General features: G+C 34.2%; 3 protein-coding genes and 2 long non-coding RNA genes across 5 annotated transcripts; 4 read left to right on the top strand and 1 right to left on the bottom strand.

The window, feature by feature from the left end:
* The first annotated feature begins 24934 nt into the window (after positions 1-24934).
* LOC111916845 (protein NRT1/ PTR FAMILY 3.1) lies at positions 24935-27392 on the top strand. The gene is made up of 4 exons (XM_023912500.3): positions 24935-25093; positions 25191-25408; positions 25498-26057; positions 26204-27392. The coding sequence occupies exons 1-4, from the start codon at positions 25012-25014 to the stop codon at positions 27102-27104; spliced, it is 1761 nt and encodes a 586-aa protein (XP_023768268.1). The 5' UTR covers positions 24935-25011; the 3' UTR covers positions 27105-27392.
* A 3348-nt stretch (positions 27393-30740) lies between these two features.
* Positions 30741-31205, top strand: LOC111916835 (uncharacterized). Its single transcript, XM_023912491.1, has 2 exons — positions 30741-30893; positions 30963-31205. The coding sequence occupies exons 1-2, from the start codon at positions 30741-30743 to the stop codon at positions 31203-31205; spliced, it is 396 nt and encodes a 131-aa protein (XP_023768259.1).
* An 11542-nt stretch (positions 31206-42747) lies between these two features.
* LOC122195501 (uncharacterized) lies at positions 42748-56527 on the bottom strand. Its single transcript, XR_006185744.1, has 4 exons — positions 56395-56527; positions 46596-46619; positions 46401-46476; positions 42748-43017 (listed from the first exon to the last, which is right to left on the bottom strand). It is a non-coding gene; the product is annotated as an uncharacterized LOC122195501 (long non-coding RNA).
* Positions 56528-57003: 476 nt separating this feature from the next.
* Positions 57004-60689, top strand: LOC122195500 (uncharacterized). Its single transcript, XR_006185743.2, has 2 exons — positions 57004-57142; positions 60018-60689. It is a non-coding gene; the product is annotated as an uncharacterized LOC122195500 (long non-coding RNA).
* A 5916-nt stretch (positions 60690-66605) lies between these two features.
* Positions 66606-68494, top strand: LOC111916846 (ACD11 homolog protein). Its single transcript, XM_023912501.3, has 5 exons — positions 66606-66787; positions 66902-67124; positions 67368-67540; positions 67893-68038; positions 68146-68494. The coding sequence occupies exons 1-5, from the start codon at positions 66744-66746 to the stop codon at positions 68250-68252; spliced, it is 693 nt and encodes a 230-aa protein (XP_023768269.1). The 5' UTR covers positions 66606-66743; the 3' UTR covers positions 68253-68494.
* The last annotated feature ends 3595 nt before the right edge of the window (positions 68495-72089 follow it).

Raw genomic sequence — 72089 nt, 5'->3', positions numbered from 1 at the left:
AGATTCCCCTAATAAATATTTAAGTGCATTACAAAGTTGTACATGTTTGAATAATGTCCTTTCGTAGGTTATGTTTTGAAGAGAAGCAAGAATGAATCTCATAAAGTCATTAATATCAGTAGGAGATGATGTGAGATTTGTTGTAAATGAGTAAAGGGAAAACAAATTAGGAGTGTAACCAACTGTTGCGTTTGTTCTCATTTGGTCCCTTTTTTTGTACTCAATATACCATCGAACTTGTTGTTTGTGTTCACCATAACCCTTTGACCGGCTATCACAAGTCAAAAGCCGGTCAAAAGGGCTATGGTAAACACCAACAACAAGTTCGATGGTATATTGAATACAAAAAAAGAAAATGGACCAAATGAGTACAAACGAAAAAGTTAATTACCCTCAAGAGTCATTTTCCCTTAAACAAGAAAGCCAAACATTATCAAAAAGTTGTATACAAGCAACCGTGCGCACGACTATTTAATTTTCTACAAATAATATGTATGAGTTTCAAGTTAAATCACATAATATCCAAAAAAAAATCATACAAAACAAAGTTTGTAAATTTTATGAAGACAAAAAAATTGATAATCAAAGCGAATTAGACAAACAAAGGTGCTAAATTTTGGGTTTCGAATATCAGTAAAACTAGGATAAATCAAGGACTATGTATGAGAACAAATTTCAAAATCTGTGATTGCAAGCTTATAGCCTAGGGTATCACGAAATCCAATTTGGGATAATCCAAGAACAATCGAATTGTAATACAAGCCTATTCCAAATTTAGAAACACATGATTACCTTGCAATCGATGTGTTTTACTAAGAGAAGAAAATAAATTTTGTGATATTCTAACTGTTCTCTAACTTTCCATTCTTCTATTTATACATAGAATATGATGGTTTTAAGGGTGAAAACGGTGCCCTCTTAATAAACGTGAAGCTGAGTCATTTATAGGGACGATTCAAACATATATTTTGTGCTCTGGACAAGAGAAAATAAAAAGACCCCTTAAAGACACAAGTATAACGAATCTACAAAAATCTACAAAAAAAAAAAAAAAAAAAATATATACAAAAATCTATCAGCTTAAAGAAAATAAAATCTTATAACTATTTTAGATATAAAATCATTAATAATAGTATCAAGATAAAAAAACATTGGTTCAATGATTGTCTTGTGTGCATTCTATCCGATTGATTAGGAGTTCGAATCCAAGGAAATTGGTTATCTTTGTTGTTCTAAAAAAATAGCAGCAAGATCAATCTTGTCTATCATATCTTTATACATGAACGTAGTAAAAAAATTCTACATTTCCTGTGACATCGATGAAATAAGTAGTTTTTTAATAACTTCAACTTTGAAATTTTATATACAATGAAATTCAAACCGTCAAGGCATAGGAATTATGACAGCATAATCGGCTAATACATTCTATCATTGCTTAATGTTTTTAGAGGTCGTCATTTTACAATTCACCGATTCAATTCCCCCAGTTTGGTGGCACATACTCATATTCTTTTTGAACATTGATGATAATTATATGTTTGCTATTGTTTCTTCCTCAAATTCAGGCCTTTGAGTTTAGCTCATTTTCGAATATGTATTTTTTTCATAAAAATATACTAATGATTATATAATAATATTACATGGCCTATGACCCCTTCAAACAATGTGTCCTGAGCAGCTTTCCCTATTATCCACCGTTTAGGTCGGGCCTCATTTGGCACCCATGTTTTAAGGGTGAAAACACTCATCTTCTAAGGGGCATCACCCCTATTTTAATGAGGTAAAGTTGGGTCATTTGGTGTTAATGGATGGTTTTAAGTGTGAAAATGGCACCAAGGGTTCTACGTTTGGACCCCGGTAAAAGCGCTATCCTTAAACCCTTCCAGGGGTGATGTCATTTTCGCCTAATAAAAAGTTTTGGGTTTGTCTCAAATAAAAATAACCATTTAATAAAAAGCAAACAATCTAAAAAATATTGAGAAAATTTCTGAAAATGTCATATTATACAATTCCCTTAAAGGACATTGAAGGCTACCAAATATTGGCTTTACCAAACTTGGTTGCCCACTTTTAATTAGAAATAGACTATTAACTAAGTGCTTTAAAAAATACATAAAAAGGAAAAAAAAAAGTCAGTTTGATCAAAATCCTCCCTAATAAATGAAAATAATTTTGCTACATGTCACCTTCTCATTAACTTTGACACATGTCATTTTTTTGGTATTTTTGAATAAATGTTTTTCCATTTGTCATTTTCTCATTTTTTTTTTATCTTTTATTAATTAACACATAATATTTACACCTCAATTAATAATTGCCTTAATTAAAAATAACCAATAAATTACAATATTACTATTCATATAGTATTTAATATGTTTCCTTTTAAATTTAAATTTTAAATTTTAAATTTCAAATCTAAATAATTTTTTGTTTAACCCTTCATATTTAATATTTTTGTTTTATTCAACCGTATAACATGCGGGTCCCACAACTAGTAATATAATTTAACAACAAAAAAACATGTACACTTTATCAAACCAAAACCAACAATTAATATCATATTTATTTAGGAAAATAAAGCAAGCTAAAAAAATAGGAAATAATGATGTCTTCTCCAAATCATTTGTCTAATGGAATCATACTTCAATTTCACAACCAGGTTTCAATCATTTTACAAATTGATTTACAACAATCTTTGCAAAGCTAAATCATGTGACAGGCATCTAAAACAACAATCATGTAATTTTCTAATCGCATATGGTATTTTTTAAACGTACATATAAAAAAACCCGCTAGCAATAAGCTAGGTAAAAGAGTATACAAACACAACAAGAGAAATCGATTACATAATAGTAACTATCTTGGGATCTTGAAGGTAACCCACCTAATTTCTCCTATGTTTATCATTATACCAACAAAACGACTACATAAAAATCCGATCAAACATATCCGCTTTTTCTAAAGGAGTTTTACCAAATAATGTATCATTCCTAAAACGAATCCAAAAAATATAGCATTCATGAAAACTCCAAATATGCCACCACAAAGTGTAAACAAACTTACTTGAACGATATTCTTCACATTTTCTGAAGATGTAGCCCTTGAAACTAAGAGCATTCATAATAATGAATTATGAATTCAATGAGATAGTTAAATAAGTTGAAAAGTCTAGTTGTTATTTAATAGATGAAACTTTACCATTATGAAATGTCATGTTGACATTCGGTGAATTTGGAGTTCAATAATTATTAAAATCTTTAATGGAAAAAAAATTCTATTTTTTAAATAATATTATAAACTAACTTCTGTAATATTGTATTCAACTTTATAAAATTCAATGCATTGCATAAAATTTTTACAGAGTTGTATGAAATATAAAAATATGATTTAACAATCTATTAATTTTTATAAAGTTTAATGGATGGTAGATGTCCTAACTCCTAAGTCAATCATCCCTATAATTCAATAACAATGGCATTTGAAAACCTCACCAACTTATCATACTAATCCATGAAATCACACTTCCTTTTATTACAGTGCAATTTAAAACTACAAACCCATTTAGTTAAATAATCCAAGCTATATTACATAACATATTTGACATGCAATTCCCAAACATACATCTATTCATCACCAAACATGTAATCCTATTTAGTTAATGTCACATTAACACTAACGACAAATATGAATTATTATTCAACTATATATATATATATATATATATATATATATATATATATATATATATATATATATATATATATATATATATATATATATATATATATATTACTGTTGTAAAAATCCCGACTAGGTCCCGATTAATCTCCGATTAATCCATAGGCGCTACTCGATCGATTAGAGGGCGTCTAACGATTAATCCCTACATACATAAACAGTATAAAACGATGAAATTTTAACATTTTGAAGAAGTTTTATCTCAATGAAACTATTTGAGGCATGATTAGTGTTGTATTAATCATATTAACCTATTTTGTTATGATATTAGTGGTATTTATAAACTTTTATATGATATTAGTCATATTTAATTTTTTCAAATTTAGCAAATTAGCAATTAATGGTCCCCGATTAATCCTCCGATTAATCTCCGCCTAGCCGATTAATCGCTTAACTCCAATCCACCGACTAACTAACGTCGAACGTTTTTTACAACTTTGATATATATATATATATATATATATATATATATATATATATATATATATATATATATATATATATATATATATATATATAGAGAGAGAGAGAGAGAGAGAGAGAGAGAGAGCGATGTTCAAATATGGATTGACATCTATTGTGTGGACGTGTGGATAATGTTATTTTGTGAGAATTACAAAGAAAATATGTTGTTTGATAATATGAATAAGTTCGAGGTTATATAATTATTTTAATTATTAAACATTTTCACTAATTAAATCGTCTATAAGGTTATTATACAATTTTTTTAATTATTCTCATTCTGTCAGAATGTTTATTGAGTCGTATTCTGTAAGAATTAAAATAAATAAAAAAAGATGAATGAGAACAAAAATAAATTAGAATTGCTGAGAATCTATTAAAATAACAATAGTTCTGTGAGATTGAACGTATTTACATTACTAAACAACATATTCTCTTAGTAATTTTCATAAAATAGCATTATCCACACGTCCACACAATAGTTGTCCATTCACATTATAACATAGCCATATATATATATATATATATATATATATATATATATATATATATATATATATATATATATATATATATATATATATATATATATATATATATATATATATATATATATGCATTTTTGTCATGAAAATAGTTCTATTTTCCAACACAAAAAAATGTTAACAAGAATCTAGTATATATTTTAAAGAACAAAAATATACCTTATTTTTAACAAACAAGGTAGTATTCATGGCAATGATCTTATTCACACACTTGTCAACAACATGTTATCAAATAAAATATTCTATGTACGTAAAAGTGACCAAAACACATAACAAGAAAATTCATAGGCCATAATAGAAACTCGCAGTGACAAAAATAAAAGTAAAACCGCCATAGCCTCTTCAACAATTCTTAGAGTCTTGTTAAACTCGATAGAAATTTTGAAAATACTTTTATCTTTGAAAATTTTATAGTTCTATCATGTATATATAGACTACATGAAAAAAGGGAATTAACGGCTACAAAAGTAGTCGGTAAAAGTTAGATTTGTTGCTGGTAAAGACAATAGCAACGACACGTTGCCGCTAAAAAGTTGTTGGTACTGCCTTGCCGCTATTGCTCAAAATGTTGACCAGTAAAGATATTTGTCTTCCCTAATAGTCGTGTGGACAGTAATACTCTCTGTCGCCGCTAATAACCTTGTCGAATTCCCTCTGTTGCCGGTAATAGTGTTGCTGGTAATATCATTTTTCATTTTTAAATTTTTTGTTTTAAAAAAATTCAACATTGTCGGGTACAAAAAACCGATATTTAACGACATTAAATGCAGAAAAAAAAATTGCATAATTGATTAGGTACCAAATAGTGTTATAATTTCATATCAAAATAAACAACAAAAGTGTTATAATTCCAACAAGTACCAAAGTGCCACAACAAGTCTAACATACAAAACACAAATTAATTATCTGACGAACCATCATCTTCGTTCCCCTTGTTTCCTCCTTGATCTTTCCTGACTGAAAAAACGCATAAAGTTCCTTCCTACACGTCGGGTCGTTGAGCATTGCTCGAAGATTTTCAACCTAGATAATAAATAACAACATATATAAACTTATAAGTTAAACTATCAAACATAAACAAAAACTACCAAAGTACATTGCTATTTCTTGCACTTAAATACAAGAAATACCAAAAGAACATTGCTATTTCTTATACTTGGGACAAAAGCACAATTACTAAATAATGCATTTATTGATGCCAAAGTACATTGTTATTTTTAAACTGGACAAATTACAGGAAAGTACCGTAACATATGTTTGGCAGTGTGTTTTGAAAAATATAAACATCGTAGTATAGGAGTCACAGGAAAGTACCATAACACCTTATAACCTACTTTCTTACCCTTGGTGTTTTTATCGATCTATCGACTCTCTTCACAAAAGAGACAATTATGCAATGACTCGTGTTCTTTCCAAAAGAGAAAACAATCGTTTTTGGACACATGTATCGACTCGTACCCTATACCAATCTTCTTCAAATTCTTTTTAGCTAGATAAGGTGAAAGGGGAACCTGGCTGTCTTTGGGAAATATTGATTGCAATAACTCAAGGAGTTAATCAAATGAACTATCAATCTATTTGTTGTTGACCTTGATATGAATTAACATTGCTAAAATGTGACATCCCCATTTTCACAGACATAAAAGACCGATGTTGTTTATGCTTTATAAAAATCAGAATACTTCTTTTAATAGAAATGTTGCGGAATTTGTTCCCAGAAAAACACGATAAAGATGTTATTAAAACATTTTCGAAGAAACGTATTTTATTCATTTTAAAACATTTGGGATGTCATCGTTAATACAGAAACATAAGCATAAACAGAACTTACATTTATTTACACTAGTGATCTACATCTCTTTAAATCTCTCAGTGTAATGTGACTTCATATCGACACCTGTGATATAAATAAACTGAGTGGGTCAGGTAGGGAAACCTGGTGAGTACATAGGGTTTTCAACTCACAATAATATAATTATTATGTTCAAACAATCAAACAATCAACCCAATTACCCAAACCCATTATCTTCTTTACTCTTAAGGATCTACCCTAAGAATCAACCCTTCCTTGTTCATACAGTCCTAAGGATCATCCTAAGGAATCGGCACGAAGTCCATCGTCACCAGGGTTTAGGCACTAAGTCTGCATAGTCGCCGGAATTTATACATCAGACACTAAGTCTGCATAGTCGCCAGGGTGTTGGCACCAAGTATGCATGATCACCAGGGTTTAGGCATCAAGTCTGCATGATCGCCAGGGTTTGGGCATTAAGTCTGCATGATCGCCAAGGTTTAGAGTACACCGAATGAACACATCGTTCACAACACTTACAGGTTGCGAGCCTGCTAGTGTTCCACGGGACTGTCTAGAATAGTCTGTGGTTGTCATCTATACTCTGCTGAATGATGGGGCCATCGTTTGGGAAAAGGCTTCTCACATCGTTCACCTCTCACCCTCACCTTGTGGTCTATAACACCTCTCAACTCATCGTCCAACTCATATTCCATCTATTATATCTACCCATGTTTTATCCGACCATTTTCGTAGATATAAAATACATATACAATTTAAATCGTTTAAAACGTGTATAAAATCATTCAACTAGCATAGACAGCAAGTACTCAGATAATATGCACACATAACACATAATTTATATAGAATACTTCATATCTATGTGTAAGATGAAAGGGGCCATGCACTCACCTGAAAGGTGGTGACTCAGCACTCGGACAACGCTTCGATACTCTCAAAACAATTTCCTTCGATAAAACCTAGTATCAATACCACTAGGGTTTAGTCTAACGATAACCGCGACAAATTAATAGTCTGACTATTATTATTATTATTATATAAGCGTTAAATAACATTCAATATAACTCATAATAATAACCCAAATAATTATTTTAAGGACCTAATAACATTACTATAATTATTTGGAAGCTATATTAAAAATTGCGTAAGCGTATCTCACTTACAGTGGATTTTAAAGAAAAATGGGCTTTGCTCGGAGCAGCGTTTTCGAAACCGAAAGACCCTTTTTCTCGGGACTCTAGGAGCCTCGGGGCTTCCTTAGGGTGCTAGGGGATCATCTAGGCTTAGGGGAGGGTTAAAACCCTTAGATAGAGAAAGAAAATAGAGAGAGAGAATGAGAAATGGTGTGAAAAATGCGGAGACCATCGCCCTTTTTTATACCCTGCGAGGACTTGGACTACGTTGGGCGTAATCCTTGGCTACGCGGAGCGTAACTTCGGATAGGAGCTCCAACTGTCTCGCACGTGGCTTGCACTCGTCAGAAGGATAAGAACCGGAGTACGTTGCACGTACTTGACCTTGGACGCTGGGCGTAGCGAAGCGAGGCGTGTCCGAATCCGAAGCGTTCACTGATCAGCGATGGACGGCCCACAACGCGCCACGTCATCAAGTCCTTATCAGCCTTCGCAAATTCGATCATAAACTTTAAAAATTCGTAACTTTTGAGTACGAGCTCCGTTTTTAACGTTCTTTATATCCACGCGAAGTTCGGAACGTACTCTACAACATTCGTTTAGACTCCGTCGACTAATTATGACTCGATTTTAAATTTTATATTATTAACAGGCCGGGACAGGATTTGGTCTGTTAAATCCTCATAACTTCTTCATCCGACGTCCGTTTTCGCCCATCTTTTTCTTGATATGCTACTCTTAACGAGATCTTCGATTCTTGTTTAGGTCGTGTTGGCTAAAAATCACTCGATCTAATATTCGAATTTCGGGTTGTACACTACTAATCCGAAACTTTGAAAAATCACAACTTCTTCATACGAAGTCAGATTTGGGCATTCTTTTTATCGATGTTCTTAGTTTTAGATATTCTACGATTTTATTTTACAGCACTAAGGCTAAATCTCTCTCTATCGTAAATTCACTATTTACGCTTCCCGGTATCGTGTCGGTTCCGTCGCGAAACTTCGACGGGTCATAACTTCTTCGTTATAACTCGGATTTCAACGTTCTATATATGTACGGAAACCTTGTGACATATACTACAACTTGGTTAAAATTATTTATTCTAAATAATATTTTGTCGAAAAGTCGTTTTCGACACTTATTGCCTCTAACTTGACTAGCCCGGATCTACGGGCGTTACAATTATCTCCCCGTTGGGATGATTACGTCCCGAAATCATCAACGAAACAGGGCTCACATGATGACTCCATACGTTATCTCTTTATCCTAAGTAATAACCGTAACTTTGATGTTTCTTCAAACGAGTATCTGACTCTAAGATTTCCTAACTACAAGCGGTGCCCGATCTTGGACCCGCTCCCCATCTCACGTTAGACTCCAAATTATGACCTTCGAGTCACAATGTTAATCCTCAGTTGATATGAACTTAATATAAGTTCTTTTATTACTAGAATGGAACGATGTGTCATATTCTAATGACCTATCATCGTGTGATGCATTGCTTGGACTCAGGTCGTTTAGAGTCAAATACCTACCTTCATGTTCTAATCACATCTTAAAAGGTAGCATTTCTAGCAACCGTCGCGATATTTCTACTGACTGCTTTGATTAATCCTTCTGGCTTAAGTCGGGTGCTACATCGAACTTAGTTCTTTGAACCACGTAACATACTTATTGTAGTCGGACTCAATTCGATATGACCACTATGGTCGGAATAACAACAACCTTCTGAGTCATTACCGAAACGATGGTAACAACATGCTTGAATACAACGGGATCAATTATTGGCTTCTGGGTAACCTTGTGACTTTCCTTGATCCAAGCGTGAGTCCTGTGCTTCCGGTAGTATATGCATCTACTGCCTTTCACACCTACTCATACTCGTCCCAAGTATTGTCTCGCAATTTTCCAAGTCATCATACAAGAAAATCACATAACAGTTTAACACATCAGATAGCAAAACGAAGGTTTTATTATTTCTTGAAACTATTACAGAGGTGTTCTAGTTCACCCTAGACTATGCCTCTAACAGGCTACATCATATGATACTATGGCTACTGTATAACTTGATCTTCAGATATGAAGTCCTCATCCTTGATTCCTCGCATGGTTTTCTGCTTCGTCGAGAATCATGTGGAATGCTCTTGGCCTTGGTGGTGTGTTTGGCCTTGCTGCCTCGTTTTTCTTTGGGCAGTCCCTAGAGATATGCCCTTCTTTGTTACATCCATAACACACCTTCTTGTTGGACGTACACTTGCTGGCATAATGCCCTGTCTTTCCACTTTTGTAGCAAGTCACCTCCTTGCCACATTTCCCGAAGTGCTTCTTTTTACACTTCTCGCACCACTTGGATTCACCTCCTCCTCCTTCTTCCGTTTTTGAGAATTTCCTTTCTTTGTTGAATTTTGAAGATCCTTCATGCTTCCCCTTTTTCCTGCCTTGTCTTTTTCTAGACCCTTTTCTCTTATCTGGGTCTCTACGTTCTTAGCTGCCCTAACAACTATTTTCAAGGTAGTTTCCATTTTGACCATTGGGCCAAAGTCAGTGGGCAATCCGTTAGCAAACCTATCAATCTTGGAGAGTTCAGTAGGAACCAAGTAGGGAAATAGCTTTATCCTCTCGGTGAATGCGGTGGCGTACTCATCAACACTCATCTTCCCTTTCTTCAGGTTCTGAAATTCGTTGTTTAGGTCTATCAGATCTATCTCTGAGCAGTACTGCATTTTCAACTGTTCCAAGAACTCCTCCCATGACATCCTTAGGGCTTCTCCTCGTGGCATCGTATCTGCTAATAGCTTCCACCAGCTCAAGACTCCAGTTTTCAGATGTCTTACTGCGAAGATAGTCTTCTGTTTCTCGCTACAGCTGCAGCTCTCAAACACCATCTCCATCTCAGAGATCCAATCCATAATCTCAACCGGCTTCGGGCTTCCTGAGAGACTCGGTAGTTTCGCACTCAAGAAATTCTTGTATATTCGCCCATCCTTGTCGTTTCTCCTCTCCGGGCCTTCCCTTCGTTCGCCTTGAGTCCCCACTTGACTCACTTGGCGGCTGTAGTTCCCTTACTCAGATTATTCGGGAATTGGCTCGGTCGGCTCAACATGTATGGTAGGTTCGTCCCTATTTTCGTGGAACATCTGTCTCATTTCTTCCCTTTGTTCAGCTATCATGGCCCGAATCATGGCTTGAACTCCATCCATGGTGACTGGCTCAGGTGCAACTTCTTCTACAACAAGTATTTGCTGAACCACTGGGGGTTGGTTCCTATTCTCATTTGCATTCACGTTCCCGCTACGGGTCCTTTCCATCTTGATCTATACACCGAATAAGGTGAATCTAGACCTTTATTTAGGACTGACATTTAAATCATCCTTATCACTCTGAAACGTTTATATGCTAGTTCTAATATCGTATTTGTACGTTTAGAATCCTAAACACATAAGGTTTCCAGATCCGGTCGGCAACAGACCATAGATCCGATCAAACTATAGCATAACAAATCATTTAGCACATAAAAGCGATTTCGGCATCATTCCTAAAATAAGCTAGTGCTTGTGTCTATTCAGGTGTATTACCTAAATCCATTTGACACACTCCTCACAATCATCACTTAGCATTCTAAGTTTAAGTCTAGAAATTTCCTACAAATTCCTAGTTCGCTTAAACAAATGCTCTGATACCAACTGTGACATCCCCATTTTCACGGCCAGAAAAGACCGATTTTGTTTATGCTTTATAAAAATCAGAGTACTTCTTTTAATAAAAATGTTGCGGAATTTGTTCCCAGAAAAACACGATAAATATGTTATTAAAACATTTTCAAAGAAACGTATTTTATTCATTTTATAACATTTGAGATGTCATCGTTAATAAAGAAACATAAGCATAAACAAAATTTACATTTATTTACACTAGTGATCTACATCTCTTTAAATCTCTCAGTGTAATGTGACTTCATATCGACACCTGTGATATAAATAAACTGAGTGAGTTAGGTTGGGAAACCTGGTGTCTACATAGGGTTTTCAACCCATAATAATATAATTATTATGTTCAAACAATCAAAACATCAACCCAATTACCCAACCCCATTATCTTCTTTACTCTTAAGGATCTACCCTAAGAATTAACCCTTCCTCGTTCATACATTCCTAAACAATCGGCACGAAGTCAATCGTCACCGGGGTTTAGGCACTAAGTCTGCATAATCGCCAGGGTGTTGGCACCAAGTTTGCATGATCACCAGGGTTTAGGCATCAAGTCTGCATGATCGCCATGGTTTGGGCATCAAGTCTGCATGATCGCCAAGGTTTAGAGTACACCGAGTGAACACATTGTTCACAACACTTACAGGTTGCGAGCCTGCTAGTGTTCCACGGGACTGTCTAGAATAGTCTATGGTTGTCATCCATACTCTGCTGAATGACGGGGCCATCGTTTGGGAAAAGGCTTCTCACATCGTTCACCTCTCACCCTCACCTCGTGGTCTATAACACCTCTCAACTCATCGTCCAACTCATATTCCATCTATTATATCTACCCATGTTTTATCCCAATATTTTCGTAGATATAAAATACATATACAATTTAAATCGTTTAAAACGTGTATAAAACCGTTCAACTAGCATAGACAGAAAGTAATCAGATAATATGCACACATAACACATAATTTATATAAAATACTTCATATCTATGTGTAAGATGAAAGGGACCATGCACTCACCTGAAAGGTGGTGACTCAGCACTCGGACAGCGCTTCGATACTCTCAAAACAATTTCCTTCGATAAAACCTAGTATCAATACTACTAGGGTTTAGTCCAACGATAACCGCGACAAATTAATAGTCTGACTATTATTATATAAGCGTTAAATAACACTCAATATAACTCATAATAATAGCCCAAATAATTAATTTAAGGACCTAATAACATTACTATAATTATTTGGAAGCTATATTAAAAATTGCGTAAGCGTATCTCACTTACAGTGGATTTTAAAGAAAAATGGGCTTTGCTCGGAGCAGCGTTTCCGAAACCGAAAGACCCTTTTTCTCGGGACTCTAGGAGCCTCGGGGCTTCCTTAGGGTGCTAGGGGATCATCTAGGCTTAGGGGAGGGTTAAAACCCTTAGATAGAGAAAGAAAATAGAGAGAGAGAATGAGAAATGGTGTGAAAAATGCGGAGACCATCGCCCCTTTTTATACCCTGCGAGGACTTGGACTACACTGGGCGTAATCCTTGGCTACGCGGAGCGTAACTTCGGATAGGAGCTCCAACTGTCTCGCACGTGGCTTGCACTCGTCAGAAGGATAAGAACCGGAGTATGTTGCACGTACTTGACCTTGGACGCTGGGCGTAGCGAAGCGAGGCGTGTCCGAATCCGAAGCGTTCACTGATCAGCGATGGACGGCCCACAACGCGCCACGTCATCAAGTCCTTATCAGCCTTCGCAAATTCGATCATAAACTTTAAAAATTCGTAACTTTTGAGTACGAGCTCCGTTTTTAACGTTCTTTATATCCACGCGAAGGTCGGAACGTACTCTACAACATTCGTTTAGACTCCGTCGACTAATTATGACTCGATTTTAAATTTTATATTATTAACAGGCCGGGACAGGATTTGGTCTGTTAAATCCTCATAACTTCTTCATCCGACGTCCGTTTTCGCCCATCTTTTTCTTGATACGCTACTCTTAACGAGATCTTCGATTCTTGTTTAGGTCGTGTTGGCTAAAAATTACTCGATCTAATATTCGAATTTCGGGTTGTACACTACTAATCCGAAACTTTGAAAAATCACAACTTCTTCATACGAAGTCAGATTTGGGCGTTCTTTTTATCGATGTTCTTAGTTTTAGATATTCTACGATTTTATTTTACAGCACTAAGGCTAAATCTCTCTCTATCGTAAATTCACTATTTACGCTTCCCGGTATCGTGTCGGTTCCGTCGCGAAACTTCGACGGGTCATAACTTCTTCGTTATAACTCGGATTTCAACGTTCTATATATGTACGGAAACCTTGTGACATATACTACAACTTGGTTAAAATTATTTATTCTAAATAATATTTTGTCGAAAAGTCGTTTTCGACACTTATTGCCTCTAACTTGACTAGCCCGGATCTACGGGCGTTACAATTATCTCCCCGTTGGGATGATTACGTCCCGAAATCATCAACGAAACAGGGCTCACATGATGACTCCATACGTTATCTCTTTATCCTAAGTAATAACCGTAACTTTGATGTTTCTTCAAACGAGTATCTGACTCTAAGATTTCCTAACTACAAGCGGTGCCCGATCTTGGACCCGCTCCCCATCTCACGTTAGACTCCAAATTATGACCTTCGAGTCACAATGTTAATCCTCAGTTGATATGAACTTAATATAAGTTCTTTTATTACTACAATGGAACGATGTGTCATATTCTAATGACCTATCATCGTGTGATGCATTGCTTGGACTCAGGTCGTTTAGAGTCAAATACCTACCTTCATGTTCTAATCACATCTTAAAAGGTAGCATTTCTAGCAACCGTCGCGATATTTCTACTGACTGCTTTGATTAATCCTTCTGGCTTAAGTCGGGTGCTACATCTGTAACATCCCGAAATAGCAAGAGTAGAGTTGAAGGGCCAAAAGTGTTAATTGGGAAAGAGTGACTCGGCGAGTCCATGGATGGACTCGGCGAGTAGAGTCGCGGCTTGACCGCGTGTTAAGTAGCCGACTCGGCGAGTCGATGAGATGACTCGGCGAGTAGGCGCTGGGTGGAGAAAACCCTAATTCTCGGGGTTGAGCCCTACATAAGGAACATTATGTTCCTTCCCCAGCCTCTTTACTTCCCTCTTGAGTGCTAGAAACCCTAAATTGCAGAGGAGCTCCATTGTTGAGTGGATTGAAGCTTGGAGAAGTAATCTTTAAAGGAATTTGTGGGAATTGAAGGCTTGGGGCAAGGGGCTTTGCTTGGAATTAACTTCATTGCAGTTGGGGGCGTCCATTGGAGGTAATATCCCGTTCTTGGTCTGATTGTATGTTGTTTCTTCAATTTGGGGGTTGTGGGATCTTGTTTAAGGGTGTAAATGGAAGTCTAAAGGGTAGATCTGAGGTTGCTACCTCAGATCTGGAAGGGAGGAGAATCAAAGAGCATAAAAGTCCCTGTGTTGGAGTGTTTAGTGAAGCTTGCAAGTCCCAAACCCTAGTTATAAGTGATTAAGGCCTAGATCTCTTGGGATTCACGTAAAGTTTGCCACTTTACGTGATGGATGAGTTGTATAAGGCTAGATCTATGTTTTGGATCATTTGCATGGCCTGGAATGCTTCTGAATGGTTTCAGATCGGTGGTGCTCGGCGAGTCACATGGGTGAACTCGACGAGTTGCTTGAAGATGAGCTGGGACTCGACGAGTTGGAAGAACAACTCGGCGAGTCGGTTGAAGATAGCCTTGGACTCGGCGAGTCTGTTCTTGGACTCGGCGAGTCTTGCCGAAGAGTTCCGATATTCTCTGGTTGAGTCAAGAATCGGTGAGTCAAGGGATGACTCGGTGAGTCGTGTGCGAGTGGACTCTGAGTTGGTGGGCTCGGCGAGTCTCGGGGTGACTCGGCGAGTTAGGTCGCGGATGGAGTGAAGTCTGAGTATGGGAACTCGGCGAGTCATAGGTTTGACTCGGCGAGTAGGGTCAGTCAGGAGTTGACTTTGACCTTGTCTTTGTCCAAGGGTTGACCAATGGTGTCCAGGGGCATTTTGGTAATTATTGTTTGTTGTTTTGAGTTCAGCGCATTGGTGGTTGACCAGTGGTGGAGATCGTATCAGTGATCGGAGTAGCTTGGATTATCTGTTCAGTCGGCAGCTTCGAGGTGAGTTATTCTCACTATATCAACGGGGTCTAAGGCACCAAGGCCGGCCCTTATCGGATTGAGATCCGGGTAGTTGTTTTTATGTTACTGCTTTATCATGTTTGCATCCTGTGAGTTAGGATGGTATATGCTAGAGACCTGATTGAGATCGATATCCAGAGAGATAGGGAGATGCTATGTTAGTGACCTGTTAGGTCGGTATCCTGGTTAGGATAGTGGCATGTTATGTGATCTGTTGATCTGCTTGTTATCTGTGAATTGTTAGATGATTGTATGTATATGTGCACATGGATGTTTGGACTGGAGTTGGGTTGAGGCGGGTCCTGCTGTGTGCAGTAGGCCAAGATACCCAGGGCGGACCGGTTGTCCCGTAGGCCCAGCGAGCGGTCCGGATAGGCTGTAGGTCCCGGAAGGGGCGGACCAGACGTGCCGAAGGCTCGGAGAGTGGACCAGACTGACTGAAGGCCCGATGCGGGCGGACCAGTCATACTGTAGACTCGGAGAGTGGACCAGACTGACTGAAGGCCCGATGCGGGCGGACCAGTCATACTGTAGACTCGGAGAGTGGACCAGACTGACTGAAGGCCCGATGCGGGCGGACCAGTCATACTGTAGACTCAGAGAGTGGACCAGGTGGATTGAAGGCCCGGGAACGGGCGGACCAATCACACAGTAGACTCGATGTATGCGGATAGACTCAGAGGGTGGACCAGGTGGACTGTTGGCCGGTGCGGCGGACCAGTCACACAGTAGACCCGGAGAGCATGACTGTTCTATGATCGGATATGTTATGGCATGTTGTACGTGTATGATATTTGTGGTTGGTATTTTGGGGGTATCTCACTAAGCTTTCGGGCTTACAGTTGTGGTTTCATGTTTTTCAGGTTCTTCAGGGGATCGTGGCAAGGCGAAGGCGTGATCGTACCGCTCCTCGTAATTTTGTGGTGTTATGATTCTGGGAATACGATAAATATTTTGTATTGACAACCTTTTTGTAAAGAATTATTGGAATTGAGATGTTTTTGAAAAATTTAAAATTTGATGTGTTTTTCGGTCGTTACAACATCGAACTTAGTTCTTTGAACCACGTAACATACTTATTGTAGTCGGACTCAATTCGATATGACCACTATGGTCGGAATAACAACAACCTTCTGAGTCATTACCGAAACGATGGTAACAACATGCTTGAATACAACGGGATCAATTATTGGCTTTTGGGTAACCTTGTGACTTTCCTTGATCCAAGCGTGAGTCCTGTGCTTCCGGTAGTATATGCATCTACTACCTTTCACACCTACTCATACTCGTCCCAAGTATTGTCTCGCAGTTTTCCAAGTCATCATACAAGAAAATCACATAACAGTTTAACACATCAGATAGCAAAACGAAGGTTTTATTATTTCTTGAAACTATTACAGAGGTGTTCTAGTTCACCCTAGACTATGCCTCTAACAGGCTACATCATATGATACTATGGCTACTGTATAACTTGATCTTCAGATATGAAGTCCTCATCCTTGATTCCTCGCATGGTTTTCTGCTTCGTCGAGAATCATGTGGAATGCTCTTGGCCTTGGTGGTGTGTTTGGCCTTGCTGCCTCGTTTTTCTTTGGGCAGTCCCTAGAGATATGCCCTTCTTTGTTACATCCATAACACACCTTCTTGTTGGACGTACACTTGCTGGCATAATGCCCTGTCTTTCCACTTTTGTAGCAAGTCACCTCCTTGCCACATTTCCCGAAGTGCTTCTTTTTACACTTCTCGCACCACTTGGATTCACCTCCTCCTCCTTCTTCCGTTTTTGAGAATTTCCTTTCTTTGTTGAATTTTGAAGATCCTTCATGCTTCCCCTTTTTCCTGCCTTGTCTTTTTCTAGACCCTTTTCTCTTATCTGGGTCTCTACGTTCTTAGCTGCCCTAACAACTATTTTCAAGGTAGTTTCCATTTTGACCATTGGGCCAAAGTCAGTGGGCAATCCGTTAGCAAACCTATCAATCTTGGAGAGTTCAGTAGGAACCAAGTAGGGAAATAGCTTCATCCTCTCGGTGAATGCGGTGGCGTACTCATCAACACTCATCTTCCCTTTCTTCAGGTTCTGAAATTCGTTGTTTAGGTCTATCAGATCTATCTCTGAGCAGTACTGCATTTTCAACTGTTCCAAGAACTCCTCCCATGACATCCTTAGGGCTTCTCCTCGTGGCATCGTATCTGCTAATAGCTTCCACCAGCTCAAGACTCCAGTTTTCAGATGTCTTACTGCGAAGATAGTCTTCTGTTTCTCGCTACAGCTGCAGCTCTCAAACACCATCTCCATCTCAGAGATCCAATCCATAATCTCAACCGGCTTCGGGCTTCCTGAGAGACTCGGTGGTTTCGCACTCAAGAAATTCTTGTATATTCGCCCATCCTTGTCGTTTCTCCTCTCCGGGCCTTCCCTTCGTTCGCCTTGAGTCCCCACTTGACTCACTTGGCGGCTGTAGTTCCCTTACTCAGATTATTCGGGAATTGGCTCGGTCGGCTCAACATGTATGGTAGGTTCGTCCCTATTTTCGTGGAACATCTGTCTCATTTCTTCCCTTTGTTCAGCTATCATGGCCCGAATCATGGCTTGAACTCCAGCCATGGTGACTGGCTCAGGTGCAACTTCTTCTACAACAAGTATTTGCTGAACCACTGGGGGTTGGTTCCTATTCTCATTTGCATTCACGTTCCCGCTACGGGTCCTTTCCATCTTGATCTATACACCGAATAAGGTGAATCTAGACCTTTATTTAGGACTGACATTTAAATCATCCTTATCACTCTGAAACGTTTATATGCTAGTTCTAATATCGTATTTGTACGTTTAGAATCCTAAACACATAAGGTTTCCAGATCCGGTCGGCAACAGACCATAGATCCGATCAAACTATAGCATAACAAATCATTTAGCACATAAAAGCGATTTCGGCATCATTCCTAAAATAAGCTAGTGCTTGTGTCTATTCAGGTGTATTACCTAAATCCATTTGACACACTCCTCACAATCATCACTTAGCATTCTAAGTTTAAGTCTAGAAATTTCCTACAAATTCCTAGTTCGCTTAAACAAATGCTCTGATACCAACTGTGACATCCCCATTTTCACGGCCAGAAAAGACCGATTTTGTTTATGCTTTATAAAAATCAGAGTACTTCTTTTAATAAAAATGTTGCGGAATTTGTTCCCAGAAAAACACGATAAATATGTTATTAAAACATTTTCAAAGAAACGTATTTTATTCATTTTATAACATTTGAGATGTCATCGTTAATAAAGAAACATAAGCATAAACAGAATTTACATTTATTTACACTAGTGATCTACATCTCTTTAAATCTCTCAGTGTAATGTGACTTCATATCGACACCTGTGATATAAATAAACTGAGTGAGTTAGGTTGGGAAACCTGGTGTCTACATAGGGTTTTCAACCCATAATAATATAATTATTATGTTCAAACAATCAAAACATCAACCCAATTACCCAACCCCATTATCTTCTTTACTCTTAAGGATCTACCCTAAGAATTAACCCTTCCTCGTTCATACATTCCTAAACAATCGGCACGAAGTCCATCGTCACCGGGGTTTAGGCACTAAGTCTGCATAATCGCCAGGGTGTTGGCACCAAGTTTGCATGATCACCAGGGTTTAGGCATCAAGTCTGCATGATCGCCATGGTTTGGGCATCAAGTCTGCATGATCGCCAAGGTTTAGAGTACACCGAGTGAACACATTGTTCACAACACTTACAGGTTGCGAGCCTGCTAGTGTTCCACGGGACTGTCTAGAATAGTCTATGGTTGTCATCCATACTCTGCTGAATGACGGGGCCATCGTTTGGGAAAAGGCTTCTCACATCGTTCACCTCTCACCCTCACCTCGTGGTCTATAACACCTCTCAACTCATCGTCCAACTCATATTCCATCTATTATATCTACCCATGTTTTATCCCAATATTTTCGTAGATATAAAATACATATACAATTTAAATCGTTTAAAACGTGTATAAAACCGTTCAACTAGCATAGACAGAAAGTAATCAGATAATATGCACACATAACACATAATTTATATAAAATACTTCATATCTATGTGTAAGATGAAAGGGACCATGCACTCACCTGAAAGGTGGTGACTCAGCACTCGGACAGCGCTTCGATACTCTCAAAACAATTTCCTTCGATAAAACCTAGTATCAATACTACTAGGGTTTAGTCCAACGATAACCGCGACAAATTAATAGTCTGACTATTATTATATAAGCGTTAAATAACACTCAATATAACTCATAATAATAGCCCAAATAATTAATTTAAGGACCTAATAACATTACTATAATTATTTGGAAGCTATATTAAAAATTGCGTAAGCGTATCTCACTTACAGTGGATTTTAAAGAAAAATGGGCTTTGCTCGGAGCAGCGTTTCCGAAACCGAAAGACCCTTTTTCTCGGGACTCTGGGAGCCTCGGGGCTTCCTTAGGGTGCTAGGGGATCATCTAGGCTTAGGGGAGGGTTAAAACCCTTAGATAGAGAAAGAAAATAGAGAGAGAGAATGAGAAATGGTGTGAAAAATGCGGAGACCATCGCCCCTTTTTATACCCTGCGAGGACTTGGACTACACTGGGCGTAATCCTTGGCTACGCGGAGCGTAACTTCGGATAGGAGCTCCAACTGTCTCGCACGTGGCTTGCACTCGTCAGAAGGATAAGAACCGGAGTACGTTGCACGTACTTGACCTTGGACGCTGGGCGTAGCGAAGCGAGGCGTGTCCGAATCCGAAGCGTTCACTGATCAGCGATGGACGGCCCACAACGCGCCACGTCATCAAGTCCTTATCAGCCTTCGCAAATTCGATCATAAACTTTAAAAATTCGTAACTTTTGAGTACGAGCTCTGTTTTTAACGTTCTTTATATCCACGCGAAGGTGGGAACGTACTCTACAACATTGGTTTAGACTCCGTCGGCTAATTTTGACTCGATTTTAAATTTTATATTATTAACAGGCCGAGACAGGATTTGGTCCGTTAAATCCTCATAACTTCTTCATCCGACGTCCGTTTTCGCCCATCTTTTTCTTGATACGCTACGCTTAACGATATCTTCGATTCTTGGTTAGGTCGTGTTAGCTAAAATCACTCGATCTAATATTCGAATTTCGGGCTGTACACTGTTAATCCGAAACTTCGAAAAATTATAACTTCTTCATACGAAGTCAGATTTGGGCGTTATTTTTATCGATTTTCTTAGTTTAACATATTCTACGACTTTCATTTAGAGCGCTAAGGCTAAATCTTGCTCTATTGTAAATTTACTATTTACGCTTTCCGATATCATGTCGGTTCCGTCGCGAAACTTCGACGGGTCATAACTTCTTCGTTATAACTCGGATTTCGACGTTCTATATATGTACGGAAACCTTGTGACATATACTACAACTTGGTTAAAATTATTTATTCTAAATAATATTTTGTCGAAAAGACGTTTTCGACACTTATTGCCTTTAACTTGACTAGCCCGGATCTACGGGTGTTACATAAAAAATCAAGGGAAGAAAAAGTGCAACCAGGAAAATATTTAGTTTTCACATCTGCTAACAACTGTGCAAAATCATCATTCATATCGCCACCCCATGTATTTGAGGTTCCTTCATCGAGGTTTTATATCATTTTCTCTCGACTCCCACATAACATCGTCGATAACATCAACCATTCCGTTACTTGACGCTACGACATCTACAACTGGAGGAATTAAAGTTTCCCCATGAAAGATCTAAGTTGTGTACGAATTACTGAAACCATTTATAAACATATGGCGTTTCACTAATTTTGGGTACTTAAAGTAATGTTATCACATTGTTGACATGCACATTTGATTTTACCATTACTTTGAACTTCTCGATAAAAGAGTTGAGTCCTACTCAGAACTCGAGATAGTTTCGATGTGGATTATTAGTCCAACTTTTATCAATAAACATGATGTTGCTTAAACATAATTCCGAGTTTAGAGTTTACTCTACTGAAAAAAACAAAAATTAGACAGAGTATTCATAAAGTAGATGATTGACAAAGTATCCCTTGAAACAGAGACAACAATTCGGAAACAGATAGAGTATTAACAAGGATAAGCTTCTAAACCCAATTTCTGAATACTTTATCTCATATATGAACGTGCATTACATGATTGTATGTTTAAGAAAAATTCGGCAACATTTCCCCTTAGCTGCCAAGTATATATATATATATATATATATATATATATATATATATATATATATATATATATATATATATATATATATATAGAGAGAGAGAGAGAGAGAGAAAGAGAGAGCTAGGTTCAAATGTGGATTGACATCTATTGTGTGGACGTGTGGATAATGCTATTCTTTGAGACTTACAAAGAAAATATGTTGGTTGATTATATGAATACGTTCAATCTTATATAATTATTTTAATTATTAAGCTTTTTCACTAATTAAATCGTCTATAAGGTTATTATACACTTTTTTTTAATTATTCTCATTCTGTCAGAATATTATCAGGATGTTTATTGAGTCGTATTCTGTAAGAATTCAAATAAATAAAAAGCGATGAATGAGAACAAAAATGAATTAGAATTGGTGAGAATCCATTAAAATAACAATAGTTCTGTGAGATTGAACGTATTCACATTACTAAACAACTTATTCTCTTAGTAATTTTCATAAAATAGCATTATCCACACTTCCACACAATAATTGTTCATCCACATTATAACCTACCATATATATATATATATATATATATATATATATATATATATATATATATATATATATATATATATATATATATATATACATGTTCACATCCTAAATGAGATAAAATACTAAAAAAGAAGTCTCAATATGGGGACAACCTGAAATAAATTTCTAAATCAATTTCAGGCGGATATTTTTAGGCTCATGATGATTACAAAGAAGACACAAAACGAATATAATTTGGAAGATTTTAGTTTGTTATTTATAACATCTTACTTTTGTATATTTTTGTTATTTATGGAATTTGATTTTGTTTTAAGTTTTCTATAACAACATTGTACTTTAAATATTATATTATTTTTTCTATTTGAGCATTTTACTTTTTTCATATTTTTGTTATTTATAACATTTTATTTTTGTTTTTTTCAATTATAGCATTGTATTTTAAACAATTATATTACGTTGTTGTTTTCTATTGTAGTGATTTACTTTATGTTTTCATTGCCAATAATAGCATCCTGTTTTATTTTTATTTTTATTTTTTTTACAATCCACATTTTTATAACAAAAAATAGCATTCTCAATAATAGCATCCTACTTTATTTTATTTTATTTTTTTACAATTAATATTGTTTTTTACAAAAAAAAAATAGCATTCTCAAGAATAGCATCCTACTTTATTTTATTATTTTTGTTACAAAAAATAGCATTCTACATAATAGCATCCTAATTATCCCAAATACACATACTTTCATATACATATATAATAGCATCATACTTATACTGAATACACATACTTTCATATATATATATATATATATATATATATATATATATATATATATATATATACATAATAGCATCCTACTTCTACCAAATACATATACTTTCACATACATCTACCATATACATACATAAGTAATAGCATCTTACTTCTACCAAATACACATACTTTCACATATATATACATAATAGTATCCTACTTATACTAAGTACACATACTTTCACATACATATACCGCATAAACACCAAATACACATACATTCATATACATATAGAATAACATCATACTTATACCAAATACACATACTTTCACACACATACACCAAATATACATACTTTCACATACATACACCAAACACACATAGATTCACATACATATATGAAATATACACACATACGCCAGATTTCACATAATATATAAATACACATATTTTGCAATTAATCTCGAAATTCACAATAAATGGAACCTGTGGTGGCAGAAATCAATAGATGGTGTGGTGGTGGCGGTAGTCGTCGGCCGTGACTTCAACAATCACTGGTAAAGCTGGAAATCAAAAACCGAAATTGACATTTTTGCAATTAATCATTATTATAAGCTGAAAATCGATGTTACAAGAGGAGGACAAAAGAGATGACCTACTGTCGTCGGAAATGCCCTATAGTCGTCGGAGAAATGTCAAATCTATAGTCGATATCTCCTTTTCCCCGTCAGAAATCTCACAGTCGGGAATTACCGATCGACGTGGTGCTCCTCGTTGGCTGAATTGGTCGATGGTCAGAAATGGGGAAGAAAAAAAAACAAGAGCAGATATGGAAGCAACAAAAGAAGAAAGTGAAAAGAGAATGTGACAATTTTTTTTTGTTATCTGTGTAAAGCTATACCAACAACACATTTATCGTTAACGCTTTACCCTTTAGCAGCAACAAACATCAACAGCGGCGACAATTGTGGAGGGAAGTATACCGCGTTTTTTTCGACCTTTAGCGGCAACAATTTTGACCTTTAGTGGCAACATTTTGTCGTCGGTATTGAGTTTGTGCGAAAAGGGACCCCAGCCATTGGATTAGATCGTCGATCGAAATGTTGAGATTTACCAGAATGGGTTAGTGCGGATTCGGTCTCCAAAGCATTACCGGCGACGCTATTAGTTGCGACATGGATTACCTTTAGCGGCGACTCATGCTTGAGTCACCGCTAAAAGTCTATGTTGTCGTTAATAGCGTCGCTGGTAACAATTTTATTTCTTGTGTTGATAAATCAATATTTTTGTATATTTTGTTTTTTCTTTTTCTTAAATAATTGAGTAAATTAATGAAATCGTCCCTATGGTTTGGTGAAAATTATATGTTTGGTCCCTAACATTTTTTTGCACTCGGATCGTCCCTATGGTTTGATTTTGTTGCGTTTTTTGTCCCCATGGTTTGGTCAAAATTGCATGTTTGGTCCCTAACTTTATGTACGTGAGGGACGAAAAATGCAACAAAATCAAACCACATGGACAATCCGAATGCAAAAAAAAATGAGGGACCAAACATGCAACTTTGATCAAACCATAGGGACGATTTCCGTAATTTACTCTAAATAATTTTATATTTAAAGTGGGACTGGGACTGCTCTAATTGAAGAAAAGAATGGGTATTTGGTCACTCTTTATAAGACAAATACAAAAGAAATTAAAATATATAGAACCCACAATGATATATCTCATTCATGTACCTATCATTTAAAATCCAAATAATTGACGACTTTTTGCCCTAGCTTCATTCACACCCAACTCAGTGATTCAAATGATTTGTGGCCATAAGGTGATGCAAAATAGTGACAAAAAGATAATGCTAACTTATGTCACACCGTCTCCCCTATAAATTATGCATTTTAGAAACACCATAACTACACAAAGAAAAAACAATGGAAGATATCAACATCCAACACAAAACTAATGATGGAAAAAGGCCCAAAGGTGGCCTCATCACCATGCCCTTCATATTTGGTACACTCTTTCTTCTTTCATTTACTTATTTTAATTTTTACCAAAACATAAACAAGACTCATTGTTCATGATTTTTGATGGTTTGATGTACGTTTAGCAAATGAGGTGTGTGAGAAGCTTGCGGTGGTTGGATTTCAGACAAATATGATAAGTTACTTAACACAACAAATTCATATGCCGATGACAACAGCCGCCAACACCCTAACTAACTTTGGTGGCACCGCGAGCCTAACACCTTTGCTCGGGGCTTTCATAGCCGATTCCTTCGCCGGTCGGTTTTGGACCATCACCGTTGCTTCCATAATTTATCAAATTGTACGTTTTCAGTTTTCAGCTTCCAGCTTCCTGCTATCAGCTTTCTGTTTTCTGTGTAAAATCTTACCACTTACTTTTATTATCACTAGGGGATGGTATCTTTGACAACATCAGCAATACTACCAAACCTAAGACCACCACCATGCGAAAATGGACAAGTATGTCAAGAAGCCAACACGGGTCAACTCGCGATCTTATACGTATCCCTTTTGCTGACCGCAATCGGGTCGGGCGGGATCCGACCCTGTGTGGTGGCATTTGGGGCAGACCAGTTTGATGAAACCGATGAGAAACAAAAGACTAGCACGTGGAAGTTTTTTAACTGGTATTATTTTTGCATGGGGGTATCTATGCTTGTTGCAGTGACAGTTATAGTTTATATTCAAGACTATGTCGGGTGGGGATGGGGTCTTGGTGTTCCTTCGATAGCCATGGCTCTTTCGATTGTCGCCTTTGTGTTCGGGTACCCGTTGTATAGGAATATGGATCCATCGGGTAGCCCGTTTACCCGGTTGGTGCAAGTGTGTGTTGCAGCTTATAAGAAGAGAAATTTACCAATGGTTTCGGATGCTAAGTTGTTGTATGAGAATGAAGAGCTTGATGCCTCGATATCTGTTGCTGGGAGACTTATCCATACGAAACAAATGAAGTAATTCTCTATCCTCTTCATAAATAATATCTAATAGTGAAATATATATAAAAGGAAAACGAATTTTTAATATAATAAACATGTTTTTATGACAATTGCCAAAGCCATGAACAGACACCTCACAAAATCCTTCCAAATCGTTGCAGGTTCTTGGACAAAGCAGCCATTGTTACAGAAGAAGACTACGCAAAATCTCGATCAAAACCAAACTTATGGAGATTAAACACAGTCCACAGAGTCGAAGAACTAAAATCCCTCCTCCGAATGGGTCCAATCTGGGCATCTGGAATCATTCTATTCACAGCCTACGTTCAACAAAACACATTCTCTCTACAACAAGCCAAAACCATGGATAGACACCTCACAAAATCCTTCCAAATCCCCGCAGGATCCATGTCCGTTTTCACCTTAAGCTCCATGCTCGCCACCATCGTCTTCTACGACCGTGTCTTCGTCCCCATCATGCGGAGGTTCACAGGGGTAGAACGGGGAGTTTCTTTTCTCACAAGAATGGCGATCGGTTTTACTATATCGATTCTAGCCACACTTATAGCTGGATTCATGGAGATAAAGCGTAAAAATGCCGCTTTTGCCCATGGGTTGATGGATAAGCCTCACGAAACGATTCCGATAATGGTGTTCTGGTTGATGCCTCAGTATTGTCTGCATGGGGTGGCGGAAGCGTTCATGTCGATCGGGCATCTTGAGTTTTTGTATGATCAGGCGCCGGAAAGTATGAGGAGCACGGCGGCGGCTTTGTTTTGGATGGCGATTTCTGCGGGAAATTACATGAGTACCCTTTTGGTGACATTGGTGCATAGGTTTAGTCAAGGGGCAGATGGGTCAAATTGGCTTCCGGATGATAATTTGAATAAGGGAAGGTTGGAGTATTTTTACTGGATTATTACGTTGTTGCAGGTTTTTAATCTGGTTTACTACTTGTTTTGTGCAAAATTTTACACTTTTAAACCCATTGAAGTTGTTAATAGAGATAGAGGTGAAGTCGATCACCATGGAAAAGAACTTGAGCTTGGAAGCCATGTTTGACTGGTATTTAGGACTTGCACTCGCTTTTGGTTGAAGGTTTAAATTGTAAAGTACCAAAAGGTATATGTAGTGGTCAAAGTCAAAGGGGTATATATGTAATCTAAGTTTAAAAATTTCGATACCAAACTACTATTAAATCATCGATTAAGCTTTGTAAGTTCTATGGTCGACTTCCATGTGTCAGTAATTGTTAGGCATCTTGATTTGGTGTTAACTGCTTCAATCCACCATATTTTAATATCAAATTTGGTGCTAAAGTTAAAAGTTTATTACACTTTAGTTTTTTAATTGTTTCAAGTTCGAATTATATTCTTTGAGTTAATTTAATCTTTTACCATATATTTTGAGTTATTTTAATTGTTTCAAGTTTAAATTTATATCATTCTAATTTATTTTAATTGTAAAGTTATTGTAACATAAAAATATAGACGATATTATAAAAAAACGAATAAATAAAAGAGATATTTTTTAAATCTATATAAGTTTAACTGAAACAAAAATATATTTAAAATGTTGTTTTTGGTGTAAAAATGATGTTAGATTTGGAGACGAAGGATTAGCTGTTAAAATGTGGATATACATGAACATAAACCTCTTAAATCAAACATAAACCTCTTAAATAAGGACCATGACTAGAGTCGGGTAAGGCTGTTAGCACTAGATTGGTAAGTGGTAGCATTTTTAATATTTTGTCACATCATATATATATATATATATATATATATATATATATATATATATATATATATATATATATATATATATATATATATATATATATATATATATATATATATATATATTGCTTTAATGTCAGAGTAAATTACTAAAATCGTCCCTATGGTTTGGTCAAAATTTCACGTTCGTTCCCTAACTTTTTTTTTGCACTCGAATCGTCCCTGTGGTTTATTTTGTTGCGTTTTTCGTCCCTATGGTTTGGTCAAAATTGCATGCTTGGTCCCTAACTTTTGTATGTAAGGGATGAAAAACGCAACAAAATCAAACCACATGGACGATCCGAGTGTAAAAAAAAGGTTAGGGGCCAAACGTGCAATTTTGACCAAACCATAGGGACGATTTCAATAATTTACTCTTAATGTCATTTGTTAACATGTCACCTCTTTAGAATTTTTTTCTTAGCATTTCATAGGGAGCGATAGCACTCCTAACACTCATTTAGTTTTTTTTTTTTTATCAAAATTAAATAAATTATATTATTTAATACACAAACATTTCATATTAAATAAATTATATTTTTATAAAACACAAAATTTTAATATTAAATAAAAATGTATCTATTTTTGGATAAAAAATTCTAAGTTGCTGAAACTTTAAGGACCAAATGTGTAACTTTTTTATCCTCTTTTGATTCTCTGTTAAAAGAACATCTTTCCCAATTTTCTTGTTAAAAGAAAACAATAGTAACAAAATCACCTATTGAAGCTTCAACTGACTGTCATCCATTGAAGGCTCAAAATCACCTAGGTTCATCATCTTTCTTATTATTTTCTTCTAGGATTCTTCGAATTTTTGTACAAAACCCAACAACAATCACAGTCTTCTCTTGCTTTCTCTTTCATCTCACTAAGGGTGTAGCGACCCATTTTTGGCAACTCCCCTAGCGAAGGTGAGGGGGTGGTGTAGCGAGTCCATGGCAAGCTGGAGGTGAGTGTCCATAGCGAGCCACTCCCTCCGGCCTAAGGGAGGAAGTAGTCCAGATGGGTTTGAAGCTTTGGTAAGGGAGATACCGCATACTGAAGGGAGGAATAAGAATAAAATATTCATTCCTAGCAAACAATGTGTTGAGCGGTTTCTTACATTTACTCCTTTCAGCGGGTTTACCAACCAACCCATCCATTTTGTTTCAATCGCATATCGAAGGGAGGAATAAACATAGACAAAATTGTTAGAATGGTCTCTGTGGTATGTCGAAAATTGCCACTTTGGGCCAAAAAGATTTTGACTAGCATTTTTGGTCCAAAGGTTTTCATTTAGTTGCAAGTTTGATCCAGTTTGTTTAAAAAATATTTAAAATGACATATTTGCCCTTTGGTATTTTCTTTTTCTATTTTTTATTTATTTAAATGTTTTTCTGATTAAAAGAAAAATAAAAAAAGACTCTCTCTCTCTCTCTCTCTAATTTTCACATAGAAAAAAAAAGACATACACACACATTCTCTCTCTCTCTCTCTCTCTCTCTCATTTTCACATAGAAAAAATATCACCACAACCACCACCGGTCGGAGTTATAAACACCACCATGACCACCACCGCCTTCAGTCCCACCATCAATCTAGGTTACATCTCGCGACCATCACCAGAGAATCAGAACGTCGCCGCCATCTTCCTCAACAAACCCATTTCACGTCAACTTCTCAGACAACCATCTTCCTCAGCAAACCCATCTTCCTCAACAAACCCTTCGATTCTGACGACGATCTGATGGTGTTGCAGATCCGTAAGGAGGGAGGCCATGAGGCGATGACGATTTCAAGATGAATAGAGCATAAGGACGGCGAGACTGAGGAAAATGGAGGCACTATTGTTCGAAAAAAGTGACCTTACCAGATTTGAAGTTCGAAGAACAAATGAAACGTCGGAGATGGAGAGAAAAGAAGGAGGCAGCCATCCCCTTCGATTTCCCATCGCGAAATGCCACATCTGAAAACCCTAGCCGCCACCATCAAAACCCTAATCTGTTATAGAGTCGTTTGGGAGGGAGGACGATAGATCATTAACGTAATCGGAGAAGGACCAAGACGAAGTGGTGGCACTAGGGTTTGCTATCAGAGGCAGCTCCGACGATTAGTTTTCTACTCCAACGAAGGGCTCCGACGGTGGGTTTCCATCACCAATGAAGGGTTCGTCTTTTCTGGTGGTCTTGGTGGTGTTGATGTTTTCCGGTGGTGTCAGTGGCGTTCATCTTTTCCGGCGATGGTGTTCAGGCTTTCCGGTGAGAGTGAGGGTTGGGGGGGAAGGAGTGAGAGTGGTAGCATTTTCCTAACTCAAGAGACAGAGAGCGAGAGCGAGAGAGAGAGAGAGAGAGAGAGAGAGAGAGAGATTCATTTATTTATGTTTTTTTAGTTAGAAAATAATTAAATAACAAAAAGAAAAGCAAAAAAACAAATAGAAAGGGGCAAATCTGTCATTTTAAAACTTTTAAAGCTTTTTTGGACCAAAAACGCAACAAAATGAAAACTTTTAGACCATTAGTGCTAGTCAAAACCCGTTTGGCCCAAAGTGACAATTTTCGACATACCACAGGGACCATTCTTGCAATTTTGTCTTAAACATAAAATATTCATTCCTAATTGTTTTTTTTTATTTTTTTTATGCATGCGGGGTTAATAACGTGGGGTTGATAACGTGCACTCTTACAGTAAAGTCCTGATATTTTCATCCAATTGACACGAAAGTCCCAAACTAATTTTTTTTGACACAAAACCGGCATTTATTGACCCAATTGACCTTTTCTGCCGGTGCATCCGGTTTACTTGGTGAAGTGGCACCAAATGCTTACATGGACCACTGATTTATTAAATGAGAGGCTTATGTGGAGTTTTCGACCTTACTTAAGCACCATACCGTCAATTCCCATGAATCCTAGCTTCGTATTTGTCAAAGGAAAAGACGAGAATGTCGTCTTCTTCATCTGTTGGAAGCAAGGTTATGCGAAGGTTCAATCCCCCTCAAAGGACACATTGCGACTGCGGTGACTTAGTTGGAAGGTGGACTTCATGGAAGACAAGAAATCCTGGAAGAAGATTCATTGGGTGCCCAAATTATAGGGTTAGTTTTTAATGTTGAAATTCTTCATCTTTTAGTTTTTTTTTCTTTCTTTAATCTTGGATTATCCAGGATTCGAGTAAAGATTGCAAATTCTTTGATTGGGTGGATCCTCCACTCCCTAATCAGTGGTACAAGGACTTGCTCTTACAATTGCACAATGGGTGGAATGGAGATGTTGTAGAACAAATGGAAGAAGCAGTAGTAGAAGTTGTTCCAGCTCAAGTTCAAGGTGCGGGTGGTGTTGTTCCAAGGTGGTCAATGTTCTGGTTTATTTTGGGTTTATGTTTTGGTTTGTATTTTAAGATAATGTAGTGGGATATGTAGTCACTATGTACGATGTTGTTTCTTTTGCAATGTAATGAACATTTTACTTATGTTGTATTGAATTATGGTGAAATCAAAGTACGACAACTATGAACCACATATGAATAATAAAACTGTCAATAACCAAGGCTAACCTGCACAACCAAACTTGAAATAAAATATGACATTGATCAGTTGTGACCATTGATTAATGCCCTTGCTTAATTACCAGTAATTGTTTACAAAATATGAACTAATATAAGTGGATATGTACCACCATTTACAAAATATGAACCACAAGGTGGTATGCAAAATATGAACCAAAAGATGGTATGCAACAGTTTACATAGTAGCACCTTTTACAAAATATGAACCAAAAGATGATAACCCCTATCACTAATCTATAACTAATGCCTTATCTTCACACATTCCTATACCAAGAGGGTCAACCACCTTCTTTTTCAGCTTCTGAAGAATGATCCTCTCTGAGGGTCTCCTTGTTCTTTGTTTCATATTATTCCCAAAATGCCCTTGTTGTACTGGATCATTCACTGGAACACCTTCTTCATCTTCTTCTTGTCCATCTCCTTCTCCTTCTTGTCCATCTCCTTCTTGTGCATCTCCACCTCCTTCCACTCCATCTCCTTGTCCATGTCCTCCTTCTTCTTCATTACCCTGTCCATCTCCTTCTCCTTCTTGTCCATCTCCTTCTTGTCCATCTCCACCTCCTTCCACTCCATCTCCTTGTCCATGTCCTCCTTCTTCTTCATTACCCTGTCCATCTCCTTCTCCTTCTTGTCCATCTCCTTCTTGTCCATCTCCACCTCCTTCCACTCCATCTCCTTGTCCATGTCCTCCTTCTTCTTCATTACCCTGTCCATCTTCTTCTAGTCCACCTTCAACATTGGCAGCCTAAAACAGAAAAAAAATAGTAAAAACACTTAATCATATACATAAACACTAAATGAAACCTTACCACATATCCAAACTCTTCTAAATGAGCTTTTGTAATTCCAAGGCATCTCATAATGTCTACATCAGTGTAACCTGATTTCCTCAACTCTGTAATTTGTTGTGTAATGTAGTCCATATCTGCCATATCCAGCCCATCTCCATCACTCATCACATCTACATCCACCATCTCTTCAGAATTATATTCTTCATTGACCCTTTTTTGGGGTGGTACTGTATTTGAGGTTTTACCTCTTTCAAACCAGCTATGAAAGCCACCCCCACCTCTAGGTACCCTACCACCTCTTCTATTTCCCCTTCTCCCCCCTCTACCACATCTTGTCCATTGGGTTAGACTAGGGTCCAATCTTGGCCTGCCTATTTTCTTATTGGGTTTAGGATCTGGTTCAACATGTGGAGTTTTACAGGTTTTCTTGTTGTGCCCCTTTTGTTGACAGTTTTGACATTGGACAGTTCTGCCCTTTGAGGACACTTGAGAGAACTTGTCATCCCTCTCTGATACATGCCTTTTCCTTTTCACAGTAGGCCTGTCTGGCATCCTCCTCTCTAAGGGGGGTAAGGGCTTAATATAAGGAGCTTCTTTCCATAAATTGCTGCCATTAACAGGTAGAATGTTAGAACTATAACTTGAAATGTACATTGCCTTACCAAACCACTTGTTGATAAATGTATTTGGATCCTGATGAGTTAACATGATAGATGCTTGGGCATGGACACATGGTATCCCTGATACATCCCAAATTCTACATGCACAACTCCTTTTCTCTATGTTGACTCCATATGATTCAAGACCATTTCTAACTTCAAATTCATTTTGTCCACTAGGGTGTACCCTCCAAAACCTGCAAATAAAAGTTGTTACTAAATTAGCATAAAAGTTATTAATAACTTAGCATAAATGTATACAAAACAAGGAGAACTTACTTCAAGTCCTCACCAAATTCTTCCATTTTCTTAATTGCAGATGGACACACATCTCCTTCCCATTTTTCAGCTAACTCCCTGAGGTTGTAAAACTTGTCCATCATATACAGCCTTATCTCTTCAAGCATGGTCAGTAGTGGCTTCTTCCTAGCATCAAGTATAACTGCATTGAAGCATTCTGCCATACCATTTTCTACAGCCTCACAGGCCAATCCAGTGGAAAAGAAAGCCCTGCACCATGTATTTGGCTCCCTTGCCATTAGATGTTCATAAGCACCTGGGCTAATCTGTCTAATCTCATCCATATGATTCTTGAATTCACCCTCTACAGTTGATTTGGCAGCCTTCCAGAATAGGTTCCTTAACTGAATTCCACTATATACTTTTCTGAAGTTGGCATAGATATGTCGTGCACACTGTCTATGCTCAACATATGGTAACACTTCCTTTGTTTCCTCAAGAAGACCCTTATGTTGGTCTGAAATTACACACATGCCCCTTCCTGCATCCATTCCAAGGTCAACCTCTAACAACTGAAGGAACCACTTCCAGTTAAACTTATTCTCAATATCAACTATAGCCCAAGCTATGGGAAAAACGTGATTGTTTGGGTCCCTACCTATGGCTGTTAATAATTGTCCCTTACACTGCCCTTTCAGAAAAGATCCATCGATCCCTATTACCCTTCTACAACCCATCTTCCACCCTTCTTTGATTGATTTGAAACATATGTACATCCTTTTGAAAATAGTTGTACCATCATTGTTGTCTTCAACACAAATTTTAATGGTGCTGTCTGGATTGGATCTTAGCAATTCACCACCATAATCCCACACCCTTGCATAGTGATCACCTAATTTTCCCTCAATCATGGACATTGCCCTACATCTAGCCCTATAACTCCTTACCCATGAAATCTTAGTGTGAAATTTGTGTTGAACTTTTTCTTGGATTTCCTTAGCTTTCAAATTAGGTGTCCTAATAAGTTCTTTAAGGAATTGTCTAGCTAACCATGCTGGTCCCATAAGTTTTCTATTGTTAAAATTCTTGACACATGTATGATGTGGATACATTTTCTTTATTTGGAATGACTTTTCAGTGCTCATCCAATAGGCTTTAACATAATAAGGGCAACCGAATTTCTCATGATCACTAGCACACACACAGTGTAGTCTAACACTATCATATTTATTAAACCTAATTTGATAACCTTTAGATATGGCATGATTTGTTAAACAGAGTTTAAGTTGCTGTGGAGATTCATACCTTTCTCCCTCTTGAGGTTTCATTCTATTCCATTTCACATTTGGATCATGTGTGGAATATTTAAACTGAGCTTCACTATCATTTTCCTCTTCATCCACAACTTCGTCTACATTTTCTTCCTCCTCCTGTTCGTCATCCAAAGGTTCTTCTTCCACGGGTGCTTCATCATCTTCAACATTCTCGAATAATGGGATAATGAAGTCTTCATCTTCATCGTCAAGAGACAGTGATTTCAAGAACTCATCTGTACATCTCCTACTTTGTTTCTTTAGAAGGTCTTCATCTAGTTCCACGTCGATCGTGTCAAAGTCCAACACACCTTCCATCTTCAAGGCTCCAACTCGTATCTCCCTTTGACTCGAATTCGTATCTCCTTCACAGTAAAAACCCTAGAATTGTCGCAGTAGAAAGAGAGGTTTTTCCAGCTCGATTAACCCTTCTTCATTTAATGATGTCCTCGTCATCTTCCAAGTAAGCGTTAGTAGCCACATCATCTCGATTACCGGCTATTAAATGAGTTACCGGCAGAAAAGGTCAACCGGGTCAATAAATGCCGGTAATTCGGGCTTTTGTGTCAAAAAAAATTAGTTTGGGACTTTCGTGTCAATTGGATGAAAATATCGGGGCTTTACTGTATATATCCCTTTTTTTTAATATAAATATGTACAATAAAATTTAATATATTGACATTTCTTATTTAATTAGATAATCATTGGTTTTGATTTTGATGCATGTTGTGATAAAAATTATTATGTGGCAAATAAATTGAGCGGGTTGAAAATGATAGGGTTTTTATGTATTGTGGGTTGAGAGGGTTGGAAAAAAAAACCCCACTGATGTGGTACTAATGTGATAATAGGTTGAGTGAGTTGTGAAGGAATGACTCCCTCCTTCCTATAATTGGGTAATGTTTTTGTTCGTCTTGTTTGTAGACTTCACTAGTATTGTGAGCCATAGCGATTGGTTGAATCATTTCAATTGTCCACAAAATATCGGATATAGTTATGTATTTTGTTTTATGGAAGGGTTGAATTTTATACTTAGTAAGAAGCTGGAATATAAGAATTACCAAGTAATAGTCATAATTGGGTTTTGAATCCATGACTTTTAGTTTTCGAAATCTAAAAGCTATGGAACGGTTGAATTTTATAGTTAGTAAGAAGTTGGAAAATAAGAATTACAAAGTAATAGCCATATTTAGTTTGGGTTTTCAATCCATGAAACCCATATGACTTTCATGAGCTCGCTACAATACTATCAAATAACATATCATTATATACTTATAAAGTAAGCATTTTTTCTTTCACCACATTCATTTAAAACTCTCATGCATTTTTCCTTTCACCACATTCATTTGAAACTCCCATGATTATTCAATTTCTTTCTAATAATTATTATAAGTTGTTAATAAGGTTAAATAAATATAAAACCTAAAGTGTATTCATATATAAACTAAATTTCAATATTAAAAGAATATATTTTCTTCTACTTATAAAGTTACAATTTTTACTTTTAACATATTATACTTAATTAATTAGCTCTAATATCCCTTTAAAGCTATAACCTTTGAACAATTTATATAAAATACTTACAATGTTAATTAAAATATAACTTTATATGATCAACTTAAATATAAATTTTAGTTCAAATTAAACAACCCAAAGAATATTTTATGAATAGCTAAAAGTGATAAATTGTTGTGTCTTTCTAATAATGATTATATGTTGGTTAATAAGGTTAAAAAAGTATCAAACTCAAAGTGTAATCATAAATAAACTAAATTACAATATTAAAATAATATTTTTACTTCTACGTATAAAGTTGTGTCTTTAACTTTAACATATTATACTTAATTTATTATATTTAATATGTTGTTGTATGTAAACTATTATCGGTTTAAAGCTACAACTTTTGAACAATTTAGACAAAATGCTTAAATTGTTAATTTAAATATAAAATTACAGGGTCAACTTCAATATAAATTTCGGTTCCACTTAAAAAACCAAAAAAATATTTTATGAATAGTTAAAAGTGATAAATTGTAATACTAAATACAAAAACTAAATTGTAATATCAATTTAACTAAAATATTTCATAAAGATATTTTTATAATCGTTAAAAGTTTTCAAATAAGTAACTTAAAATAACTTTCAATAACAATAGTTAAAAATAACTCTATATAAATGATTATATTGTTACCTTAAAAAAAGCGTTTAATGTTTTTAATAATTACAATGATAGAAATTAAAATGTTAAGAAAATAAATTTTAAAAAAATAAATAACAATAACAAATGTATATATTCATTAGTAACCTCCGGGGAGATGTCATTCAAAATATTGAGAATATGCAATTTTAATAAATGTATATATTGTCATACAATTCGAAATAATCAATATATTATATCAACTTAGAATATGAATTATTATATCAAATCTAACAACAACATTATTGTTATATTTAAAAAAAGTATATTTCTAAATTCTTCAGCTATATAGATATTTATGCGCAACGTGCGGGCATTCGCCTAGTTTATCATAATAGCATTCATTCCGATGATTAATGAGTTACGATACTTTCAAGTGCTTCACCACTACTCATGATAAAAGCTTTCATCGCATACTTTTTTCAAGTGTCATATGCAACAAGTCAAACCACCGTGACAAAATGAAAGTCATGCCATACCTTATTACAATCCTACTACAAAGTTGAGATAACGTATCTTCTGGTTGCATAGAAGATATCCTAATAAATCAAAATTCATTTATCACATGTTATATTTTATGATATTTTTTAAATAAATAATATCTATATATGAATTTATGATTTTTTTTTTAACTTTCAAAAATTTAATTGCCACATAATATAAATACCTATTCTTTGTTCCAATCAGCAAGCGGTATACGACAGCTTCGATAGCATCCTCTCCTCTTTCTGCTCCAAATCCCTAGTTTAGAATGCAACGAATGAAGCAAAGAAAGGTGAAAGAGCTACAGAAGCAGGCACCAGAAGGAACTATATATATATATATATATATATATATATATATATATATATATATATATATATATATATATATATATATACACACACACATACATACACACACTAGGTTATAACACGTGTACTACATGGGGACATCATAAAACAACTTTGAAAATTAATAGACGATAAAATTAATAATACATTTGCAATATATTTTGAAGAATGAAGAATCAATCCCCTCCTATGCACTGCTGCTAACATAATTTCAATTCTTCTTATACATTTTTTTTCATTTTAACTCCTTTTACTTAGGGAGGAGTGAGTCGTTCCCTCCCAACCCACCAAACTCACTGCCACATTAATTTTTGTTTCTTATTTTTTTCATCTTTTCCAACCCACAACACACAAAAATCTTATTTTTTTGAACCCACTCAACCCACTCAATTAAAAAAAAATAGACAAAACTTCAAAAATGATCCCTGTGGTTTTCGAAAATATCAAGTTTAGTCCCTAAGTTCAAAAAACCTCACAGATGGTTCCTGTGGTTTCAAAACATTTAACAAATGGTCCTTTTCACTAACTCCGTTAGCTTTTGGCCGTTAAATGAAGGACATTTCTGTCTTTTCACTACCACAGGGACCATTTATGAAGTTTTGCCCTTATTTAAAATAATGATAATAATAATAATAATTTAATATTAAAGGTCCCTCTTTTTTTCTCTCTCTCTCTAATGCCTCATCGTTACCACCACAACATTATTTCTTTCTCTTTTATGAACCCTAAAATTACCACTGCCACCTCCATACTCTAATCACATTCTCAGCCCACTGTCACCGGTGATATCCTTTGCTGGAACCAACCAATTGGGGCCTCTCGTCTCCGCCACCCCTGCACATTTGGATTCCAGACAACAACCAAATCGCAACCGCTCATCTCCTCCACCCTTATGTCCCTATCTCGTCTCTTTCTACCTTCTAAGAGTTAACGATGGCGAGGGTCAGTGGTAACAGACGAATGATGGGGTTTCAGACAGAAAAATCTGAGCAGATCCGAGTAAATGTAGAGGAAGGGAGAAGTGGCACCGAGGATCGATAGTAGCAGAGGGAAGATCGGCAGTAGACTGCAGATCGAGGGCAATGGATTAGGGGAAAAACAAACCTGCAAATCAGTTTTCGGTTAAACAAGGGAAAATCAGAAACGGATATTTAACCAGGTTCGATGGTAGTATTTGGTCGGCGACGTGGAAGACCCGTCATTGACGGTAAGAACATCTGCACCATTGTTCGATTTATGGAGGTTAAAACTGAGTCAGATTGGTCTTCCATCGATTTGAAGGGTCTCAAACCTCAATTTGTTGGTTTACGTGTCTCCACAATCAGCCGGAGGAATGGTGTATCTAGTACCAACATCTGATAATCGATTTTCTCATATGATAATCGATTTACTCGTTTTTCAAATTCTTTGTTGATATTCTTGATTAAATCGATTTTGTGAGTCATAGTTCATGTATTGATTAACAAACTGGAAATTTTCAAATACAGGATGGATATGATTTCAGAAGTGTATATTAACGATGAAGTAAGAGATGAGTTTGGATGATGATTGATATGAATCTGTTTATTTGGATAAATTAAAGATATTATGATTGCGTAATTGATAATTGATCAAGATGAATTTAGACCTAAATGTTGGTTTGAAATCAATATACCGACATGATAGTATAGTGATGAGAAATTGGATTGAAAGTCTGAATCAACGATACTGTTCCTATTGTCAAAATCAACTTCAGTATTTTTATTTAGGTTTGTTGTGAAAGAAAAAAGGATTTTGATTCAAAATTGACTTCAATATTTGCGTTTGTTCATGTGTTCATATAAATCTAAAACAATGGTGTAATTGTTGAGAGAGAGAGAGAGACCTTTAATATTAAATTATTATTATTATTATTATTATTTTAAATAACGGCAAAACTTCATAAATGGTCCCTGTAGTAGTGAAAAGACAGAAATGTCCTTCATTTAACGGCCAAAAGCTAACGGAGTTAGCGAAAAGGACCATTTGTTAAAACTTTTGAAACCACAGGGACCATCTGTGAGGCTTTTTGAATTTAGGGACTAAACTTGATACTTTCGAAAACCACAGGGACCATTTTTGAAGTTTTGTCAAAAAAGTACAAAAACAACTAAGATATAAGTTTTAAAACACATGGTACAAGAGAAAATAAGAAAGAGAAAGTAGAGAGAGATGATGAAGTGGGTTAGGTGCTATTTGATTTTCTGAAGCAAAAATTCATGAAGTCTGCAGACCTCCTCTGCAACCCTCTGCAGTAGAAGATGTGGACCAAACGGCTGCAGACTATAATAAGAAGCGTGTTTGTTTTTTTTAACATTTGCATACTGCTGCAGATATTAAAAAATTAAAATAAACTAATTTTATAAACTGAAAATAGCTTTTTAATACGTAAAATTTAATAATATATAGCATTTTGGTAAAAATTAATGATATTTCAGTAAAAAATAATGATATTTCAACAAAAAATAAATATATTTTAGTAAAAAATAATGATATTTCATCAAAAAATTATCATTATTGAATATAAGAAAAACAAAAAATAAATTCAACAAGAATAAACGAAAAAAACAAAAAAAAAATGTGAAATAAAATTTTAACAACATATAATCAAAATTTCAACAATAAAAAAAAGGTTGGAAGAGGCACTACAAGTGTTGCGCCAAACAGAGCACGCGCAAAGGTTTTTGACTCAGAAGACTTCTAAAAAAACAAACAGCTGCGAAATGAAAAGTGTTGCGCGTGTGTTGCGCCGTGCAACAATAAGAGGTTTGAAGATGTTTTTTTCCAAAAAACAAACAACACCTTAGTGAAATCAATCAACCCACTCGTTGAAGCGGGAGTGGTACCGCTGATAACTCTATTGCTAATTAAGATTTTACCTTTGATTGTTTTGTATTTTTTTTAATTGAGTGAGTTCAAAAAGATAGGATTTCCATGTGTTGTTGGTTGGAAAAGAAGAAGAAAAATAAAAAAGGAAAAATAATGTAGTAGTGGTTTCAGTGGGTTGGGAGGAAACGACTCCCTCCTCCCTTATAGATAAATTTTAAAAGACACCCTTATATTTTTTTTATTTTTATTTCAAATTTAATAACTTGATTATTTATTTGAAATATATAAATAAAAATATGTGTTGATAATCTAAAAATTTATACCATTGACGGATATTTATATTTTATATTTCTTATTTGGTATTATACACATTAGTATTGATGTATAAAATGATGCAGTTTAGTTGAGCGGTCTAAGAAAAACAACCGATCCTTCTAGAAATAATATAAGTTTTTGCCTATGATTGATCAACTAAAAATATTAACCACAAAGACGTCAAGTAACAGGCAATATATGATTTACTATTATTTAATCATTAATATTGGTTCTATAATTGGATATGGGATTCCTTAACATATTAATACAAATTATTCTATTGAATTTATTAAAGAGTTTGGATACATGAGAATCTTACAAACATCCAAGTTTTTGGATCTTTTCCAATTTGCTAGAGAAATTGCCATCTTTATTAAATTAAAACTAAGGGTCAAGGACCACTTTGACATGTAGTAACAGGTAGTAGTAACACATGATTATGTTTTTAGAAACAAATATGGGTGCAAATATTTAAAATTGGATACTCAACAACTACCTCTAATACTCTAAACATAAAGTATGTGCTTTGCTAAATGAGTTAGTAACTATGAGTAAATCTTAAATCGATCATAGAACCCACCCTTAGGTCAAACTCATTGGCATTTGTTGCAGAAAGAAAAATTACATTGGCCGTTTGATATGTGAACACGAGAAATTAAGATGGCATCAAAAACCAATGGAACACAAAGCTATAACTTCTACAATTGGATAATTTTTTTTATTATTGTAAAGCAAAATAGCCAGATCATGTGAGGATTACCTGAAAGAATGAGTTAATAGCAACTATTCTCCAATAAGGATGATACGTAAAATAGTTGTTTAAAAATGTGACATGTGCCAGCTAAAAAAGTCTTTTATTAAGTGTGTATATATATATATATATATATATATATATATATATATATATATATATATATATATATATATATATATATATATATATATATATATATATATATATATATATATATATATATATATATATAAGCTAAAAAAGTCTTTTATTAAGTGTGTATATATATATATATATATATATATATATATATATATATATATATATATATATATATATATATACTAGTCGTTTACCCGCGCTAAGCGATGGGTGCGAATAATTTTTTTTTCATAAATTAGTTTCTAGATTTAGTTTTATTTTTTGCGCAAATAGTTACTACATCTAAACAATTATCAATAAAAGAATACACGTCCCACCAAATTCATGTTCACAAATAATAGCCTCAAACATTGTGGAACGATTGTCATCATTTTGTCGCTCTAAGATATGTAATATAATAATAGTTAAGTAAATTATAAATAAAACATTAAACAAAAAATGACATTTGTTTGAAGTTTTGTATACTTTTTTTCGGTATATAAATATTTTTATAGATTATTGTTTTTTTGTATTTTTTTTTTGTGTGAAATCTTTTAAATATTTACATAACATTATCATTTGATGTAATTATAAGATAAATCATTTTTATTTAAAAGCCTAAATTATGGCTTGAATAACCCCCCTCACATGAATACAACTTAACTCAATTGAACCAATGAAGTGCAAAAAGGCAAAAATAGCATTTAAGAGCTTTCGACACATACATTAAAATTTTGGAAAATAAAAAATGAACATTGTGACATAAAAAAATAATCCTCGACCCCTCTACAACCAGTTGTTGTTTTGTGAGATTAACCCGTCTGTTGACAAATTTCCTAGATAAATATAATTACTGATAAAAAAGAAATCTTTATACACTAAGGGTTTGAAATCACTTTATGCTATTTAAGCTTATTTAGTTTGTACGAAGCATCAAACAATTAAAAAGACTAACATAAAATCCAATTAGTTAAATGAAAATGAACGATTTATTTGAATTAAAACAAAAATGAACATCAAATTAAACAAATCATGTAACTCAATCAGCACATGTTGATTACAGGTTCAAAACCAAAACATCATTTATGGCATAGTGATAATATGCTAGAAATATATATGGATTTCTATCAAGTTATTGAAATCATACCAATATAAAAAGCTAATGGGCCTCTTAGGGACTAAACACATACACACACACTACACACACAATAGCGTACTAACACTTAAATAAAACACATCACCACACACATATAGCACAGAAACAACAACACACACTCCCTGTTCGACCATTTTTCCTAGACCCACCAAACAAAAATGTTAAAGGAAACGACAGATGGTTGAGTTTTTTAACAGCACACGTCACAAACACACAGTAGCAGCACACACATCCACATAAATACAATGTGAGTGTGTGCTACCTAATGTATGATTTTAAAGTAATATTTTCCTTGAAGAAAAAAAAATTGAATGCTATTAAAAGGATGAGTTCTCAAAGTAAAACGCACTAATAAGAAAACAATGAAAGTGTAATGATATAATGAGTCATGAACGTAACATCTGCAAGTGAGGTCGTAGCCATTTATTCCTGTGAAGAGAAGCAATAATGACAAGAAAGGTTATAGTTAGTTATAACTACAGATGCCAACAACTAAATAATTCGAGAAAGTAATTTTTAATCATACATAGCATGTAAAAAAGACGTGAGTCGGTAAATCACCACGAAACACCAATAATATAAGTATTTAACAAATCTTGCTGTTGAAAAATTGTAATTTGTTCATACAATATACATCAACCAACAACAAAATGTATTTCCATTGCACTACTAATATGGGCATTTGTACTTTAGTTGTTACATATTTCTTTTATCAGGAAAGAGAAAGTGCTTAAACATATTTACCCATAACAGCAATGTACTTGTATCTCTTTACCAATAATAGCAATGTGTAAGACGAAACTTGTAAAACAATATAAGTATGATGATTTATGACCAAACATTTAAAGATAATAAAACCTCACTAACACTAACATAAGTTATAATAAAGTAATATTTTTAATTATCTTGTTAAATATCATGATGCAATGAAATAAAAACATCCAAATAAAAATTAACAAAAAGGAAGGAATGTCATTCCTTTAGAAATGGTCTATTCCATCTATCTAAATTCAAATTTAAAAATTAGATCCAAAGTCTGAGGATTTGAGCCTAAATTGCTACCAAGTATTAGTAAAATAGTAAATGGGACCAAGAGTACAAATCATCAGCCAAATCTCCCATGTCATAACTATATATAAGAAGAAAAGTTTGTCAAAAAGACAAAAATACCCTTGTTTGATATACAACATATAACATAACATGTACTATACTTGCCGATTGATGCCAATGGGATAAAATTTTAAACTTTTTGTCCACATAAAAACCAAAAAAGGCGAGCCCCCAGCACTTTGAAGTTTCCCATACAATGGGCAATGTGCTAATTAACTCATCAGGTTCTCAGTGCCATTGCTAATGCTTTAAAAATACCAACTTAACAAAAAAATCATTTTAATCAAATTTAACATGATTTTTCTACAATAAGTTGCCAAAAGAAGGGTATCGAAACTTGGTATCTCTAAATCTATTTTTGTATTCCAACAATTTTGCTTTAGTGTTAAGGCATCAGAAATAGACAATTTGATCAAATTAAAAAAGTGACATATCATGTGTAACGCCTGTGTTTTCGGGCTTGCCATTTTTAGCAATGTAATATTCTAGGTTAACCTTTGTAACCCGTTTTGAAATAATAAAAGTGTATTATTTGAGTATTATGTGTTTTGTGCTTAATTGCTTAATTATGTGGTTTGATTAATTAAGAATAAAAATAAGCGTCAAAATTAAAGTGTGAGATAAGCCCGATATCTTTTCATAAAGTTGTAGTGGTCGAAACAAGGATTCCGGAGATATAAGGAATGTCGAAATCCGAGTTATAACGAAGAAGTTATGACCTGTCAAAGTTTCACGACAGAACCGGCACGACCCAGCGCGACCCAGCGCGACGTAAATAGTGAATTTAAGGTAGATAGATATCTATCCTTAGTGATCTAAATGAGAATTTAAGATCTCATCGATAGTAGTGCAACGGCGGAAAGACGGACGGAATCGGAGTTCAGATGAAGGAGTTATGAATTTCGAACGGAGTTTTCCTGTCCCGGCCTACTAAAGATAATATATAAGTAATATACTTATAATATATTAAAAATAAAGTCAAAATTAGCCAATGGAGTCTAAACGAGAGTTGTAGAGCATAATCTCACCTTCGCGGTGATATAAAGAACGTCGAAAACGGAGTTCGTATGCGAAAGTTATGAATTTCTGAAGTTCGGGGCGCGAAACCCCAAAACTGTCAGAGACCACGATGTGGCAAGCAGTGCCACGACGTGGCAAGTGTCCTGACACCTCCGGAAGGCCCCCAGATGCAACTTGGGATGACGCATGCAGTGACGACCAAGCCCACGACGTGGAACAAGGTTGCCACGACGTGGCAAGGGCCAAATTTGCCCTATAAATAGATTTGAAGGGCCAGCCGTTTAGGGTTGCTATTTTCTCTCTTCTCTCTCCCGTGTTGCATCGATTTGTGTGCCAGAAATACCCCGAAGCCTCGGTATTATTCTTAAGCCCCGAGGCAAGTCCCGAGATCCCGAAGATCCCGAGAAGTGCGGTTCCCGAGCCGAAGCTCTGCCCGCGAGAAGTTCGATTTTTGAAGAGATCTTCCAGATCTGCTGAAGAATACTACTTCTGCAAGTCGTAGTGCTGTCTGATCATCTTCTGATCAAGTGAGTGTATACTACCTTTCATAAACACGATAATAATACAAGTATGGTTTGAATGTATTAAGTATATTGTTGTTTATACGTATAAGTGTGTAGTTACTTCCTTCTAACGCATAATTATGAAGTATTTTATACGAAATACGTGTTATGTGTATATTTTGTTGTTATGTGTGTGAATGTGTATTCACTTTCTTCTATCTCATAGATATGATTTATTCTCTATGAGATATGTGTTATGTGTGTGTGTGTGCCTCATCTGTTATGTGGATTATGTGTTGATTAAAGCATGCTATACAGGTTTTCAAAACTATGTATAAAAATGTATATTTTATCTACTAATATGTTGGGTAGAACATGGGTAGATAGTTGGTGTGTAATAAACAGATGAGAGGCCTCGTTGTTGTTTGCTTTAGTCATCTAGCGGAGTTTAGATGACGACCACTGGCTATTCTAGACAGTCTTGTGGAAACATTAGCAGGTTCGCCACCTGTAGGTGTTAATGAACTTGGGTGTTCATTCGCTGTACTCCATCCCCCTCATGGTTGCCTTATTTGACTTATATTGCTGAGGAACCCCCGAAGCATGTGTTGTCGCCCCGATGAAATATTCTTAGACTAGGTCCCTTATGTTAGTTGTCTTAAGGACATAAAGTGAGAATAACGGGAATGGGTAATTGGGTTATTGTTGGTTGGTGGAAATTAAATATAATTATTTATTGTGGGTTGAAAACCCTATATGCTCACCAGGCTCCCAAGCCTGACCCACTCAGTTTTATTTGTATTACAGTAAGTGGCGCGAGGGCATGAGATGGATGAACCATCAGTTGTTTTGTTTACAAGTCTGTATATGTATATATTTGTTGAATGACTTGTAATGTTATCGTTTATGATTATTGGTCTGTATCGGAACATGACACCCCGAGTTTTGATTATATAATGAAAAATACATTTCTTTTATGAAATGCTTTGGTAAACATTGTTTTATCATGTTTTGTTTTTAGGAACAAATTCCGCAACTCTTTCAAATCAAAAGGATTTACTCTGAAAATTATTTTAAAAGCATAAATGAAATCGGTCTTTTCTGGCCGAGATTTTGGGGATGTCACATCATGGGTCTTGGTGTACTCAAATTGACACAAAATGGATCTATTTTTCATACCTTTTCGCTCCACATCACTGAATTGTATTCAAAGATAAGGACTTCATGTCCATAGTGATAGCAATATTCTCAATTTCTACAAAAAAAGGAAAAGCAAAAAAAAAGCAATTTACCCATTTGCGAAACTAATAAGTTGAAAATGAATTAAAACACATCCACCAAGGAGCAAATCACATTAACCAGTTATAGTCGAACCTTGTATCATCTCATTGTTCATCCCTACAAAAAATTCATAACAAAGGACTAATCAAAAGAGATTACAGAAAATCAGAGAGAGATAAAGAAAAAGCATGTAGGTGGAATGCCGATGAAAGTAAAAGATTCTATATAAAGTGTATTTGTAGACCAATTCTTTTGGCAGAAAAATACTCCAACTTTGAACTCGTTCAACTACAGTAAAAGCTAAAGATAAAAAGCTATAATCAAGGACTTGAATTTGAATGTGTGTATAACTTTGTTTGACTTTTTCAAATGTTGACCCGAAGATAAATATAAGCTGATAAACCATGGTTATTCTTATCTTGACTTTTTCAAATGTTGATCGAACTAAGATTTATGATTTGATAATGCATAAAATCGTTATACGTGAAGCAATAAGGCTTGTACCTCTTAATTTTCAGCCTTTGACCAAATATGTATATTAAGGTATCATATATATATATATATATATATATATATATATATATATATATATATATATATATATATATATATATATATATAGGTTCAGGTTCATTTGAGACCATTCTAATTTTGTGAGACCGTGAGACCAAATCTAAAAATAATTTTAAAAGGCAAAATAAATGGAAAAATCCAAGAATTCTTTTTTTAAATATTATTTTCGGAACTTGAATTAACTAAAAAAAATAAAAAAAAATCTCGTTTTTTTTTAAAATACGTGAAATATTCTAAATAGAATATTACACTGACATATTCTAAAAAATAATTTTAAAATGCAAAATAAATGAAAAAATCTAAAAATTCTTTTTCTAAATATTATTTTCGGAACTTGAATTATCTAAAAAAAATAAAAAAAATAAAAAAATCCCATTTTTTTTGAAAAATACGTGAAATATTCTAAATAGAATATTACACTGTACATATTCTAAAAATAATTTTAAAATGCAAAATAAATGGAAAAATCAAAAATTCTTTTTTTAAATATTATTTTCGGAACTTGAATTAACTAAAAAAAATAAAAAAAATACATCTCACGGTCTCACAAAATTAGGCCGTCTCACATGAACCTAACCCTATATATATATATATATATATATATATATATATATATATATATATATATATATATATATATATATGGGTAGGTTATTTTGTTTTTTTACATTTATTGTGTGCTAGAATGCACCAATATAAATTTAGTAAATTAAATAATTATTTAATTAAATAAATATAGATATCAAATGATTTCTATAATTATATGTATATTAAATGATATCCATAATTATAATTCTCTTTTTATTGAAACTAATTAAATCTATCATTAATGCCAGCAATAACATTCTTTCAGAATGAATTCACATCTAGGTTTTTATATATGAATTCGTATGTTGTTTCAGGACTCACCCACTTAAAATACAATAAAGTTGAATGGAATATGAAGAACGAATGCGTATTATACTAGAATACACTCTCATTCTGCTGGAATACACTCTCATTCTTCTAGATATGAATTTATTCTGAAAGAATATTATTGTTGACATTAATGACGAATTTAATTAGTTTCCATAAAAATGAGTTATAAATATGGATAGCATTTAATATACATATAATTAATACTAAATTCCTATTGGTGCATTCTAGCACATAATATATGTAAGAAACATTTGAACCTACCTCATATATATATATATATATATATATATATATATATATATATATATATATATATATATATATATATATATAGAGAGAGAGAGAGAGAGAGTTAGATTCAAATGTTTTCACTATCTATTGTGTGTATGTATGATTGATTATGGACCAATCATTATATATATATATATATATATATATATATATATATATATATATATATATATATGTCACTGTTTTAAAAACCGGTTTAAACTGGGAACCGGGGGTGAGGATGGTTTGATTTGGACCGGTTTTATAACGATTTCCTGACCGGATTGAACCGGCTAGTTTTGGTTAAAAACAGGTTCAACCGGCTGAATTGAACCGGACAGTCTTGGATTTTTGTGTTTGTTTTGGGATTCTTTGTTTGATTTTGGCTTCTACAATGATTGTTTTTATATGTTGCATTCTATTTACATTTGTAATACTAAAAAGATGGCAAGTTTTTTAATCGATGTATGCAGGATAAGTAAAAACATATAAAAATATATAACTAGTTTGACCATTCGGTTGAACCGGTTGGACCGGAAAACGTCACCCGACTAGTTCAATTAAAAAACTAGTTTTTAAAACATTGATATATATATATATATATATATATATATATATATATATATATATATATATATATATATATATATATATATAGGTTTCGAATTAAATATGAACCACAAATATATATAGTGTGAATGTATAACCATTTTTGATCCATTAGATTCAAAGAAATGAAAAGTTGTGATCTTAGAGTACATGTTATTAACATGAGATAGCATGTATTATATAATCACACCTAATTAATTGCAAGGGTAAATTAGTCCAATAAGTTAACAATAATTTTTGGAGAGTGAGGACAATATGAGATGCAATTTAAATAAGTTCCAAAAATAAAGCTATATATTTTATATTTTAAATTAATTATCGCATGATTGATAAAATCATCTGGAGTGTATTTTTTTAAGTTTATCATTGTTTATGCATTCTTTAAGAATATGATATATTAAATTCTACATATTTGAAATTCTTTAAGAATACTTCCATTCTTTTGGTTTGATTTTGTTATTTACTATGCTTGTATTCTTTTTAAAAATATGATATACTACTTATTAGAAATTATGTAAGAATAAATCTATTTTTTTGGATTTAGTATGTTGATTCCCAGGTTTGTAACACTAAAAAAATTTACACAAGTGTTAATTCTTAGAGAATTCAAGAAGATCATATTTAAAACTCTCTGATTGATTTTAATTATCAATTTCTTGTAAAGAATTCTTATTGAAGAATAAAAATTGACCTATAGGTCTGTAATACAATAAATATCTTATACAAAGAATTCTTGAAGAATTCAAGCGTTCTTGAAGAATGCTCGAAGAATACAATGTCTTGTAAAGAATACTTGGAGAATTGAAGAATAAGAATTGACCTATAGGTCTGTAATACAATAAATATCTTATTACATCTCACGTTCTTCAAGAATGAATGTACAAAAATCAAATAATTATGCTTCAAGAATGAATTTGAAATCATAACAATTTCACATTTTCATTCTCAAAAATAGTATTACACAAAGGTTATCAACCTCACTCTATTAGTTTCAAAAATTAAATCCATTATTTGTTGTTCTTCTTGTTTAAACACTTCTTCCGATGCTAATTATTATAAAGGTTATGTTTGTAAATATGTTGGTGGTCGTTGTGGTGTTTCATATGTTACATCTGCAACTAAAAAAGTAAAACAAAGTAATTAAGAATCCATTTTAAGTATGAAATCAATTTTCACAATCCACTTGATATCATACAAAAGTAAACATTGTTTAAGCATGTAATTTTATATTATTATATGAATATAGATTATTATAGAATCATGATAGTATATATGTACCATTAATGAAAATTAATAATAAACCAATCTTATATGGTTCATTCATAAAGAATATGATAATTAAGCAATTCAACACCAATTTCATAATAACCACAAACGTATACAACAGTTTAAGAATACAACACTTAATCCTCAGTCAACCTTTTTTATGCTAAATACAGATAAATCAAACACCTAGGAATAATCCTTTTATATGAGTTAAAGCAAATAACTATTGGCCATTAAATAATTTAAACTTCTTTCACACCCCATCGTATTAACATGAAAATCCAAGATTCTTGAAATCAATACAGTTAAAACAAACACCTCCAATATTTTCTTCGTTAGAAATAAAAATATATATATTAAAAGTGAAGTAGGAGACGGTAGAAGAGTTGTGGTTTTAGGGCTTTACTATGGAACAATATAGTAAAAACAATTCAAGGTTTAATCGATTGCATTATTGATTCATCGTAGATGAAGATGAGAGAAAGAAAGAAGATGAGCAAAATCGTATGTAAGAACTTACCTGGATGATGAAGGATGACGACTAGAATAGAAGGTCCTAATGGTTGATATTTATTAGTGGTGAAGAATACTTTTCGGAAGCTATCTGTAAAGAAATAGGCGGATCTCCGGCAACTGGAGTTGGAGACGAAGAGGTTTGAAACATCAACAATAGTGGTGAGGACGAAGAGCGGAAGGAGAGACTGCGATGAGTGATATGTATGAATCAATTACCACAATAGAACCTCCCAAAATTAGGTTTATCTTATATATGGTAGTTTTGAAATCAAATCCCTTTTTAATTTCAATTACCATAATGATAGGATCGATATTTAAAATTAATTAATAAATTTATTTGTCAAATTACCATCATACCCTTATCAAATGATTGGGTGAGAATGAGTCATACGTTCATACAATAATTATAAAATACATATGACCCTAACTCTCTCTCTTGTGTGTGTGTGTATATATATATATATATATATATATATATATATATATATATATAGTAGAAAAAAATTCAAAAATGGTCCCTGTGGTTTTCGAAATAATCAAGTTTAATCCCTAAGTTTAAAAAACCTCATAGATGGTCCATGTGGTTTCAAAACGTTTAACATTTGGTCCTTCCGGCTCACTCCATTACCATTTAGCCGTTAAGTAAGGTGTATTTTTGTCATTTCACTACCTAGGGACCATTTATGAGGTTTTGTATTACTTTTTTTAAAATAAATAAATAAATAAAATTTAATATGCAAGGGGTCCCACCTCTCTCTCTCCACCGCCTGCATCCTTTCATCTTCATCAGATGGATCTCAAAAACCCAAAATCAAATGGGAATATGTGGCAAAACAAGTTTGTTCATCCCTAAACTATAAAATGAGTACAAGAACCCACCCCCAATTTCAACCAAATTCGTTACCTATTGTGATTTGCAGGTTTGAGATTCAACAAAAATCGAGACCCATCGTTGGGTCTCTTTGGTTAACTGATTGTGATTTCAGGATGCACAAGAAGGAAATCGGGACCCTTTGTTGGGTCTCTTGGTCTCAGTTGAAATCAACAAGTCTCGACAATGTGATTCAAGATGGCAGAGATGGCGATGGCTTACCAGCAACAGCAGAACGACAGTGGCGGTATGTAGCTGGGGGGCTGCTCCGGTAGCCTTCTGCTACTCTGTTTCTGTTTCTGTTCCAACGAGTTCCATAAGAAGGGATAGGGAGAAACAATGACAGGTGGTTGGAGGTTGTGTGGGTGGTATAATGAAAGAAGAACAACGGTGGAATGGTGGCGGTTTTGTGGCAGCCCTATTATTGGCCTTTCTTGCTTCTAGTGGTTCACAACACGGAAGGAAAAGGGAAAGCAGTAACAGGTTTTCAAGGGTGTTTGTCAACTTGCTTGATAGAAAAGGAATTGGAGGAAGAGAGTATGGCGGTTTATGGCTGTGGGGCTTGGTCGACCAAAACGGTGGTGGCAGCAGGTGGTGTGTGGGCAGTGGGAAGTGGTAGAGTGTGATCGGAGAGGAGGCCAGAAATTGGTATCTCCAGTGGTTGTTTCTTCCACCGGTGAATCGGGGAGAGAGAGCTAGAGAGGTGGGACCCCTTACATATTAAATTTTATTTATTTATTTATTTATTTTAAAAAAAGTAATACAAAACCTCGTAAATGGTCCCTGGGTAGTGAAATGACAAAAATACCCCTTACTTAACGGCTAAATGGTAACGGAGTGAGCCGGAATGACCAAATGTTAAAAGTTTTGAAACTACAGGGACCATCTGTGAGGTTTTTTGAACTTAGAGATTAAACTTGATATTTTCGAAAACCACAGGAACCATTTTTGAAGTTTTGTCTATATATTATTAAATAGTTTTCATAAATGACAAATAATAACTCCTAAGGAAGATTTTTTTTTTGGTTGTTGATTTTGCATGTAAGTAATAGAAATATATAAAAGTTGTCGTGATTTCTTGAAAATTTGGAATTGTCATATCTATTTGATGGGTTTGTAACTACCGAAGTCAACAATGAACAAATTTCAACCATCAAGATTTGTGGTTGCATATTCATTCCACTTTGTCCAGCTGAGACACATGGGGTCCTATTTGGGATAAAGAGGAAAAAAAATCCAAAACTACAATAAAAAAATTAATTATATTAGCACTCGTTTTTTGCTCATAAGCCTTTTGTTCACTACAAGAAAGGTTCTCTTTAGTGACGAATTTTTTTGTGACCACCAAAAATTTGGTCACTAATATGATCATTTAGTGACTATATATTAAGTCATTTGGTAATGCTACAATTGACCAATTCTTTTGATGGCCGTCAATCAACGGTCACTAACCCGAAAAAAATGATATTTATATATTTAATTTTATCATAAATAAAAATAATGGTCATTGATTTGACGTTTAGGGACTATAAATAATTGTCACTGCACTAGAGATTTATTGACGAAAAATAATGATCATTTGATCTTTTTTTTTTCAGACCCACACATTGTGGTGGTCTCTCAGCAAATTTATGACTAGAAAAAAATGTTCATCAGAAAAAAAAATATATTATGACCATCAAGTAGTGGTCATTGAACCAAGGAGAAGTCGGTTACGAAAATTATCATTTGGAATAAATTAATAACATTTAATTGGAGATTTTATCAACTTAAATGACAACAATGCCCTTATTTTGAACCGAAAAGAAGTCTCATCTCCATTACACACAATCCTCGGCTCGAGTGGCGTAGCCACATAGAGGCAAGGGTGGGCCTTGGCCCACCCATAAAATTTTAAGTTTATATATATATATATATATATATATATATATATATATATATATATATATATATATATATATATATATATATATAATATTTTTGTTAAATAAATGAAATAAGGTTATGATTTGATGCACCCCATTCTAAATTCTAGATTTTATATATCGTTTATATTTTATAAATTATTTAGTCCATCCTAAAATAAAATTCTGGCTACGCCACTGCTCGGCTCCCTTACTTCTATCCACAATCTGCATCAACATTGACACCATCGTTTCCTTGCCTTCTGTCTTCCGCCGATGTATGCCAACACAAGCTTTTAATACTTACAATTTCATCCTTGCTTCGATTTTAGGTATTTTCTCAACGCTCATCTTACTTCGCATGACGATCACTCTTCCAGAAATATTCAGTCAGTTCAAATTTTTAATTTTGAATATAGAACATCAAATTGTTGTTAAGTTTAGGTGAATTTCGCTATTGATGGATCATTACTGGTTTTGTTATAGCTTAATTTCGCTTATCTTAATTCCTTCAATTCTATGAAGTGTTGGATGAAATTTCACAATGAAATGTTAATAGTACAACTCCAATTCGAACCAAACACCCTTGTAGTAACCAAGACATGTGTTTCCTATTTGCATGCATACTTTTGATTTCAAACTCCGTATGACATTATATTTTATCAATTTCTTTTTAAATACTAAAATGTGTATACTTTTAACGCATGTTGTCGAAATGGTTTTGGTTTGGGAAACTATTCAAATGGAGCGTGTGGTGGTGTTGGGCATGGTGGCAAAGGGGGTACATCATGGAAGGCTGAGTGAAGGTGGTCCCAATGAGTCTGTTGGCCATGTTGTCGGAGGAGGAATGATCGGGAACCTGTATTTAATTTTATAACTTACTTTATATCATTGAACATAAAACAAATCTTGATTTATTATCATTCATTTATGGAAGTGATGGGATCTATACAATGGCCTCTTACAAAGCTTGAGTTTATGGATCCATGAGGGCTGAAGGTGAAAGCTATAGGAATGCAACAACAATATTTAAGTAAAAAACAAGAATATAAGTCACCAAAACCTTCTACTAAGTAAGTATTCACCAAATATGGTGATGACTTTTATTGATTAGTGACATGGTTGTCCTAAGGAATTAAATATCATTAAAGGCCCAGGACGAGACAGAAACAACGACCCTTATCGTTATTATAAGTTTTTTATTTTTAAATAAAATCATATATAATAATAAAAAATTAGGCCATGTGTGGCTGCCCACTCCCGGCCCCCTCCCTCAACGCCCCCTATGATTAATGACCACATCTAGTGACGAAAAAGGTTGTCATAGATTTATGACAAGAATATTTTAATCACTATTTGTTTTATAATTTGGTCACTAATCAATTTTTGTCACGGACCTATAGCAACGAAAAGTGACGATCTAAAGTCTGGTCACTAAATCATTTAGTGACGACTCCTATTGTTAGTGACCATTTCGTTTCGTCACTAATTGGCTTTTTTTTTTGTTTGTTTAGTGGTTTATGCCGCATGAAACAACCAATTATATTTATGTGTTAATTATCATTGTTTATTCACAGTTTGGGCCTATTATTACCACTAATTAGTTGGCTCTTGATTAATTTGAACAGTATACATAACTACAATAGTAAATCAAATTGTTACGTCACTTGTGGTATAAAATACATACCAATTGTATTGAGGTTAATAATATGGAAAATTTGATTCTAATATTATGATTGCATTTGTTATGAGGTGCACAATTAGGAATCTATTATTTTCTTTCTGGTTGCTTATGTATTAATGAACGTATGATTATATTTGTGTATACTTAAATCGAGGTAGGTTCAAATGTGTATGAACAAATATTATGTGGATATAGGGATTAATATGGATCAAGTATTATTTAATTTTAATAAATAATTAATTAAATAATTTACCCTTTTAATTTAGGCAAATTACTTTATTTAAAACTCTATTGCCTCTTCCATCGATACCCACAAAACCGTATCCATCCTGCCTCCATCGATGTTCGACCCCATACGACCTCACGGCACCACCATCTTTTCTCTTATCTCTCGCCATCAGTTGGAAATTGATGCAGGCTCTTTGCTTCCATCGAAGAACTCAGGGGCGGAGCTTGACCATTTAATTTGGAGGGGCCGGAAGTATAATTTTTTTTTTTTGCAAATAAACAAGAAAGATACATAGAAGAAGAATTACAAACTTGGAATGAATGTTTTCAGTAATTTCTGTATCCATTTAAACCACCAGGGCTGAAAGTCATTTAAACTTCCATTTTCTGATTCTTTTACTTTGATTAGAATAATAATATTTTTGCAAACTCAAATTTCACCGGTTTGTATATTAGGAAGGCATAAAATAGGATACTTTGTCAAAAGAACAAATAATGAGATATGAAGCCAAGAGTATGCTGCCACGTAAACACCATAACATGTCAAAATTACCATATTTCAACAGTTGTATTATGTGAGTCTGTGTTCCCCATTGCCCTATTGGCATACTACTTTTCACCATCCAAAGGATAACATCAACTCTCATCAAAACCTGTTTTTCTTCTTCTGAAACCGCCATTCCTAAATCCCCATTGCCCTATTGGCTTACTACACAGGCACGCTCACACTCACATTCACACTCTCTTCTCTATCCTCTATTCTTTCTCTCTCTAGCTGCTCTTACTATACAGTTTGTTTTAAAGTTTTTTTCATATAACCACAGGTTTAAAAGATTGCATCTTGCCTTATTTGTGTACAAGTTTTGGGTTTGGCTTTCAAGCTGTTGGGTTTGGTGTTTCAATTTGAAGCAAATAACTGACTATTTGAGTATAGCAAGTAACATCAGACATTCATTATGAAGAATTAAGGATAAAAATTAGTTAAACTTAATCAGGGGCTAATGGTTGGATGGATGAAGAAAAAAGAGAAAATGAAGAGAACACTAAACATACTTGATCGATTCCAATGCAGAGGTTTGAGGTGGAGCTCTCAGTGGTGACTGCAGATTGTCGATTGGGAGGTGCCGACATGGATAGGTGCTCCAGCGAACAACGATGATCTGACTGAGCGAGGGTTAGAGGGTCCATAACTTTTATTCGGAGTTTGGAATAACGGAGAGGAGGGAGGCAGGCCAAACTTTTTATTTTTGGGCTTCATTTGTGTAAATTTTCTTGGGCTATGAATACTTCTAAGAAAAAATCAGGGGGGGGGGGGGGCACAGCCCCTCCTAGCCCTAAAGATGCTCCGCCTCTGGAAGAACTGACCGTTCACAATGTTTGTTTGTGGAGAATGATTGTCGAATGTGGAAGATGGATGACCGAGCGGGGAAGAGGTAAAGGATGGTGCATCCAGCAATCGAACCTCCATCGTATCTTCTGAGAACTTGGAGAGGTGAAGATTGTTTGCTAGGTTTCCTTTCCGGCGAGTTGCTAGCGACAAAGACGAGATTAATTGGTTCGTTGTTGCTGCTGTACGCTAATAACACAACCGTTGGACAACCCTAAACCTCCACAGTTGTCGTACACCACCACCAAATATGTAAGCTTCCTAGTTCCATCAGAGATCGGACCATCACAATTGGCAAAGGTACTGCCTGATAGAAGCCCCTCACTATCCATTCCTACCATTTTTCCCTCTATAGGCCAGACCATCATTCCATTGGACTTCAAGCCACATCTATCATCATCTCTTCTGAATAAGGTAAATAGAAACACTCCTCAAGTCTTTCGCTTTTCTTGGTGAGCATCCATCCTCCCCTTTCGTTTTAGATTTTGGTTATATTTAAACCAACCAAAATTTCAACTCTTTTACGGTTTGATTCAGTTTCTATATTTTTTTTCTAGATCATCCAGATAATGATTTCATATGCATTTCATGATACCTCTCTTATTCCCCTCACTCTACAACAATTAATCCTCTTCCATGTTTATAATATTAAGGTAAATGATGTTCATTAATCTTTTTTTAACATAAAATCCTTCTTTCATTGTCCTTGGCGTCTTCTACCCTACTTCTCTATCTACTTCCATCCCCAACTTGTTGTTTTTCTTCCTAAAATATGTGTGCTTAATTTTGCCCGCCAATTGATCGCTAAAATGGTTGAATGAAATATCCTGTCAATTTCATTGATGCCTCAATTCTTATAACTCCACTTAATCGAATGTTTATTTGCTTAACTGTTGAATTTAATGATTATTTTAGACATTAATCAAGAAACTCAAAGCCCTTATAGTTTGATTAGTTCCTTTGTATATTATACTTTGGTTGCCAAAGGAATTACTCTAGAAAGTTCAATTTTCTATCATCAATTTAGTGGAACTCAGTTTGATTGAGTTCATGATTACCGAGCTGAATGGTTTATTCATAATTATTTGAAGTTATCTCTGGTATTTATCATATTAGGCCATGTGCTTCATCAGAGATGTTGTTGGGAGTTGCTACCCTTCCAGGTGTTGCAATTTGAAATCAGATACAGTTTATCAAGGGCTTCGTGAGTGCATAAAGAGTTGCAATGTCAAATCTAATATGGTTATCAAAACTCATGGTTTTTAATTCCCTACAAAATGAATATAATATATGTATGAAATATATTTAAAAAAAAAGTGAGGGAAGGGCTTTCCACCCATTCCTTGGCTTTTAGGTGAGGGAAAGAAAGTGAGGGAAAGAAAAGTGAGGGAAAGGAGGGTATGGCCCACAAAAAGTGAGGGAAGCTTCCCTCCCACACCATCCGGTCTAACAATATGAAATAAATAACAAATATTCATAAAAAAAACATCATAGGGCAACATAGTCATTTTACAGGGACCAAAGTATTGAATCTTAAAAAGGGACTAAAATTGCTATACTAAACTTTTGGGATCAAAACTACAAAATTAATTAAACTTAATGACCAAAAATGTAACTTACTTTTTTTTATCCCTAACAACAACAAATTTATATTTTTTTACTGGTATTAGCAATGCATTTTAAATTTATACACGTATTAGCTATCTACTTGCCACGGATGAAAGTGGGTCTAAAACCAAACCGATTTACCTGGACCTAAAAAACTCGGAATCCGGAATTGACGGATTATAAGAACCAAGAACCAAATCGGTATACTGTAACTGGTTCCCGTTCGACTCCAGGTATCAATCGGGTATAGTGGGTATGAAATCGGTTGGAAACGGAAATTGATAATTGGAACTGGATTCATGTATTAGACCCGAAAAAACCCAGAAACCGAAATTTGGAACAAAAGAAAAAAAAATATGTTGTAACACCGAATACTTGCTAATAACAAGAAGGGAGACCATTGTTTGACAAGTTATAAAATCTTCACTCACGGGGGGTTACCACATCTCGTGCAAAAGAACGATCTATCAATAAATTTTATATAAAAAATGATATTGGAAGGCTGTAAATGACTTAATACATATCCAATGTATTGAGGGTTGTAAATGACTCGATACATATCCAAATAGTGAACTACATTTAAAAAAAATCAGTGAACTACATATAAAAAATCAGCCCGAACTACATTTAAAAAATCTGGAGTCTATAGTTATTGTCAAACAGTCAACTACATTTAAAAAAAATCAGTCTGAACAGACTTATAATGAAACAAATATGACAGTTGAAAGCTAAAACAAATTCAGCAACAATGTTTTAATGGAAACAAAACAAAATTGATATCTCATTTTTTGAGGGTTGTAAGTGACTCAATACACATGCAAATAAAGTGTTTATGTAGTCTGTAACTATTGCCAAACAGTGAACTACAATTTAAAAAAAAAAATCAGTCCAAACGGAGTTATAACGAAGCAGGTATAATAATTTAAAGTTAACTAAAAATTCAGCAACAATGTTGTAACATAAACAAAACAACACTCATATCTCATTTTTGGATGGTTGTAAGTGACTCAATACATATGCAAATAAGATGTTTTTGGAGTCTATAACTATTTCTAAAGACTGAACTATAATTTTTTTTTTCTAAAAAAACAGTCTCGACTCTTAACGAAGTAGATATGACAATTTAAAGCTAACTAAAAACTCATCAACAATACGGAAAATAAAAAAGAAAAATAAATTATGAAATGGAATAAGAAATTTTTGACTTCAAAGCCTATTTTCTTGAGTCATTTTTAGTATTTTATTAGATTTGAATATATGTTAACATTCTTTTGAAACAAGTGTTGCTTTTTGTTAAACCATCTTATAATGTTCATTTCGAAATACATTTATTAATTAGAGAATGGTTAGATGGTTAACCACATCAGCAATCCACTGAAAGAACCAAGAACAAGTTAACTAGATTATTGGGTTTAGGTTCAAAATATTAAAAAATTGATATATTTGGTTAACCATCCTTGAACACCCTTAATTGCCATTTCTTTATTTTGTATATTTAAAAATGGGTTGGAGAAATATGTCAGCTTCTTATTGTTAACATTATCCTGAAAATTTCAATCTTTACGGGTGATGAAGTCGCTCTTGTAAGAAGAAAAGGTTGACTTGCTTTCGTGTTATAGTAATGATCTATATATCCTCCCTTGTCTGTTTTCGTAAATCGTTTACATTTCCTAACGACCAGAAAAGGAAAAAGTTTAAAGAGGCGCAAGAGTCAGCTAGGAAGGATGTGGAGCGAACATTTGGTGTACTTAAGAGACGTTGGCAAGTACTAACGGTCAGGGCAAGGTCATATGAGGTGAAAAGGTTACAGCACGTAATGTATGCATGTATCATATTGCATAATATGATTCTTGAAGACAAAGGAAGGGTGATATGCCGGTACAACGAAAATGAAGTTTTGCCAAATGTCGAAGGAGTAGCCGTTGGTACACAAGAGTATAGGGTGAATAGAAGAGAAGTACACAATCGCGACATTCATCACACTCTTCGTGTTGACTTGGTGGACCACATTTATAGGGCTCATATTCAGCATCCGTTAGAGTTTTCTATGATGATTTGTTTGACGAATCAGACGAGGATTCTGATATGTTCGTCGACAGTGAAGATTCCGACGACGAGAGTGACGCTGGGGAGAATGATGAAGACGATCAAGGCGATGACGAGGACGATGAGGGCGATAACGAAGACGATGATTCCGAGTGAAGTATTTTGGTTTAAATAAAATTAGGATTTTAATTATCTTTTCTATCTTGTGGGTTGTTTTATTTTTCTTTTTATTTTTCTACTTATTTAAATATTAGGTTTAATGTAATTTTTATTTTAATTAATGAAATACTTTTTATTTTTAATTAAATTTTATGTTTAGTATTAATTTAAAAATTATAAATCATAAAAAAAAAAAGTTAATTTTATTTAATTAAAAAAAATGAGGAAAGGACTTCCCACCCATTCCTTGGGTTTTAGGTGAGGAAAAGAAAAGTGAGGCAAATGGGGGTATGACCCACAAAAAGTTCATACCCTCCGGTCTAAGAGGACTGTTTAATAACAACATGAAAAGGGAACTCAAATCACATAAGAGACGTAAAAAAGAGACCCAAAAAGCAAAGGATGCATAAAAGGGTATAATGGTCAAAAACAAAACAAATGCACGAACACAATTGTACTTTCTGAATTCATGCTATGAAATGCAAACATAATTGTTAAAGAGAAAATGGTATTAATTAGGTTCTTGATATAGAATACAGGGATGAATCTTCTACATATGTGATCATATAAAATTAGTTCAAGTCTTCAAGAAAGGAAAAAATGCAGAAATCTGGTTTCAATGTTTCATACATCAGATCATTCAGTGCATCAAGATACCTTTAATACTTTTTTAAGTCTTAACATCTTCAATTGTGTAAAAATCATTCTTAACACAATTTCACAGAGTACTTACACATAATTTCAGCAGTTGATATAGAACACTTTTGCAAGTCAAACTAATATATGAAATCAGAAGTTAAGCAAACTGACCCATGAATCGTAACGACCCCACACCTATATTAAAACATCATAAGCATATATGAAATGAGAAATGAACAAACCTTCTGAAACAACCCCACACCTTAATACAACTCGAACTCAATAGTAGAAATGACTAATGAGTATAATAACCAAAAAACTGAATCAAAACGAAAATAATTGATAAAGTCAAACTACTTTTAAAACGAATTGTTTAGTTTCTAATTTTTGTTAACTGGTACCAAATGGTTCGACTTCGGTTTTAAACGGGTTTGGTCTGTCAATTCTCGACACTACCTATGACACAACATGAACCCAACACGAATATAAACAGGTTTGGGTTGATTTTGTATGACCTGTCAACCCGCAAGCTACAAACCCTTTTATTATACGGGTCGTATAAGGGTTTGCAAAAAAAAAATCATGTATTAAATTATATATTTGTTTAAATAAACTAAAGGACCTTGTTGGCTGCTCTCACTCATATGCCTTTGTAAAATCTTACATACTTATAAAGCTTGCATTTTCCCTTGATTGTCATGCATTTGAAACCCCCAACAATAATTTGCTAAAACCTCATGCATTTGAAACCTCCAAACCTTTTCACCTTCTTAATAATTAATCACACATAATCAATGGTAATTCATATGAGATAATAATTTGTTAAAACCTCATTCATTTGTATGGTATTAGAACATGTTTGAGTTTTTTGGGTTTTAGACTTTAGTAAATGGGTAATCCGTTTGATACGTTGGATTTGAAGCTATCTTATTCGAATTACCCAAAACAAGAGATGAATTAATAATATATGCTCATGCATGTTTTGTACAAGCCCCAATCAAAATACAATATATCATGATCATATAATTAAGTGTCTTTTATTCCATTTTTGGCTTTATAACAAAAGTTTGTTTACGTGGCGAAGAAAGAAGACTTGAAGATGAATATTTAGGTTGAATGTTTATATAAGATTTGTTTTAAATATATAATATAGATATAAATACACAAATGTGTGTCAAATACAACCCATCACAAATTTAATGTTATAAACTACAATATAACTCAAAGTGGTTTTCCAAATATAATGTTTATACTATAATATAATATATTAGAAGAATACCATATAGTAGGCGAATCTCACATGTTGTGCAGAAATTTAGTTGCATAGATAATATATTATAATTATATTTCATTTCAAATATGTTAGGGTCATTTGGTTATAACATTGTTGTATTAGGCACTATAGTCTCATATATTTTGAATGACTCTTACAAAAATGATGTCTGTAATTTGAATATAACGTAATATCTTATGATGTTTATTGAATGATATTATCTTCGATTGAGCATTTTTTAATTGGAATCAACTTTATTATAATTAAAAAAATTTGCCCCGTTTTTTCTTTTCATTAGTTCTAGAATATGATTTTTTTGTATTAGCTTAAAATATGTCACTATCTTAAAATAGATTGAGAATGAGATTTTTTATATTTACTTAAAATACGGCACTATTTTCTATTCAATAGTAAAACTAACAAAAGTCGTTAAATATGTATTTTTATAAGGTTCAACATAAATAGACGACCACAAATGAGAATCCATATCTAATCAATCATCAACTAATTACATTAGATACTAATGTGTACATAAAAATTACATTTAAAATTTTAAACTAATAGTAAAAAAATTTCATTATTTATTACGATAAAAAATCTGTAAATCAAAAAATATACATGCTATTTAATCGCATACAAGTTTTATGTATGGCTTATTCACAATATATTAAACCATATATAGCCATATTAAACTACATAATTATCCTACTGCGCAACACGCGGACATTCGCCTAGTTATATATGTTTGCATCATTTTATTTTTTTGGAATTTATACATGTTTAATTAGGAATAGATAGTAACCGTTGGCTGCTCTCACTCACATGCCTTTGTAAAATTTTATATGTTTGTATGAGTTATTTTTCTAGACATGCTTAATTATTAATAGACACTAACCATTTATATCTAATTTCATACATATTTTCGTTATCATTATTTCATATATATTTTAATGGTTATTTTATTTTTTATTTACTTTTAGTTTTTAGTTATTCTAAAGACCCAAGAAACAACAAACAACAGTATGTTAAAATCTAAGGTAGTATTTGTTTTTTGTCTGCAGATCTGTGTGTCCTCTTTTGTCTGCACTACGCAGACCACGCACATACATTAATCTTCGCAGACTGTTTGTTTTTTTGAAGACTGCAGACCTAAAAATGTCTGCGCGCCCTCTTCTTGACGCAAATGTGGACCAGAGTCTTCTAACATCTTCAGACATCTTCTAACCTAAAAAAACATATATATCTTTATGTTTTTTAAGTTTTTTTTTAATTTATATTTTTTCCAACTTTATTAATGATAAACAATTTGAAAAAAAAAATTACAAAACTTAAAAAAAAAAAAAAAAAAAAAAAAAAAAAAAAAAAAAAACGTTTGAAGATACAAACATAATATTTTTGACAAATTTATAAATAAAAATTTATTACAATAATAGACATTGAAGTTGTTTATATAAATATGAAAAAAATCATAATATATTCTTATATTTTTTTGCCAAATTTTATAAAACATTATTTAATACAGTATCGTCAATTTCTCGAGAAAATATTTATGGTACGTTTTTAATGGATTTAATTGAAAAAATCAAAGTTTATTTCCATCTATTTATGTATCAAATTCTTTGATCACTAATTATAATGTTTAGTTATAACTTTGCAACCAAAGTTGTTGGATTTTATCAAATATATACGTTAATTCATACCGTTTTAATTTTTATTTTTTATACAAACGTTGATCTAGATTCGTTAATTATTTATAACAAAGTCATAAAAATATTAAAAAATCACTTTGAAGTTTAAAAAAATCAGTTTATTTAGATTTCAGTTTATTTTAGTAGCCCACAGATGTTAAAAAAACAAACAAATTTTTTTTTTCAGACTGCAGATATTTGGTCCACATCATCTACTGCAGAGGTCTACAGATGTGGTCCGTAGACTGCAGACATTTTGCCTCAGAAAAAACAAACAACACCTAAATGCCCTACGATTCCATACATGTACAACATCAAAACCATTCCTTTGCAACTTTTCATTAACATTAATATTATCAAACTCCAAAAGAATCCATGTATCATAATTACTTCTAAAATCTTACCCACGAACCCATGAATTCGAATCTGACTCATGAATCCACAAACCTGTATAACTAAACGGGTTAGTGGGTCATTTTCTGGTTGATGTTCCTAACCCGCCAACCCGTGACACGAATAATTATAAGGGTCATATACGGGTTGATGTATTTCATCCCGCCAACCAAAATACGGCACAATGGCCACCAAGGAGTTGCTCCTACAGTCCTGCTGTTTAGGGATATTTTGTAGCTTGTTTGATATTTTAATATTTTAACTTTTATGTTAACAAAGACCATTTTACTGTTTGCTTTTATTTTATAGCATTTTACTGTTTAAATATATGATTTTAAATTATCATAAAAAGCTCAGGATGGATTACGTATAAAGTATAGACCCTAAAGATCAATAAAACAACTATTATACGACTCAGTGTTATATGTTTTTTTATTAAGCGACCAAGCGTTATAGGTGTAAATTACTAAATTTGCTTAACTTCCTAATGTTTGCTATACGATTTTTTATTTGATTTAACGTTTACTTCGATTAATTAAATTATTGCGTATATACTATATAAATTATATTAGACTTGGTTCTTAAGTAATTTGTACATATTATCTATTTCTTAGAAGCCACTAGCCCACTACGATTGTTATTACTCTCATTCTCAGGCCTTAAATCCGAGTCTCTTGTTTTATCGCTTATCTTAAAAGATGCCATCATGAAACCAATTGGAACTATGACGCGAGGGCTTAAAAGTTGTACTAAAAATATTATGTTTGATTTTGAATTCACGTTATGCTTTTAGGATATATTTAGTTTAACGTGGTCAATTGATGAAAGATTTAAGGTGCCATATAATATTCTCGATTATTTTTACAACGGTTTAATTAAGTTTATGTTCAAAAATCTATTAAATTAAGACAAGGTTATATTTTAATTCAAAAGAACATTGTATCTAGAAACTTTTAGTTGAAAAAACAATGTTAATATTCTTAATGGGCTAGATTTCAACTTAAAACAACTGTCCCAGACTGCCAACAATGATGAGCATTCCAACAATTTACAATTAAACCCATAATCTTTTTATGAAAGACATGTCATACCTTTATCTTACATGTGTATATATATTGTAATCTCCCTTTATGTTTCATAATACTAGTGATATTAAGTGTTAATCATGCATGATAGTTGCATGATAAAGACGTGTAAATTCAAGTGCAAAGACATTTTATCCGAGTAAAGTTACGATTTTGCATCCAATCCATAAAAAATCTTGAAAGGTCAAAACATAAGATAAACAAACTAAAATCCATGAATGATGATTGTAAATTCAAAAATTTTAATGTTTTAAAATTTTAGTTTTTAAAACGAAATCAACATCAAACAATATTCAAAACTTTGTAAACTATTATCAATTTCACAAATCCATTTTTAGTGTTTGTTGATAGCTAATTCTAAAATATTTTTCCAAACAAATGAAACTCATTTCTCGTCTTTTGCTTAGACAATTAAAAATAAGCTTAATGTCATAAAATGATAATCAATAATAGATATATTTATTTCTTTTGAGGTCACTTATGTTTTTAATGTATTTGATAAGCAAGTAACCTTCATTTGAGTTCATTACACAATTGTGGTAGATTTCAACCAGATAAACTAGTATTAAATGATATGTGGTGTGTATTATGAAATTTAACATGGCACTTTTTTGTTTAGTTCTGTTTGAGACGTTGACATTGCATCCATTGTGACATCTGATATGACAGAGTTATCCGGTTGAAACACACTTTAATGGTTTAATAATAATAAAAAAAGTTTAATGACCTTTAATTACAATTAATAGATAAGCAATCTAAAAAACAAATTGCATGCTATGCGTTGTCATTTTATGACATTAACCCTTGCAAGTAAAGAGGTCTTGTTTTCTTCTGAACTTATGGAGTAACATTTAACTAATTAAGCGACCATTTTGTTGTTACTTTTAAAAATATGGGTCTTATTTTGTAGTTCACCAAATATAAAAGGACCATTAATGAAACATTCCAATAATTATGGAATATAATCGAAGTTTCCCATGGACTTTCCCAGCTCACATATTCTGGCCGGCGCCAAAAGTAGTCACCGGCCACCTTCAAATACCCCTTCCCACTTTCCTTCAAATTCATCAATCGTAGACTTTACACGCAAAGCTGCAAATTAATCAAAATCACACACGAAATCCATGGATATCTTTTCGTACTTCACCTCGAACATTGACACAGAGAAGTAAGTGCTTCGTTAATTTCCTTTTCATGGTTTGATTTCGTTTTCACGATCGATGATCGGGAAAACTGTGCTTTTTGTTTCTTATGTTGACTTGTGATGTATTATGATCAACAGGATGGGTTTTGATGACGACGAATTCGAAGATGCTGAAACAGGAACAGCTCTTTCTTTGATTTCAGATGCATTTGAGGAACTATCGGATTTAATTAAAAAGGATAATGGGGTTTCCATCGAGCTGCGTTTGAAGCCCTTTTGTGATGCGTGTTCTTTGGTCTCTGTTCTATTTGGTTCGCTTGGCATCGCTTTCAAATTTGCCGAGATGGAATACACCTCCAAGGTACCTTTTTGGCTTTGTTCATCGAATTCATTACAAGCTTTTCTATTTTCAGGAAAAATGAACGTTTTCATGTCAAATCAATGAACTATAATTAGTCAAACATAAAAATCGGTGATAAATAGGAAGTTTCTGAAAGTAATTCGAGAAATAGTTTACCGAATTTGAATCTATTGAACTCTAGGGTTCATTCAATCATTCAATGCATGAAAAAACCCTAATTTCAATGTTGATTATGGTCATCAGGTGCGTGATCTTTCTGAAGCAGCAAGTCTTTATGGCACTTTAAGTAAAGTAATTGATTACGATGTTAAAAGTGACACCGTGCAATCAGCTGAGAGCCTTACTCGAAAGCTTCGAAGAGTTAGGCAAGGTCTAGATCTTATCAGAGAATTGTTTCAGAATTTCTTGTCAACAGAGTACGTATCTTTCCTCATATACATCAATTACAAAAACTTCAATCTTTCCTCATATACATCAATTGACAAAAGTTGTCTTTTCTCATATACGATACAAAAGCTTCAATCTTTTGTCATCACATATAGAAACAATATCATGTCATGTGATGTCACTAAAACAACAGTATTATGTCATGTCTTTTAATCGACAAAAGTTGAAAAATTTTGTCCCAATAGTTAAATATTCAAAAATTGTCTAGAAAAGTTTATCAAGTTATGTCTCATGTAACAAATGCAACATATGGAACTTTGTCATTTAAGATTAATGTTGTATTTATTCTAATAATGTTAAAATGTTTTTGAAATCTTTTAGTGATTACTCATTGAAAGAAGCGGCTTCAGAGGCTTACAAACAAGTGTGTGCTCCATATCACACATGGGCGGTTAGAACTGCAGTTTCAGCTGGAATGTGTGCTCTTCCAACAAGAGATCAACTCTTGTTAAATCTAAATGAAAGTGGTAAGTTGTAAATTCTACTTCCCAATTATGCATAATTTGGTAAATAATAAACATATAACATTGTTGCATAAATAAACATTTAACTGGTGTCGCGTCATATATCACAGATGAATCAGCAGAAAGTGAAATGAGAAGGTATATAAAGGCTTCGCTTCCGGTTATAAATTACATTGATAATCTCTACACTTCAAGGGGAATCACTTTGGATTGGTGATATTTTATTTTACAAAGCCAAAAGTTGTTCACAATTTTTTTTCCATGGAAGTCATCTATGTTATGTTATGGTGTCAAGGTGTGTTTGTTCCTATTCTTTTTGTATATTGGCCATTCTTTGTTACAATTAGGTGAATTGTGTTAGAATTAGCTTAGTTTTTATATTACCATTGGCACTATTGGAGATTTATGTACATGTTGTTTTGGTATTTTTTTTTCTTGAATTTATGTATAGTTGTGTCACATCCCGTTTTCTAATAATTTGGTGGTTGGAATTTTCGAGTAATAATGGGTAATATAGTTAATAAAGTCGAATCATTATAAATTTGAAACATAAACCTTTGCATAGTAATATAGTAACAACCATGACATAATTTACAATGCAAAGGGGTATAGATTTGGCCCATGTGACAAGGAGTATAGTATGTTAAACATAAACCTTTGTTGAGTTTTGATATATTCTTTGATTGTTATATCTTACATATTAACATTTACATACATAATTTGAATGGTGGGTGGGTTGAGGTTGAAAATTAAGTCTATGTATGTAGATCACATGTAACATGTAAGACATTTATGCCAATTTTAATAAAACTTGAAATGGAGTGTGTTTTATGGACTTGTTTTTCGTCGGTTGCAATATCGAATATTAAAGATCGGCTTTTGGAACATATGAATGTAAGAATTGTTGAACTTATTTGGTAGATGCTAACTATTTTGTATATAAAAATGTTTTGTTCTAACATATTAACTGCTTTTACATACTAACCAATCCAGTTAAACACAATTTTTTATGTCACTATGCATTTAGTTATGCATATAACAATGTATATAAGACTAATTTACATACTAACGCTTTTTATGTATGAAAATTTGAATATATATATATATATATATATATATATATATATATATATATATATATATATATATATATATATATATATATATATAACTCTAGTAGTGGGTTTGAAAATGATATGTGTATGCTTATGTTTTGATATAATCTACTATAATAAATGAAGGTTTTTTTGCCACATGTCCTCTTCTCCTTCATTTAGACACATGATATTTTCTAGAATTTTTAAAATTTTCTATTTTCCACTTGTCATTTTATTGTATTTTTCATTTTATTAAATTAAAATTCCACATTTAATATGTAAAGTAATATATATGTAAAGTATTTATTAGAAAGGGTTTATATATGTAATGTATTCAATACATTAAAGCCTCATTAATTTTAATAATTCAAAAAAATTCTCATTTTTCTTATAAATTTAAAAATATCAAATTGTTAAAATTTTATATTTATTTTTTTTTAAAGAAACTCATGTAATACATGGGTCTCACACCTAGTGTGTATAATATTTGTGTCAATAAGTCGGATACCAACTACTCCACCCAAACCATGGGTGGATCCACAATAAATTTCGGGGTATCCCGGGATACCCCTAAAAAAAATTCAGTATTGTAATTTTTTTAGAAAATTATATATATATATATATATATATATATATATATATATATATATATATATATATATATATATATATATATATATATATATGGTTAGCGAGATAACAACACAAGTTGTAGTTGGCTTAGATGGTTAAGGCATTAGGGGGTGTTTATGGAGGTTGCAAGTTCAAATCTTCTTTCAAACATAAGCACTGAACCTTTAACATTAAGATCCTTATTTTGAATCTTGGCCCTTATATGGGTGTATGTTTATTTTGTTTTGTAACACTGTGAAAATTTACAGCCAATTTAAACTTTTCAAAAACAACCCATATTCATTAAGTTATTACAAAAAGGTTTTAATAGAATTTATTATCAGAGTATCCCAGAACCATCAACATAAAACTGAGGAGCGGTACGATCACGATTTCGCCTTGCCACGATCTCATGAAGTACTTGAAACAATACACTGAAACTGTAAGCCCGAAAGCTTAGTGATTTACCCCCAAAATACCATACACATATCATATCATAAACAGAACAACCATGCATATCGAGTCTACAGTGTGGCTGGTCCGCCCGCACCGGGCCTTCAGTCCACCTGGTCCACTCTCCCTACGAGTCTACAGTGTGACTGGTTCGCCCGCACCGGGCCTTCAGGTCCACTCTCCGAGCCTCAGCACGTCTGGTCCGCCCTCTTGGGGTCTTCAGCCTATCCGGACCGCTCACCGGGCCTTCCGTCTAACCGGTTCGCCCTGGGTATGTTCGCCTACAGCACAAAGCAGGACCCGCCTCAACCCAACCCCAGTCCAACAACCATGTGCACATAAACATATAATCATATAGCAATTCACAACTAATCAACCGATCTAGCAGATCACATAACATAGCAACATCCTCACCAGGATACCAAACGACCGGTCACTAACATATACCATCCTAACTACCAAGATACCGACCTTAACCAGGTCCCTAACATATACCATCCTAATTACCAGGATACCGACCTTAACCAGGTCCCTAACATATACCATCCTAATTACCAGGATGCAGACATAGCAAAGCAATAACATAACAACAACTACCCGACTTCCCATTCGATAAAGGGCCAACCTTGGTGCCTTAGACCCTGTCGATATAGTGAGGATAACTCACATGCAACTGCCGACTTGAAGAAATAAAATCATGCTGCTCCGACCACCAGCACGAACTTCACCACTAAACATTGCCAAATAACCAAATCCAATAAACACCAATAATTACCAAAATACCCTTAGAAGTCAAACTGGTCAACCCTTGGTCCAAGTCAAAGTCCTCAGTCAAAGTCAACCTTCCTGGTTGACCCTACTCGCCGAGTCAACCCGTTGACTCGTTGAGTTCCTATACTAAGAAACTCCCAATCACAACTCAACTCGCTGAGTCACCCCAAGACTCGTCGAGTCCAACAATCTTCGAGCCCCATCCTGCTCAACTCACTGAGTTGTCCCTCAACTCACCGATGCATGGCTTAACTCAAAAGGCTAGGGTTCCACGACCAAACTCGCCGAGTCCAAGAACAGACTCACCGAGTCCAAGGCCATCTTCAACAGACTTGCCGAGTTGTTCTTCCAACTCGCCGAGTCCAAACGTGACATCTTCATTCAGACGATCACAGGCCACTCCATTGCTTCCAATACAAAAATCTGGACTCCTAGGGCCAAATTCACACGTAAAGTTTCCAACTTTACGTGCATGCAAGGCTCAACAGTCTCTAATCAAGCTAAAATGAAGGTTTAAGGCAAGGACAATCTCAATCACGCCCCAAAGCTATCACTTTCTGATCGCATGGCTCCAAACCAACCTAGATCTGAAGTTGCAACCTTAGATCTAGTCTCTATACCCGAAATAGATCCTAACCATGCTAAAGAACCCCAAATAACACACCATGGATGAAATAACAAGGAAATAGCTTAAGGTAAGGTCCTCTTACCTTAGAGATGAGTCTAAACTGATGTAGACTTCAGATCCACAAGCTCTCTTGATACTATCCTCAAATTCCTCCAAATTCTCTTCACCATTTTCTTCTTCCAAGCTTCAATCTTCTCAACAATGGAGTCTCTCACGATTTAGGGTTTCTCTGGAATACTCAGGGAAGATAGAGGCTGAAATGAAGGCATATCATTCTTTAAATCGGGTGCAAACCCTGAAAATAGGGTTTCATATTCCAGCACCGACTCGCCGAGTCTAGCCCCGACTCGCCGAGTCGGGTCACTTATTCACGCGATCCACTCGCGACTCGACCTGCCTAGTTATCTTTCTAACTCGCCGAGTCCAGACCTCTATTAACACTTAACACCCCCGATCTCTTGCTCTGGAACTGGGGATGTTACAATTCTCCCCC

The sequence above is a fragment of the Lactuca sativa genome, chromosome 8, assembly GCF_002870075.4.
Source record: "Lactuca sativa cultivar Salinas chromosome 8, Lsat_Salinas_v11, whole genome shotgun sequence".
NCBI lineage: Eukaryota > Viridiplantae > Streptophyta > Magnoliopsida > Asterales > Asteraceae > Lactuca > Lactuca sativa.
This window is presented reverse-complemented; position numbering and strand designations above follow the sequence as displayed.

What these genes read in the sequence shown, in the direction of transcription:
- LOC111916846 (XM_023912501.3), top strand. Translation starts at nt 66,744, where the DNA reads ATGGATATCTTTTCGTACTTCACCTCGAACATTGACACAGAGAA. An exon ending in CAGAATTTCTTGTCAACAGA is followed by an intron (nt 67,541 to 67,892) that starts GTACGTATCTTT and finishes GAAATCTTTTAG; the next exon opens with TGATTACTCATTGAAAGAAG. An exon ending in GTTAAATCTAAATGAAAGTG is followed by an intron (nt 68,039 to 68,145) that starts GTAAGTTGTAAA and finishes CATATATCACAG; the next exon opens with ATGAATCAGCAGAAAGTGAA.
- LOC111916845 (XM_023912500.3), top strand. Translation starts at nt 25,012, where the DNA reads ATGGAAGATATCAACATCCAACACAAAACTAATGATGGAAAAAGGCCC. An exon ending in CTTCCATAATTTATCAAATT is followed by an intron (nt 25,409 to 25,497) that starts GTACGTTTTCAG and finishes TATTATCACTAG; the next exon opens with GGGATGGTATCTTTGACAAC. An exon ending in ATCCATACGAAACAAATGAA is followed by an intron (nt 26,058 to 26,203) that starts GTAATTCTCTAT and finishes AAATCGTTGCAG; the next exon opens with GTTCTTGGACAAAGCAGCCA.
- LOC111916835 (XM_023912491.1), top strand. Translation starts at nt 30,741, where the DNA reads ATGTCGTCTTCTTCATCTGTTGGAAGCAAGGTTATGCGAAGGTTCAAT. An exon ending in TTGGGTGCCCAAATTATAGG is followed by an intron (nt 30,894 to 30,962) that starts GTTAGTTTTTAA and finishes TGGATTATCCAG; the next exon opens with GATTCGAGTAAAGATTGCAA.